General features: G+C 42.0%; 1 protein-coding gene across 1 annotated transcript; it reads right to left on the reverse strand.

Moving 5' to 3' along the window:
* Positions 1–23,201: 23,201 nt before the first annotated feature.
* LOC18428112 (Auxin efflux carrier family protein) lies at positions 23,202–25,212 on the reverse strand. Its single transcript, XM_006837151.4, has one exon. The coding sequence runs from the start codon at positions 24,860–24,862 to the stop codon at positions 23,492–23,494; it is 1,371 nt and encodes a 456-aa protein (XP_006837214.1). The 5' UTR covers positions 24,863–25,212; the 3' UTR covers positions 23,202–23,491.
* Positions 25,213–72,089: the final 46,877 nt, after the last annotated feature.

Here is a 72,089-nt window from a genome sequence, read left to right on the forward strand (position 1 = left end):
TGATGTCGCCCAAGCGGCACTATTGGTGTCACCCTTGCAGAGCGGGCTACACGGCTGGTGTCACCCAAAAAACGTATTTTTTTTATATTTTTATCTTATTAATATTGATGAAATAAGACTACTTTAATGTTGGAAGAAGCAGTAAAATAAAAGTATTTATGATGAATACATTAAAATAAAGTAAAAGCAAAGAGCCTAGGTTGAATTGATTTTGTATTTTTAAAATTTTTATTTTAATTTGAAGTTTTTTATGAAGTCACAGAAGAGACCCTAGAACAGATCCACAAAATTTCAAAGGTTCTCAGACCTTAGAATTTGGGTGACACTGGGAGTGTCGTCCAAAAAAAGTAGGGTTTGAGAGTACGAAAACCATGGATTTTGGTCATACCTAACTTTTGGGACATTTTGTGACTGAAAATAGTGAAAAACAGTGAGTAAAAATTGTACTTTGAAGCTTAGATCAAGCTCGAAATAGCCCAACGGTGGGCGCCAAACTGTTTACGAAGAAAATCTGACAGATCTTCCGATGAAGATCTCTTGAATTTTAACATCTTAAACTAATAAAATAGATGTAAATAAAGTGGTAGAGAAAGTGGGACTGATCGAATTCAGATATAAGGCCAGATCTGTCTGAAAACAAGCAGATCTACTCTCAGATCTGTGGTAGAGCCAACATGATTCGAAGCATTAAAATACGATTTTAATACAAAGTTAACAAATCAAAATAAATAAAAACAGAAATAAAACAATAAATGACAAAAAAGAGAGAGGAAGAAACAATACCAAACGGGCCGGATGGCCCAGGGTTCCCGAGCCTTCGAGGGTTCGCTTGTATCAGAACCAGTCCTCTTTGCCTCTCTGATTCGGACGTTGACCAACAGATCTCTGGGTGTAGAAGGGTCAGATCTAGGGTTGTTCTGCCCTAAGTCTAGTATTTATCTAGGGTTGTTGTGCTCTAGGTCTAGGTTTTCTCAAGCTTGGGGATTAGGGTCTCAAGAGTTTAAGGTTTATGTCTTTCTGAAGCTCTAAGGTTTCAATCTTTATCTGTTTCTCTGTGTTTCTCTCAGGTATGGAGGAGAATTTCCTTAGTTTTCTAAGGGTTATATGATCTCCAGAGGTTGAATATGAATTATGAGATTTTCTCTAATTTTTTGGGGAGTTTTTCTAAATTTTCAAGAATTTTCTAAGGGTTTTTCCAATTTTTGGTATTTTAGGGTAATTTTTCTAATTTCGAGAATTTCTAAGGATTTTTTTTGACTTTTTTTCTTTCTCCTTTTGGGTTAGGGAGATGTGATAGTTATAAGATTTGATTGGTGATTTTTCCTAAATTTTTTGGAGTTTTTTTTCGAAATGTTTCGGATTTATCTTAAAGTTTTAGTCTTATCTAATTAAAGAAAACACATTTACTGCACCATCAGATATATTGACTGCATCATCAGCCCACGTCTTGACCTGTCGGGCAGCGGGTAGAGCCCGTTACAGCTCTGCCTGCGGCCCGACAGTTGGGTCTCACAGAGACTAAATTGTTATTTGTTATATCTTTTTATCCATAGATCCGATTCTGGCGATTCGTATACCATTGGAAAGATCTTGGGCCCGACTGTGACGAGCCTGACGGGCCCAGACGTGAAAGGATGATGCAGTCAACACATCTGATGATGCAGTAAACCCTTTTTCTTTAATTAAATAAGGCTTAAACTTCAAGATAAATCCAAAATAATTTCGAAAAAACTCCAAAAAATTTAGAAAAAATCACCAATTGAATCTTATAAATACCCCTTCTCTTTAACCCAAAAATAGATATAAAAAGAGACAAAAAAAACCTTAAAAATTCTTGAAATTACGAAAATTATCCAAAAATACCAATAAAAGAAAAAACCCTTAGAAAATTATTAAAATTTTAGGAAAAATCCCCAAAAATTTTAAAAAATTAGAGAAAATCTTAAAATTCATATTCAACCTTTGGAGATAAAAAAACCCTTATAAAACCAAGGAAATTCTCCTCTAGACCCCAGAAAGACCGACAACTTTAGAAAAATCTCTAGATTGAAACCCTTAGAGAAGATAGGAACCTTAACCTCCTGAAGTCCTAACCCCAAAGCTTGAGACAACCTTGACCTAGGGAACGAAAACCCTAGATCAAAATTAGACTTAGGGCACAACAACCCTAGATCTAACCCTTCTGTATCAGAACTTTGCTGGTCAACATATGAATCAGAGAGGCAAAAAGGACCGATTGTGATACGGGCGGCCATCCGGCCCGTTTGATATTGTTTCTTCCTCTCTCTTTTTTATTATTTTATTGTTTTATTTTTGCTTTTATTTATTTTGATCTGTTAACTTTGTCTTAAAATCGTATTTTAATGCTTTGGATCATGCTGGCTTTGCCATAGATCTGAGAGTAGATCTGCTTGTTTCCGAACACATCTGGTCTCATATCTAAATTCGATCTTTCCCACTTTCTCTACCACTTTATTTACATCTTTTAAATTAGTTTAAGGTGTTAAAATTCGAGAGATCTTCATCAAAAGAACTGTCAGATTTTCATCATAAACACCAATATAAGGGCTCGACTTATTGTTGGTGAGATTGTGGTTTTGACCCCTTGAGGTCTAACATTGACTTCCACTATGATGTTTTAACAAGATTTCAATTTTTGCCACTTTCGTGATCATGTCTTAGAAGGTGGTAGGGTTAGAAGCCTCTACATGTAAGGAAATTTCCTTTTACATGTTCCTTATGCATGTTTGCACCTCGTCAATCTCTGGCATGGGATTAGTTTGGTACATCGTGAGATCCCTCCATCTCTGAATATACTCGTTTACTGACTCATTCATTCCTTGGGTCATTGTGAGAAGTTCTATCGCTTGAACATTTAGTTCTGCTTCGTAGAAGTGTTTGTAAAACATCTTCTCCATCTCTTCCCAATAATGGACCGAGTTTGGGAGCAAACGAGCGTACCACTTAAAGGCATGCCCAACCAAGGTGTCTACAAACTACCATAGAAGCAGTCTGGAATCTGAACCTGATTCCTGGCATGCTGACATAAAATGAGCCACATGCTAGTGGGGCGAGCCAGTGCCATCATAGACAGGTAACCTTCCCTTATGATATCTGATGATGGAAGGGGATTTGATCAAAAAACGGTGGGTAAGGCTTCTTATAGTGAACACCTTCTTTGGTCTTTGAAGTTTGTAAGCCTTGGATGATTTTGTTGATCATTAGTTGGATATCTTCTTGAGTAATGCCAATGGCATAGCATGAGAAGCTATGTTGGGCTGGTCATTGAAGAAGATATGGGGGTTTAGAGGTCTTGGAGTTTGGGCTATAGCAGGAGGTTAGGGGCGTCTCTTCTTCTTCACGTTGGGGTTCAAGAGGGGAGTTTGCCTCTTGATGGGAGAACACTACAACAGGTTGAGCATCTTCAAGTCCTCTGAGTCTATCCATCAAGTTGCTCAGCATGTTCTCAAGGTGAGCCATGGGATTTTCAGGTTTCTGCCCCATGGCTTACTACCATTACATCACCATGTTCGTCAGAGTTGAGTAATTCGGCAGCATGGGTAATCCTGGTTCTCTTTGCACCACGATCTGACTGTCCAGGTAATAAGGGCTTAGCCTGCCCTGATTGAGCTTGGGACATCCTTTCAGTCCGAGTGAGTACTGGCCCTTGACGGTGTCGCATTGCTGCTGGGTGTGGCGTTTGAAGGCCTTGGGGCCATCGTTCAACTCAAATGGGCTCAAGGCAGCCTTGATGGATTGGGTTCATCTTCTTGTATCTCTATGACACATCAGTGGACAATGTCACTTGTTTCAGGCTCTTTCATGATTTGTAATGGATAGAATGGATTTTTCTTTAGTAGGTCTTCTGAGGTCGAAGACTCTACTTTTCTCTTTCGAAGCGGCACTTTCATCCCCTTCATTTGTTTGATGCGAAGATTCCAATAAGTTTTATCCCAGAATTGGAACCGACTTTGACATTCTTCTCGATTAGCTCACCCCACAAAGATGAGGCAAATTTGATCAGCTCGGGCAGTGTATGATATCCTGGGAGAAGGGAGCTCAGGGTTGACTTTGGAAGTTTGGGTTCGCCCTGAGAAGGAGTATGTTGCTTTGTTTTCTTCAGGGGCATCGTCTTGCCCTGAGTCCAACCTCGAGGGCTAGCTCGTGCATACAAAGGAGTGCATAAAATGGAACTTGATGGGAACTTATTTGAGTACCATGTGGTCAGGGGCTTTGGGGTGGTTACGGGTGCATTGGATGCTCCTTTTCCCTTATAGCCGACAACATTATTGGACCTGCGTGTGTGTGTATAGTCTATAGAAGTGCTTGGAGTGGTTTGTGATCTAACCCCCAGTGAAGTGAAGCACTCGATATTTGAAGTACCCCCCTTTATGATTGGAGTGGCCTTAGTGCCATTATCGTGCATGTGCAGTTCTTTGGGAGACCTTCGCTTATCTTGAAGTTCATGTGCTCGTTTGGGTGTAGTCCTTGGGCTGCCTCGAGCTAAGGGATTATTCTGCTATGTATTACCGGTTCGGAGATAACGTGTGATGGGCCTGGGTCCCAAAAGACCTGAATCAGGTGAGGAGACAAGAGTAAGCTGCTACTTGCCCCATTTCATCATGGTGATGGTTAAACCATTAGCCATGATGTGTGTGAGTGTGTGTGGAGTGACTTTGGAGCCACTCGAACTAGCACAGGAATTGCCAGGGTGTAGTGTGTGTGGCATCGTGCTAGTACTAGCAGTGCCCTTGTAGAGAGGGCGTGGGGCTTACGGTTGTCCACAGAGATGGTGGTCTTAGAAGAGCCTACCAGATGAAGAGAAGAAGTGGCATGGGAACCACCTTCGAGCTTAAGACTGGTAGAGTGTCCACCAATAATAGAGTGTGCATGAAAGGAGGTGGCTTTGGAGCCACCAATGCAGCTGACATCAACAGACTTTCCTTTTATGTCAAAAGAGAGGGGAGAAGGGGTTGGAGTATCATTTCCCAAAGTTTTCTTAGCCTGAACTAGGATAGCAGGGCCAGCTAGGCCACTCGAGGAATGCTTGGGAGACGCGGATTGAATCAACTTACTCCTCAAGGGTGCGATCACAAATAGGGGAATGACGAAATCCTCAATTTGTACGAAAGAAGAGTGCTTGAACTCCATTGTAAGTTTAGAAAAAGAAAGAAATAAGATGTGTGTTTGAGAACAATCCGAACCAACTATAGGGTGTGGTATTCCAGTGGAGTCGCCAATTGGTCAGGGCTTGGTTTTCTTGGTGAGAAAAAACCCTCTCTCAAACACCCACGAAGGGCCCACATGTGTTGGAGTTTTAAGAGTGTGTGTATACTCTTCTTGATATAGATATGGACCAATAATGAGAGATATTTTCAACAAGGGAGAGTTTAAGTACCTACTTCATTATTTGGGGGTTTGGGGATACGCCCAGGCAGTCGCCATCTTAGAACAATTATGAAGCCCTCTGGCTGTTTGCCAGCGCGGTTTGAACACGAACTCTCCTCAAATTTCAAAACTTCATCTCATTCTTTTGTCTCAAAACATGCAATGTGAATTTGAAGACATTCCTTTGTGATGGTTCACTCGAGATTAGGGATAGGCTGGTAAAGAAAGAATAAAGGAGAAGTGATGACAAAAATCTTTTTATCCGCATAAACGCTACGAAACTTGGCAATCAGAGCGACTAAGGAATCAAAACTCTCTCGACTACCAACTCAGGATGACACCACCTGAGTGAATGACGGCAAGGAATATATATATCTCTCGCAACTCGACTCAATTGTATGGAGAGGAAGTTAGAGTGGCGATCTGAGTGTTAAAACTATTGAGATGGCTCCGAGAGGTATCAAGTCAAGCATACAAGGATGAATGAGGAAGAATGAGGGGAAGAATGGGGTTATGAGGAGCTAGGGTTGCAGATCGCCATAGCTCCGTATGACACGAGGCATAATATAGGAGAGAAAGAACTGGGACGCAGATTTGCTGTGGTCACGCACAAAGCAAAGGAGAGAAGAGAGACGAGAGAATAACATGGTTTCAGGTTTGCTGTGGTTACGCACATAGAGAAGGAAAAAGGGGAAAGAGGACAAAATAATGGGGTCGCAGGTTCGCTGCGGCTCTGGGTTACTGTGAGGAAGAGAAGAGTACATGGAGAGATGGGGTCGTAGGTGCTGTGTCTTCGAGACTCAATGCACACACGAAAGTGAGAGAGGAAGAAAGGGCCACAGGCGCTGTGGCTCTGTTCGTAGTAAAAGAGAAAAAAGCACAGAGAGAGATGAGAGAAAGGGAAAAGAGATGGGGCCACAAGTTTGTTGTGGCTCCGGGTTACTGTGAGGAAGAGAAGAGTGCAGAGAAAGACAGGGTCGTAGGTGCCGTGTCTCCAGGACTCAATGCGCACATGAAAGTGATAGTGGGAGATGAGGCCATGGGCGCTGCATCTCTGTTCACAGTAAAAGAGAAAAAGAGCACAGAGAGAGACGTGAGAAAGGGAGAAGAGACGGGGCCGCAGGTTTGCTACGGCTCCAGGTTACTACGTCGGAATGATGCTGTTGGGAGAGAAAGAAAGAGGAAGAGGAGAACGAGAGGAGAGAGAGTAGGGTTGAGGTGTGACCTAACCCAGGTAGACTGCCTCAGCCCCTTTGTTTGCACACGAGAGAGAGAGAGAGTGGTTAGCCATGAGTCAAGGTTGGTGCGTATGGACCACGGGGTAGGCTAAGGGTAGTTTCTCTCTCTAAAAATTTTCTCTCTCCTCACCACGGGATCCAAGAGTTAGTCCAACTGGACACATGCTAATGCCTCAATTTCATTCACAAATAATCCAGCCCTTTCACAATTGACCCAAGCTTATATATATAGAGCAACCCCCAAACGTGGGTGGAATGCTCAAAACTTAGCTAAATTGTTGAAAAGTACATATTAAATGAATTAAAATAAAATCCCATTTTTGGACATAAATGATCACAATAACCCTTGGATTTTTTGAGAAAATGGCAAAACCATCCCCCCTTGAGGGGCCTCTTGCCATTGTCCGGGAGCTTTTTCGTACCCTTGCGATGGTAACTTGGATGATCAATCATTGTAGAATCGATGCTTGATCTATCACAAACATTTTGATGCCTTTTGATTATCATGAAACATATTTTTCTTTGGGGGAAGAAATCCGACCAAGTCCATAAATTTTGACCACCAATGCTATTCGATCCATGATGTTCAAAGTCTTCATTGTGATCACGAGTGGAAGAGGACATTATCATGATCATTCTGCACCAAATTTTGTTCGATTTGATCTCCATTTGAGCACATTCCAAATTTGGGCACTGGAAAATGGGATTCTGGCAACTTGAAAATCCTGCCATTCTCGACCTTGAAGTTCGCACTATCCGACCCCCAATTAAGAGCAAACAAATTATACCAAAATTACCCCCTTCACGAAGAGGTTGCATCAAACCCTTATTGGCAACAATTTGACACTAGGATCTCAAGTTATGACTTCATTGGGGATGATTTCATGTTTCGAATCTAATGGCAGTGGTTTGGTACTATTTTGAAACCCCCAAAATAGGGCTGTAGTTATAAGGTCCCTTTTCAACATACTAGGAGTTGGATTTGAGAATTCAATTTCGTCCCGATCATATCAAAACTTATCGGAATGTAATGAAAATTTGTGAGCGTCCTTTGGGTATCCCAAAATACGTTTTCTTGAATTTTTTAGGCGTTCTAGTACTCTTTCCAAGGTTGCTCAGTTTTAGGCCTATTTGTAGTGTTCCCATGGTTTGGAGGATGTCTTGGGTACCGGCAGAACCAGGTTGTTACTGGCTCTCTCCTTATATGACTCGGGAATACAATTACATCAAAAATGATATATAACGAGATGATATTAACATCTTCACTCTCATTGGACGCAATGAATGCCTTTTTAATGTCATAACCCTTGATGGATGAGTTAGGTGTGCTTTTAAGGTCATCTCTCGTGTTGGACCACTAAGGGGTGCTTTTAGAGTCTTCAACCATGTCAAAATCTTCATGAATAACATAAATAGGGACATATCATGAGTGGCCTCTTGGTTTGCTTCTATGCAATCGAGTTGGTTCTCAGACGACAAGAGAATTTGTTGAGGAATGAAGTCATATAGAGTCAGAAGCGAAAGGATCGACGGGAGGAATACTGCCTCAACAGGAGCTTGAGGTATAATTCTCTCATGGAAAAGAGCCCTTGAAGCACATTTACCCTTCCCTTTCTTGCTAACATGGACGGTTTTGTGTCGATGGTATGGAGTAGGTGCCATAGTTGCTTGCCGAACTACCTCTCTTTTGAGGGCTTTGATTTTGCTGCATCAATGGTAAACCTTCCAAGGATTGGACGGCACTAGAGGTTCCTCCAATGTGAATGATTATAAGGGTACATATTCAAATGAGTGAGCTTCTTTGACAAGCTCACAAGGTACGTGATGGTGCCAGATTTGTCATGACTAATTGACTACTTGTCGTGAGTCTTCTTAAGATCCATGATGGCGTGGCATTGCGAGATGTTGTTGCCTCTCTGCTGATGATATGAGCACCAGAGCTTCATGCACCCTTGAGCTACTTGTGTTAGCTCAGTGGATGGATGAGGGCCGACCATCCCTTCTTCAACCAACATGGTGAATTACACATGGAAAAGATCAGTGACAACTTGCTCGGATGTACACTCTGAAGATGTTCCTCTTCAACTAATATTACATGGAGTCCTTGGCTAACTCAAATGCCTTTTTGAAGTTGTCCAAATGAATTTTCCCCTTTTGGATCAGAGCCTCAAAGTGATCCTTGGGATGGAAGCAATCTTAACTGCATGTGGAAGGAACAATCTCTCTTATGATTTGTGAGCACTACTTCTTCGGTTCTCCTTGGTTCCGAGAGAGTTATCACTCCTTAATCCAACAACATTTGTAGAATTGTAGGGGTCCACTCGCTATTGAAGCTATTTTTTTGTTAATTTTTTCTTTGAATTCATAACTATAGAGGTTCGAAGGTGGAGGCACCCAATTATATTATTGAAGTTGTTGCTGCTTTTGATGAGGCTCTCCTTGGGTTCGTAGCTGTGGTATCCCCGAGGAGGTATCCAAGGTTTTCATGGGAGTCGGGCCAGTGCAATTTGGCAAAAAGGCGTGGTTGTGACTACTACGGTGACTGCATCCTTTTGTTGATTGCTGCGTAGGCCGAGCCGATTGTTATTAAAGTTCTGGCTTGCTCCTCCATTTGAATCTGGCAGCTGAGTGCCCCCATGGTGCTTAAATAACGTTTCGATTCACACCGCTTTAGAGGTCATGTTCGAAAAGGTGACGAGGTTTGATGCCTTGACATGGAGCGAGATATTTTTCCTCATATTTCGGACAAATGTTTGAACTACGTCCGCCTCAGGCATAGGATTGCTTTGGTATACCGTCAACAAACGCGTTTGGTCCTTGGGTCATGGTGAGAAGCTCAATAGCCTGAACTTCTAACTCAACTTCATAAAAGTGTTTCTAGAATAAATGTTCCATTTTGTCCCATAATTGGATGGAATTAGGCGGCAAGCGGATGTACCACTTGAAAGCCGACTCATCCAGGGTTTCCACGATTTGGAAAAGGAGCAGTCGACTATCGGACGCCGACTCTTGGCATGCCGATATAGTGTGTGTGACATGCTGTTGGGGTGAGTAGGTGCAGTTGAAGACTAGTAGCCTTCCCATTTGATATGATGGTGGAAATGGGAGCGGGTCGATGAAGCCAGGTGCTGTTTTTTGTATGACATCATCCCTTTTGTTCCATGAAGTTGTATGTTCCGGAGGATTTGATTATTCATGGAGTGGATATCCTCTTGTGTGACTGCGGGCAAGACAACTGGAGGAACGAGTATGGCTCGGGAGTCGTGAGAGGGGAAGTGTTTGTGCTGTTGAAGGGGGATATGGTCTTTGATCCTCCTTCAAGGATGGTGGCACAATGGGCGAGTTACCACTGTGATGAGAAACTGTTATAGGTGGTCTTGCATTCTCGACTTCCATAAGCCTTTCCATGATTTGATTGAGGATCTCCGTGATCAGGGCATCAGATCTTCAGGTTCATCATTGGATTGATTGGCCATCATGGCGTCCGCCCTCTCTTCAGGTAATGGTGCCCAGAGTGCAGTAGGGGTCTTATACCATTTTGAACCTCGATTTGGGAGCCGGGTAGGTGGGTTGAGGTTGCCCAACAGAGCCTGGGCTCTCCTTAGTGCTCAAGTGAGCACCAGTCCTTGACGGTCTTGGGACTGTAGTATGAGCTCGTTCCGTGCTTGACGGTCTTAGGACCTGGTGTTCCATACCCTATCTTCGGCACTCTTGGGGTTGGAGCCCCAAGTAGAGAAAAGATAGGAGGGTGCACCGAGGAGGACCTGGGGTCAAACATCCCCAGCCTAGAAGCAAGAGTGGAGGTTAAGTGAGTAGAGATGTGATAGGGGTGAGCGGGTTTGCGGCACCAGTGTTTACCCTCAAAACTAGAGGAGCTTATGAGCACATGCGTGTGTGCACGATGCAATTGTGTGGTGTGGATGACCTTGGAGCAGACTTGAGTTGGGTGAGAGGATCCGATATTGAAGGTTCTAATCCTTCGATGTTGTGTACTTGGTGAGGTGGCCTTTAGGCCACCGTTCATGATGTCCACTCAAATGTGGTTATGTGATCGATGGATAGGCCATTGATGATGTGCTTGTGAGTGAGGGAGTGCGGCCTTTGGGCTGCCCCGATTGTAGTGACCAGTGGGTAAGAAACTAGTGGGATGAGGTGCAAGTCGAGTCGTCTTCGGGCCACCCTTGTGCAAGGAACCGGCGCCTAGGAGGCCCCATGAGTGAGAGTGAGAGAGAGTGGTTTTGAGCTGGCAACATGTGAAAGATCGACGACTAGGATGCTAGTCTGTGTGCGAATGAAGGGACCGATGGCTAGACCGTCGGTGTGTTGTGTGAGAGTGTGTAGGGTGGTTTTGTGGCCACCAATGTGAGAGGGACCGACGACTAGGTTGCCGGTGTGCTTGTGGGTGAGGGCATTGGTGGTTGAGCTGCTGATGTGTGTGCAGTGAATGTGGGGTGGCCTTGAGGCCTCTCACAGGTAGTAAAGAGTGGATTGGGCCACCACCCATGAAGCATGGACCGGCGGCTAAGCAATGTGCTTATGAGAGGTGGTGGTCTTTGGTCCACCAATGCAACTGGTACCAATGGCTAGGCTATTGGCATGAGTGAGAGATGGTGAGTGAGGGACTCGAGAGTTCCTTCTCAACTTGGATAGGGCTGGAGCCTGGGCGCAGGTGGTTGAACCACCTCGCAAGAGGAAGGCGGGAGGCAGGGGTTGGTTGGAAACCCGGCTCCCAAAAGATGAAGCTCTGCTTGTGGGGATCATGAATTCCCCAACCCAGATGTAGGAGTGTTGAATCTCCAGAATCATTTTATGTGTGTTAAAAGTAAGGTGAGATTACAAACAAGAAGGTCCAACCTTGGGGTGGCACTTCCACAGTGGAGGCGCCAGTTGGTCGGCCCTGGTTTTTGTACGAAGAGAAAAAACCTTTTTAAAATCATGGGGAGTTCCCGCTGCTCACCGTCCTCGAGTGTTTTTTGAAAGCAAGAAGAAAGTGTGTGCCAGCCCCTGTAGGGTTCGTGCTCAGGAGGGTGACCTCGTTGTCCAGTTGGATAAAGGTTAAGCAATGCAGTGTTTGTGCAGTTTGAACCAACAAAATAAAGTTTTGAGGTAAGGCTTACTTCGTTGTGTTGGGGTCGGATGCACCCAAGCGAATGTGTCCTCTTAGATCTCAGTGCCTCGGAGCACTCACAGAAAGCCTCCCACCCTTTTGGCTCAGTTTGAAATCAATTCCTTCGCGTCATTGCTTGGTTACACACACTTATATGGTTTGGGTGAAGGGCCCTCAATTCGTCTCTTAGGCTTTGAAGCGGCTTGTGCTTATTTGGGAGAGTTAGGTTGGGGTAGGGGTGAGTCAAGGTTTGATGGGTTAAGGATTTGAGAGGTTTGGTTTGATAGGTCAAGGTCAAGGGGAACCACTCAATAAAATCTGCAAGCCTTGAGACATCACCTCCCCTAGGAGGCGAAACCAGAGATGGGATAAAGGCACTAGGCATTAAACCTAGATACCCCAGAGACTTGTCAGGGATGTCGATCTGACAGAACATAAGCTTAACCCAAGCACAGTCTCCTTGAAGAGTAGGGGTTAGATAGGTTGGAGACGATATGTTGGGTTATATAGATTGAAGAAGATGGATTGGGCTAGATATGTTGAGGTTATGTAGATCCACTTGATAAAATCCGCGAGCCTTCCGACGTCGCCTTTCCTAGGACGCAATACCAGAGACAGGATAAAGTCACTAGGCACTACGCTTAGGTACCCCAGAGGCTTGTCAGGGGTGATGATTCGCTAGGACGAACCCAAGTGCAAGCCTTTGTAAAGAGTGAGGGCTAAGTGAAGAAATGGGTTAAGGAAGAGAAGTGAGAGAAGAGAAGAAGAGAGTGAGAAAAGAGAATAAACAAGTGGAGAAGAGAGAGTGAAAGTGAAAGAGAGGAGAGAGTACAAAAGAGATAGTGAGAGAGAAAGAGAGAGTGAGAGGAAGGGGGAAGACATAAGAGAGAGGAAAAAGGAGAAAGGGAGAGCAAGCGAAAAGGAAGAGGAAGGGATAAAGAGAGAGAAAGGGGAAGGAAACTGGTGGCTATGCTACTGATTGGAGTGAGAGAGGGAGAGGGAGGGGAACAAAGAGAGAAAGGGAGGCCCATGACCAGCCCGCCGATGTGAGAGAGAGGGAGAGAGGGAAGGGGTAGGCTGGAGGTTGGGCCACGAGTTTGAGAGAGAGAGAGAGAGAGAGAGAGAGAGAGGAGACGAGAGAGAGAGAAGGGAAGAAGAGAGAAGAGAAGAAGAGAGAGAGAGGAGAGAAGAGAAGAGAGAGAAAAGAAGGAGAAAACACCTAGATGGGAGAGACCGGTGGCTTGGGAGACCAGCACCGAGGTTGAAGAGACCGGTGGCTTGGAAAACTGACACCTTAAGAGGAGTATAGGTTGGTGTAAGGAGTAGGGAGTGTGGGTGTAAAGTGTAGGGACTAGGGAGTACAGAGTAGGGAGTTAGGTGTAAGGTTTAGGTAGTATGGGTGTAGGGAGTATGGGTATAGGGAGTAAGGAGTATGGAATAGGGAGTATGGGTGCAGAGAGTAGGGAGTATGGAATGGGGAGTATGTGTGTAGGGATATTCTTCTAAGGAGTAAAGTTTCTCTCTCTCGTTAAGGACAATGAAGCCTTCGCAATTCAATTCAAAGTATTTCTTAATCTTTTTTGCTCAACCCTTTTATAAATTACAAGTCATTGGCTTATTGAGATATATCCTTCAAATATGGGTGTACACTCAAAAGCCAAGTAAGTCGCTAATAAATAGATTAAAATGAAATAAATGTGAAATCCTGAAATTAGGCAAAAATGACCAAATTTATCTTTAAGAAAATTTGGAAATGACAAATAGGTTCCCTAGAAGGGGTCTCTTCCCTTCCAGATCGTTTGGGGCCTTGTTTCAAGCTATCCTGCGGCTTTCGAGCAATCTATCGTTATGAAAACGTAGATCATCTCGAGAGGAATGTTTTGATATATGATTTGCATGGTATCATGAAGTATTGATCATGTTCTCCGAAATTTTAAAATTTCAGCCAAATATGAAAACATGAATTTCTTAAACTTTAGATCTAGCTCGGTTCACCACTTCTTCAGTCTTAGTTTTTATGGAGAATCGAAGAGGAAGTCATTGTGGTTGTTTGCATAGAAAACCACATCATTTGGACTCCGATTGACCATTTTATGGTGACCTGAAAATTGTGCCTTGGTGTAAGCTTCGAACGGGCGCCTTCCCTATCCTTAGCCCAGGCGTATTTAACCTCAAATCGAAGCCCTTCGAGTCACAATCAAAATGCCTCTATTTTTAGGTTGGCCCAACTTTAGGGCTTCGAGATATGTCTGTTGGAGTGAAGGGAGGTCACACACACAAAAATCCGCATAATATGTTCTCCGATAAACCTTCTCTCTAAGATTTCTCCGAGCTCGATGATCGGCTTGAGGTGCACCATATGTCAAAATCTTCCTCTCGACGATGGGAACAACATACTGAAATTTGAGTTCGATCCGCCAAGGTTGATGAGATACAAGCCTCACAAGACTGTCCCATTTTTGGGCGAATGCATCAATTTTTACTATTTTTAGTAGCTGGTTTTGTTTCCCGCACATGAATAGTAAATAGCCTACACTTTTTAGGAAAGTAGGACTTAGAAAGGTCCGTTTGAGCTGAAATTTGGTAGTTAAGGATTTTGGGACCTTCTGAAGCTGTTTGCAGTGGTTTGGTGACCATCCAAGGCCACCATAATAAGGCTCTAGTTATGGGGTAGCTCGTACACGTATGAGCATAATACTCCTAATTGAACCTTCGTCTTGTTCCCTCGCGCCTTTGTCTAGTTGGGGCGAAACTTTAGCATGGACCTTGGGACATCAAATGTCATTCTAACACACCTTTTAGGGCCGAGGTTACACCATTTCGATAGCTCTTCAAAATTAGGCTTATTTCATACGGGCTTATGTAGTCCATAGACATTTTTGGTACCTTTGGGACTGGATTGCAACCGTTTCATTTTTTATGCACATTGGGGACAAAGTGCGTAAAAAATACGCTACAACAGCTTCAACCCAAGTTTAATATGGTGGGATGAACTACAATAAAAAATGATTACATGACTATACATCAATAAAAAAAAAAGTGCAAATTTTGATGTTTTAGAGAGATCAAATGATCGAGTGAGTCTTACCACTAACCTTTGGATATCCCAATTAATCTCTTGGATATATGTGTTTCACAGTGCACTATATAGATAGTGGTTGAATTTTAAAAAAAAATTATAAATTTCAAATTGGTACCATATCCACACACATAATTAGTTATCTTGGCTGCAATTGAAGGATGTATTGTTTATTGAAATTTGGAGGATAAATTGTGTACTATTACTATGGATAATTGCATTACTAATGATTTTGTTGTGAAAAAATTAAAAGACAATTTATCTGAAAAGCTTTTACTTGAAATGAATTACTTTCACATAAGATGTTGTGCACACATTTTGGACATTATAGTGCAAGCAGAGATGAGAGTAATACATAGCACTATTAAAAGTGTGAGTGAGACTGTTAAATATGTGAATGCATCTCCATCTTGAATGCAAATATTTAAAGAAATTGCACAACAGTTAAGAGTACCAAGTAAAAAGGGTTTAAGTTAAGAGTACCAAGTAAAAAGGGTTTAGTCTTGAGTGTTCCCACAAGGTGGAACTCCACATTTGACATGCTGCTTCAAAGTGCATTGACCAATAAAGAGGTATTTGCTAGATATGCAGATAGTCATCATTATGATAGTGCTCCATCTTCAGAAGATTGGAATAAAATTGAAATAATTTGTAAGTTCTTGAAAGTTTTTAAGGAATCTATAAATTTATTTTTTAGAAGCAAGCAACCTACATCACATATTTATTTTTCAGAAGTTTGGGGCATTCAAGATATGTTTATAAAAGAAGGTAATAATCAAGATGAAACCATAACATCGATAACTTTTGTGATGCAACAAATATTTGTCAACAATCTCCGTGCTAGGGATTGTATATTCCTTAAATCTTAGGGTCCATTTTATTTCAAAAATGGATTATTAAGGTAGGGCCACATTTCATGTGAGTCCCTAAACTTTGAAAAATTGTGTCCTCTTAAAATTGCATTAAGCAGCAGATGGAATAGAGGAAATAATATCGCCTTTACAACTTAAAACGGATGGACAAGGATATCATATTCCATCAAGTTGAAGAAACTGAAATTAGAAGAATGTTTTTCACATAATCGATGTGCTGATGTGTGTGTTATGATGCAATGAGCGACATCTGGAAATGGAGACATGCCTTAATTGAAGATGGACTGATACAGCAGATGCAAATAGGGAATGATTGCTAAAGGTGGGAAATATAAGTAACCGTACTGGTGTCTTCTGAATCGACTGACCTATTGCTTGTCATTAAAACACAAATGGATGGGGCCATTGCTCAATGCCGCTCATCACTACTCTTCAATCACAAGAGTAAATCTATGACCATGATCAGCAAGTTGCCCCCAAGATTCAGATCTGCCAAACGACACAGAATACAAGGCCTCATTAACTCAAATCTAATGTAACTATTTCTTACTAGTCCAAATCTAAGGCTCTCAGTAATCTACCAAATGACTTCTACTGGAAGTCTTGACTGAAATTAATAGAGCCCTATCTTTGGTTTGTTAAGGAATTCCTCGTTTTGCATGAATAATTTGATATAGGGAAAGTAAAATGACGGTGAAAACTTTCCGAACTGGTCGGAAAGCTCAAACTTGGAGTCAGTTCTAACCCTGGCCAACCTGAGTCAACTTGCTGACTTGTGCAAGTTCAGTTTATCAACATTGAAAGAATCAGAAAACATATGCACACACATGCATATACATATATTTGAAAAGATACAAAAATATATGTACCTCGAGTGAAAACTAATCAGTTTGACAGCTTGCTATGTTCCTGACTCCTGAAAATACTAACTGTAAGATATCACAGTTACTCAAAAGGGGGAGAACAACCACCCTTTATTTTAATAATTCAATCAATGTATTCCACACCCAAAAGATATGTAGCAATACGAGATCTCCTAGTTTAGCCACCCATTGTGTTAAATGGGCCATTAAAAATTGGTGTGGCCGACCGAATGACCCCATTGCTTAACATTAGATTATTAGTTTAAAAGTCTTTAAAGCGCTGTAAATCCAAATACATTACAAAATGTCCTTTATTTTCTTTTGATTAAGCAACATGAATTAAATTGGGTAAAGGTGTACAACTTGTTATGTACACAAACTTCTTAATAAGAGATGTTCACCAAAGTTTTTAGTGTGAGTGAGTATAGAAGTGTTGTTGCTGAAACACAAAATTCTGTAGGATGAGAGCCTCCAAAATGTTGAGCTTTGCAATTGTAGCCCCTTCCTTGGCCAGCGTCTGCAAGAGTGCTGGCCTTCCTCCACTGATGCCTGAAAATGATGTGTAGCCCTCAGCAGAGTTGGGCAACTTAATCGAAAGTGGGCTACAATCTCAAGGGACATGTGGATTGACACTTGGACTCAAACAACGACGTTTTGAGAGTCTCCTTCCACTAGGAGAGAGGAGCCCCAGTTTCTATTGGATATTTTGAGCCCAGCTAGAAATGCCTGTTCCTCTGTTGTAAATTAATATCTATGATGCCCAAAGGCCCCGAGAACGTTTTTAGAATGCTGACTAAATTTCGGAAAATCCCTCTTGTGCGAGACCATACCACACCATTTCCCAAGACCATCTGCAGGAGTTCAAAACCAAGCCTAAATGAGTAAGCACCTATAATGTAGGATCAGGTGGTTAATGCCTTCCTCTTGTTCCTTACAAATGAGGCGTCTATTCAGATGTATGCCTCTTCCTTGGATTTTGTCCCGGGCCAGAACTTTGCTGGTGTAGAGAAAGAGGATGAAGACCTGCACTTTGGAAGGTGTGCTAACCGGGCCTCAAAGAGGTATCAGTCGGGGATTGATAGGTTGAGGTTGCTGTAGAAGGATTTCACGGAGGATAAACCTCAAGTGGAGGGCGCCTGGATGAGTTTTTTTCCTTCCAGAGCATGGAAAAAAGTGCCTATTCAAGGTTTCCAGAAGAGATTACAATTCTGTGGTTTCATGATCATTTAGATCATGCCTAAATATTGGAAACTAAACTCTGAGGCCTCCTAGGATGTCATAATAGCCTGAGGACTTCATATCCTGATTGAATGCTAAGAAAAAGAGATTTGGGAAGTCGCTCTGAAGTCCTTGTGAGTCTAACCATGCATCCTTCCAGAATCTAACACGATTCCAGTTTGAGAACACTAAAGAGATACCAGCTATGGCTTCCATGCCCTTGAGGTCCTGAAGCTTGGAGGCCCCTAGGGTAACCAACCTGAAGCATTTACCCTATGCCTGTGTGACATGTTACCTTCTTCATTGGCGAATCTCCACCTCTACAAACCCATGTTGCAGTGTCTCAATTTCTGATGCCCAAATCCCCTTGTCTTTTGAGTGAGAATACATTTTCCCATCTTATCAGATGGAATTTCTGATTCCCAAGCTCCGCTTCAAAGGAACTCCCATTATTCTTACTTGCATTCTAACAACAAACATTTGAATTACACGTATATTGACAGGGTAGCCTTGATCAAAGTGATCCAGCCACGAAAGGACAGCTTTACTTCTAGGCTGCCAGTCATCTCTTAAATTTCTCTAGGAACCTGTCCCTGAAGGCTCTCTTTGGCTTCCCCAAATGCAACGGAAGGCTTGGGGTACCTGACAGGTAGTGTGTCTGTGCCACAACCTAGTCTTGCAGAAGTCTAAGGTGCTGTGGGGGGAGGGGGGGAACTCTGCTCCTCCCATAACCGTGGTCTTAGCCATGTTGACTTTGAGACCCATGGGGAACTCAAACCATCTGATAAACAGCGAAAGGCAGTTGACTTGGGAAGGGCGGGCACTGAAAAAGATGAAGTTATCATCTGCATATTGGAGGTGGTTAATGGTTACTCCTCTTATGGATGAGGGTTAATCTGAAGGGATGTGGTGATTATAGACGTTGGCAATGGAACAAAAAGGAATTGGGGGAACTCCATGAGGCAGTGGAATTGGGAAGGGAATGGGGGAACTCCATGATGGACCCTAGAGGGGAAGAAGTCATTGGGACTTCTATTGATAGCGATAGAAACATAGGCCAAAGAAATGCTCCCAGATATCCACGATCTCCATCTCTGCCGAAGCCCATAAATGCCATAGCCTGGTCTAGGATACGACAGTCGACATGATCATAAGCCTTCTTCAAAGTCCAGCTTCAGGATCAAGTCAGGACTTTTGAATTGAGTGCCTCGCTTGAATACACTCGGCAATCAAAGCCACATCAAGGATTTGCTGCCTTGACAAACGTGCCCTATGGCACTGAAATGACTTGGTTTAACCCTTGGCACAGGTGGGCAGCCAACCTCCATTGGCCAAAATTTTGTAGGAGCTATTAATGGGGCTCATAGATATACAGAGCACCTAGATCAGTGTTATGGTTCTAACTCTGGAGGTTATGGATGTGGCTTTTTTTGGAGGGGGGAGGATGGGGAACGAGGTAAACTGGCTTGAACATTGCAGTGGGTTTAGGCTCAGAGTTTGGAGGTTATGGATGAAGGTTTTGAGGGCTGAAAGGGTTTAAATTTATGGTGCCCGACTGAGAATAGGCCGGCAGGTTGTAATAAAGTGGAGTTTTGCCAAGTAATATGGGATTGGAGGGACCTTGCGCGGTTTCGAGATGGGCAGAAACTTTGGAGTTTCAGGGGTTGGAAGGACATGTATTACCCGTCGTTGCTGGAGGTGTATTTAGTGCTTTCTGGAAATTGGTTGGTTTTTAGAGAGAGAAATTGTGCAGAGTAGCGGTCAGCATTAGCAGACTTGGAGAAGAGAGGGGTTTTTCTAGAGGCAGTGGAATTGGGAGGGGGAAATAATTGGGATGGGTTGTTATGTGGCCGGGGGTGCTGGTTGATGGTGGCTACCTTCTCTCTCTGGTCTCCCCTGCATCGCCACCACTGCCTCTCCCTCACCTCCCTCTTCTCTCATTTCTCTTGCTCAAGGTCTAATCATGCAACCACATTGTTCTAGTCAATTTGAGATCTTTACATACCCCATTTCAGAAGTTATGGACAATCATATACAATTATAAAGTTCTCCCAATATGAAGTTTAGCAAGAGAAACAAGGAATCCTCAATGTTATGTCCATTGTCCATAACCTTCACAAAAGTTACTACAAAGATCAAATGTACAATAAAGTATTCTATAACCAAATCAAAACAAAAATGTTTTAGGATGATCATTTTGGCCCTAGACGTACTCATGCTGCTTATTATACGATACAACCATATAGTAATTCATTATACAAATATTCAAGCTGGAGACTCGGAATACGCACCATCCAACTTGATTCAGGCGAAACCTGAGCCTTGTTACCCGAAAAACACAGAAAAATAACAAGAAAGTTCGCCCGATCTCTTTTGTAGAACATAAGAAACTTAGCTGAGTCCAGAAGGGCTCTAGGAAGAGGAGGTCAGGGTGGGGGTGCCACAATGGGACATCTAGAATTCCATTCTCACCAGGTTCCAAGTAGCATCTTTTTTTTTTTTTAAAAAAAAGGAAACAAAGTGTTTTATGAAACTCACCCATGAGGACCTTACTAAGCCTTCCTAGACTCGAAGACTCTGTAGACTTTTTCAGGATTTTACAAATGGCAAAAATAAAAATGCACTTAAATCTTTAATATTAGATTTGGAATTTGAAAGGTGCCAAAAATCGAATCGCATTTTATATATGAAAGGCGGCATGCTTGGCAAGGTGAACCCAGTAATGAAGTTGGGAAGGAAAGAAATTCATGATAGGGAGAGTCCAACATCTTTACTCTAAAGGTGGAAGAGAGGAGTTGCAGACAGGGCAAAGGTCCCATATGTAGAACTCCTTGCATACGAATACACAACATGCTGCTGGTTCGCAAGAAAAAAGCAGCTCTATTGGGCTTGGTGGAAACCTTAAAAAATTTATAGGGGTAAATGTGGTGAAGACATCAGATAACTATCAGGCTTTTCAGAGACTAGATTAAAAATCTAAATGTTTTGTTATGGTAAGCTTAGAAACTTAAAATTATGCAAGAGGACAGGAAGATTCTGAGTTTTATAAATGCAGAGAAATACAAGAGATTGGTGTTGGAAGTTGAGAAAGGTCACAAAGGAGGGAGTATTCCATTGGACAGGACAAGGCTAGAAAGGAAAAAATAAGGTAAAATGGAAGATTGCTATAACGACTTTAGGGAGGTCCAAGAAAGGTTAAAAATGAAGGTGGAGTGAAGCAATGACAATATCAGTTATGGAACAAGAAAGTAGCAAACTGAGAAAGATAAGGATGAAGGAAAGGGATGTGTGCTATTGCTAAGCTCATCTCCGGCGGTGAGCAATCAAGACAAGTGCAAGTGACCAGGTCAAGGTTGTCTAATGGCTCAAGTTCCAAGGGTGTAACCTAAGATGGAACATAGTAACTAACTCTCCCTAAAATGGTCACCCACATTTTTAAATCTAACTCAATACATCACACATTGTGTAGGTGTCATCAATAAAATAGCCCCAAGGGCAAGTCTGTGGAGATGCCACAGAAGAATGTAGAGATGGAATATTCTGTTAACAAACAAAACAAAAAGAAAAAAAATGTGAAGGAAGGGCCCGAAAAAGAAATGTTGACTGTAGAGGTGCCCAGTTGGTGACTACAGAACCCTTACACAATATAGGGAAGGTAAATTGGAAATTTTAGAATCTGAAAGGTAAATTTGCAGGGTAGAGAGCCGAGCAATAAGATGCAGGGTATAAAATAGGTGATAACTAAGGAATGCAGTACCATAATGAGCTCAAAAACAACGAAGAGGGACTCGACTGAGTGGAAAGGGGTGAAATGGCATCCAATACCATGATGACAATCATAAGGTCACACAAACAAGAAATCTGAAAGAGGAGGAGGCGGAGAGGCCCCTGAGGAGGGGGCGGGGGGGGGGGGGGGGGGGGGGGGTTGTAGTTGTTCGGATAGAGGGGAGCAAAAGAGGAAAAAGGTACTAATACATAAAGAGAAGTTTTATGCAAATGTCACACATTGAAATATTGGAGCTCGAGAGGAGTTTGATGTGAAGGGTAAGAACCAAAATGAAGGGTAGTAGGAGCAAATAGTGGTCAAGAAGACAAGGGATTAAAGAATTGTGAAAAGGACATTGACAGACTTCCGACCCTTTAAGATGATACAGCAACCAATCAACTCAAAATTGATAGTTATTGTGTTATACTCTGTTGTACTACCATCAATCAAAATAGGTCACATGTAAACAACTAATCAAGCAACAAAAGACAGATCTCCAAAGAAAATCTAAGAGTGCCGACTTGTGTTTTTGGGTGGCATTGTGGGGGGAGTGGGTGCTGTGCTGGAAGGATACGTAGAGTGGCAGTTAGTCAATGTACAGAAACTTTGATGTTCTCTTCCACTATTAGCTCTCTTTTATCTCAATTATTGTTATCTCCCCCTAATGCGTCCTGCCATATATACATGCAAATTGGATTAAAGAGTCTCAGATATGTAAATATAAGCACATGTAAGAAGCTTTTTCCTGATTTCTAAGGAATGGATCTAAAGTTCTCACAAATTTCAAAAGACATATAGGGCACCTATTAAGGGAAATAACAGAGGAGTGATTGTTTACCATAAATCCTCTGAGTTAGACAGAGACTACAGATGAGCATCAACATAACAGAGCGACATAAGGAACTGCCTATATTGTTTCTCTCTTTTTATTGAGAAGAGTTAATTGCGTAACTATTTAATGAGTTACTTAGTTTAATTTCTGGCCCGTATTCCTTTGCATTAGAGGGATTTCAACCCTAGACCTTTTTCTTTTAACCACCAGATGTTTCACCATTGGACCAAAGGTGAGACATAGCCTTCTTAGGCTTATGTACAGCTTTGATCCTTGGTAAAAAGGATAAAAAGTCAGAAATCTTTGCAAAAACTGCTTATAGACTTAACAATAGTTCTGTCTCTTTTAGTTATACTATGATATTGGGTCAGTCACCCCTAATGATAACAACTTGCAAATGCCTATTAAACAAAGGTATGGTTTTCTTGAACGATGAAAACTAGAAACTACTAATAGAGGAATCTCAAGCCAAATTCCTAATTCCAAGTTGAATTTGAAAAGCAGAGTTCACGAGCCCACCAAAATTGTGCATCACAATCAATTAAGCCAATTCTGGTTAAGTTAACCAGAATTGAAGGGTACAACTAGCTTCTTGTGGTGCTATAGATTATGATAATATCAGTCAGGAGAAAGGCAACTTCTAGCGCTTTACTATTTGATAAAAAATAATAATAAATCGAATTCAAATCAGATCATGAAGTTCTCAAAAGGTAATTGCCACACATTATATCAACCATCCGTTCCCCACCAACTCATTACGACCATCCTCTCAATCATAACGTCCAATAAAAGGTTTAGAAAGTGACAAAAAACAAGACAATGAAGGGAGTACAATCTCTTCATCAATCAGTGCCATTCATTTATTAATTGAGCATCATGAAGGAGAATAAACTGACATTTTACAAGTAGGAGATGCATTCCCAGGTTAACAGCGAACAGCCCAATGAACCCAAACTAGTGAATCATCACCAAACACAATGATAATGCACTGGTTTGGTGATAGCGCCCAAACTAGTGCATCATCACCAAACAAAATGATAATGCACTCGTTTGGTGATGATGCCCAAACTAGTGCATCATCACCAAACACAACAATAATGCACATCTATATACAGATTCCCCACAAACTCAAACATGCAAAAGAAACTTGAAGTACACAACAATGAAGAAGGAGAGAGAGAAAATCCCACAGGCATGTTGCCAAAAAAGAATCGCAGAGGCCTCACTCACTGCATAACCCCTCAAGCTTGCAATTGCACCCAATAAGATGGCACTTGGTGTGGTATAATGGAGAAGTAACACAAACTGATACATCTTGTCGCCATCAACCAAGAAACCCAACTTATCGGCAGCTAAAACCACCAAAATCCCCACAAATGGGAGCACCAAAAGCCTTGTAATAATAATCCCCAAAGTAGTTTTTAACCCAAGCTTCGATTCATTGGGCCCTTCAGCCATCATTCCCCCTAGAATCAGCATAACAGAAGGCACCATTGCACCAGCTAAAATTTCCAAGCTATCTGTAAAAAAAGATAGTGGTGCATCTTGTCCAAAGACAAAACTCTTCAACTGTGGAACCATTCCGACTATTACTCCCAATAAAGAAGCCAGAGTTGGAGGCTGGAGTACATGCCTAATTGGGGTTTCTTCTGCCACAATTCGGATTTTTCGCACTACCTTAGGCTCCGCGAAGCACCTGATAGACTTGTGGCTGGCTCTAGGGCTAGAATTAGGGCTTGAACCACCTTCATCCATCAAATTAAGATCCAAATCAGGAAAGCCACTATGCGAAACTCCTGATAAGCTCCCAAAAACCCTAGCAATGAAAGGCGTTTTCGAGTGTACAGTCTCCTTGTCCTCCATACCAGGCCACTCAGCCTCAACCAACAGCGGCTTGCTAAGGTTCCCCGTTTCAACAACCTCATGTTCAAGTTTATCTGAAACAATCTCATAGTACTCTAATGGTGGCTCCATCATATGATAAACCAGTGTATAAACAAGAAGCACTGCAACCCATTGAGCAAAGGAAACATAGGCCAAACCAGTTCGATGACAGTGCAGGCCAAATGGGTGATCTGAACTATGGCAAACTGAGCCAACAATGGCGACAGAGAGATTCCCTGTGTTACCAAACCCAGTCATAATTACAGTGAATCTGAAGAATTCAGGAGGCGGCTTACAAATTAGGGCCACACAGTACCCAAGAAGGCACCCGATCGATGTGGATAAGAGAACATTTACAGGAATAAACCACCATTGCCTAACGTTTTCTAGGGTTATGGAACTGCCCAAGTGAGTGAAGATCAGGCATGGCAAGAAGAGAACAAACACCAGTTTGCTAAGCAATTTGAATGTGGATTTGGTGAGAACCTGGAGATTGGGGTGAGCTAGGGTTAAACCTACTATGGTGAGGCATAGAAGCTTCATCAATGGCACCACCGCGCTAAGCAGGCTCTGGCTTTCGCTGGAAATCGGGTTCTTGGCCAAAATCTCCGCCATTTTTATCAGGGAAATGAAAATTTCACTGTTTTGAATAGAAGGAAACAAAGAGTTGGATTTATGACGAGAAGGACGTGAAAAAACGATCTAGGGTTTCTCAAATGCAAGAGCATAAGCTGGTCATCCGTTCGCGGGTAAAATCTCAGCCATTTTTGACGGAGAGAAGGTGTCACGAGATCAAATAAGTAACTGAGGATATTTCAAGAGATCAAATGAGTAAAAGAGGAGATTTCAAGATCGAAGATGATAATCGACGAGAAATTAGGGTTTCCTTTTGAGAATTAGGGCAATCGGCGCGTAGTCCCAGAGACTCTAGGGCATCCTCCCCATGCAAAGTTACAAACTCGTTCGTTAGTAAGAGAGACAAAAAAATCTTAAGAAGTAACTTCACAACATTGATCACATATTTTAAATGACAAATAATCCCAAGATTAACCCACAAAAAATTTTAGGTGGGTCTTGAAAATTTTTTATTTTAAACTGAGTTTGATCAATAAAATAAATAGAGCCACCCAATTTCATATCTGGTCTTCCTTTGTAACCACCTTATACTAAATATAATTCGAAGTATCACCCAATTACACATTCAATGTTCAAGATTAATTCTTTCCATAAAATAAAACGTCTCTCCCAATGTGAAAAGGCAACGTGTTTGTTATTCACCACTTTTTTCTCTCCCAATGCGAAGGCAATGCATTTGTTATTTACCACTTTTTTCTTTCCAGCCGTTTTCCATGTTAGAGTTTATGTCCTTAATAATTGGGTATTTTTAAGAGTGGACTCATAAAAATTATGTCATTTTAGGAAAATTTATACTTGATAAAACTATTTACTCAAGGACACAGATTCTATGAGTCCATTTAAAAATGAGTCGACTCTTAAAAATCTATAACATGGACATCATGAATATAAATAAATGGTAAGAAATAAAAATAATGATTTTATAAAAAAAAAAACATTTTGACCGTTAATTTCAATTGTTTTTACATGGACCACCTATTTGCATCTTTTTTAAAATGGATGCTTTATAGTTTATACCGTATGATTGCATATTTTAAAAATGTGGTCTAGCCCACATGAAACAATTTTCCTTCCTGAAATGAGTGATCCACCCCATTTTTCTCTTATTTCCATAACTCATTCCTTGAACTTCATAAGAGATTGTCAATAAAAAGTTTATTAAGATTCTTCAAATTAGAAAATTTTAAATAACTGTCATTGTCATTATCTTGAACACAACTCTACAGGAGGATCTGACAGTCCAAAAGTCGAATAGCTATGATCAATCTAAAAGATATTATTTTTTAGGCAGCTGTAGGGGAGGAATGACATTTATTTATTTATTATTTTTGGGTATTTTCAATAGTTTGAAGCATAGTTAGTAAATTAGGGAATAATAAAATATCAGCATACCAAAAAGTCAATAAAGTCGGAAAAAAAAATCGGTTCAAAAATACGAATTGCCAAAAAATAAGGTAAGTTATAGAATCGTGAATATTTAGGATTTGGTTCAAAAAATCGCAATGAAAAAAATAGGATATGTAAAGATGACACAATATAAAATTATGATTTGCAGCTATTGTATAGATATATTAATATCATTAAACATTTATTTTATAGTCTTCCTTGTATCATTAAAGTAATACTTGATAATTTTTTGCTGAAATTTCAATAAATACAGCAACAATGCTTACTCTGTTGTCATAACACAAAACATATTGTAGATTTATTGGAGCATAAAATGGAACAACAACAACAATTATAGGAACTAATTAGCAAATAATAAGAACTGTGAATCAAGGTATAGGATTCTTTTTCAAAGAAAAAAAATGGAAAACACCATCAATATAGGATTGCAATTAATTAAAACACAAACCCCAAATATGTAAAATAGTGGTCCATCCAAAATGCTATGCTGTATACACCAATGAAATAAAAAATAAAAAAATAATAAAAAAAGAAATTATTGAAACTTCTCTATGCATGTAAAAAACAACAAAATACTTAAGAAAATTCGAATCTCGCACTGAATTCCTTGCTACTAAATCTTCAGTATCATTGGATCTCTTTTGCTTTTTTATAAGGACACTTTGGGTTTAAAGAAAAAAAAACGATTTTTCATTGGGTTGCTCTTCTTCTAATTCTACCTATTATTTGGTGAGACAAGCAATTTGATTTTATTATTTTTTGGGGGACTATATTACTAGTATTTTTTCGTCCATATTTTTTAAGGGAACTCATTAATAAAAAATTTGTGGAATTTTTTTGTTAAATCAAGATTTTTAATGCACTCCCATTGTTAATGTACTTATCTTTAAACCAAAATTTAATACTATTACGTCAATGAAGAAACAAAGATATACGGAAGAAGTTTTTTTGGAAAGTTGTTTTTGAAAAAAGATAAAATATGGATTTATATCAGCTTCATTAAAAATACAATGTTTTGAAAAACTCTGAGTTCTAAATGGATTTAAAACTTTTTTAAATGGAGACTTGCTAATTATGTTCTGAAGAAGTAGCATCCCCAAAATTTGTAGTCCTAAAATTTCTTCTAGGATTTACTTAAGGGGAAATTAACCAAAGAACTCTGCCCAAGAGCATATAATTTGCCATTACGTAATTTTGAAATTTATTTATACTCCATCATATTATCTCTAATAAAATATGTTAATGTAATAAAGCTCCTACTGCAATTTGATACTAGGTTCTATCCAAATTTCTTACTTTTTGGCTATCTATCATGCTAAAAAGATACCTCCCCGTCAGGAGTTGCTAAAAAGAAGGAGCGGATGGTACCAAGGGTTTTGGTGGAGGAGCAGGGTTGCCAATAGTCGTGTTGGACTCTGTGGAAGGTATTGCCTTGGAGGATGTTCCTCAGCTTTCTGGAGGAGGAGAAGGTGAGGATAATCCCTTTTTTCAAGAATCTGATGTCGAGGGTCAGAGGTTGGAAGAGGCTGAATTCGTTCCACCTCTTAATGTGTTGCCTTCTGATGGTCACCTCTAAGTGTGTTGCCTTTTGATGACCATCATAAAGAGGTTTTACCTTGGTCCTCAAAGCTTTTGAGTTATGAAGTTGGAGATGTTCACTATGAAAATATGCTTTTTGATGTGGGGATAACTTATGCAACTGATTGAGAAGTTTAGAGCTATTTTCCTACTTAGACAATTGATTGAGAAGTTTAGAACGAAGATAAAAGATTTCCATATAGCTTTTATTAATCTAGAGAAGTTTATGATATAATTGTTAAGTATACTTCTATCACAAAAAAGACTATGAACATTGATCGAGTTATTAATGACTTATGCTTTGGCTTTGAAAAAGCATGAACACTTAGTCCCAATTATATGAAAATGGATTACAATGAAATATGAGATTTAATTTGGGTACACTCTAATAATAAGAAAATGGAAATATATTACCTGAGATTTACTTAAAACTCATCAAATCCATTAGGTGCACGGAAGGCTAAAAAAATCTATTACGCGCTGACAGGTAATCCATTGTGCCCGCGTCCTCTAATGAAAAGAAAGTCTATCTCCCACTATAAACTCTCTCTTTCTATCTCTTATTACCCTCTCTCTCTAAAATCCGATGTCCAAACACTGCTGCTCTTAACGCTGCCGCGAAATTAATTTTCCAGCGCTTTTTTCAGGCCGATTCAAGGTAAGACATTGATCCCTAATTTAAAATTTTTTTTTTAGAATTTGGTAATATTATTTGAAGGAATTCAGGTGAAGATTGGTCTTAGTCTTGATGATTTATTTTTCTTTTCTTTTTTGGAATTAGCAGTGAATATTGGATTCTCTTTCTATGTGAATTGGGAATATTGAATTCGGTTCAAGTTTTTATTGAAGAACATTTAGTTTTTTTAGGTTTTTCTTTTCTTTTTTGGAATTAGCAGTGAATATTGGATTCTCTTTCTATGTGAATTGGGAATATTGAATTCGGTTCAAGTTTTTATTGAAGAACATTTAGTTTTTTTAGGGGAATTTGGTGATGATCTTTTTAGTTATTTCTGTGAATTTATTTATTGGATTTAAGGGGTTTTGGGGGGTTTTATGAGTATGGGCGATTCTTTTATTTTTTATTGAGTTTCTTTTGATCATGTTTATAGTGAAAATACATATTTATTTATTATTTGTTTTCTGTTTTAAGCAATTGGGCTCGTATGAATTCTTTAAAAGAAAGAAAATTTTACTTTATTTGTTTTTATTAAATTGAATTTCTTATTTTTCATTTTCTATTAATTACAACAAATCTGAGTACATGGAATCTTCTATTACATTGAATAAAATCTGAGTACATGGAACCTTCTATTACATTGAATAATACCTTCTTTTTTTCTTTTTCTTTTTTCAATTTTTATGTTAATTTGGATTTCAGTTCTGGATATCTTTTTCTTCATGGTAAATTATGTTCTATTGCTAAATTTCTAAAATTTCTTTTATATTAATAATAAAAGATAATTATATCTCAGTAATTTATTCTAGCTAAATTCTGATCGGATATTGGGTTTCTACTGGATTTTTAAGCTTTTTTGTTGGCAGAGTCCAGGTAAAACTGGTTTTGATCTTACTGAAATCAATTTCTTATATATATATATATATATATATATATATATATATATATATATATATATATATATATATATATATATATATATATATATATTTATATATATATATATATATATATATTTATATATATATATATTTACGAATTCTGAATTGATGGGAGACTTCTTTGAAATGACTGTACTGTTATAGTTCCCTGAAATTGATTTAGTTGGAATAGTTGGCTTGTGATAGTTTCATCATTATCGAGCTCTGTCCATTACATTACCCTATGTTCTTCTTGCCTGCTTTGTACATTGGAGCGAAACATACTCGGGAGAAATCAATAGCTGTAATGCACATCCATATCTGATGATATTAGCGCATTTTATAGAAATCATATAAATTTTAGTTGAAAAATTAGTGGAAAATGGCTTAATTTTCGAAGAACAGTATCTGGTGAAATTGAAGTATGGTTCCATGTGTTGGTCAATTCTCAAGCTCCAGGTTTACGTATGGGCGGAAGATCAGAATTCCCTCTAGCTTGTAATTGGTAGTTAGACAGTCCTTAGAAAGCAAGTCTTGTGATTTCTTTTCTTTTCTGCTGATATTTAGTATTCAAGGGATCACTATTTTTGCCAAAATTTGAACATAGTAAGAATTTCGTACTGAATATATCTTACTTCTATTCCAAATGGTTTACTTTTCGCCATTCTTGGCAGATCTTTTTGCAATATGCTTTCCAAAGTTTTCACCAAATTTTCTTTATTTTATGAGTTAATGAACCATAATTTATTTATTTTATGAGTTAATGAACCAGAATGTTTTATTTTATGAATTAATGAATTCCATGCTTTCTTAAAGAGAAAAAACAAGAAGAAAAAAGACAAGCAAAAAAGAAGTCACATAACTTTTAAGCCACAAACTGATTGGAGAGGAGCTTTAGTAGAGAGTTCAACTTATGGCGTTGCTATGCATTCTTGTTTCTTCGAGAACTAGTAATTTCACATTGTTATGCAACTTTTTCCTCCCTCTATCTTTTCAGTTTTCAGTGACAGTCTTGTATGCTAAATTGAATTGCATATGTAAACCATTATCTGTTATATTTTGCCAGTATTCCATGCCTGTCCTTTTCCAAATAATGCATAATTTGAATTTTGAAGCATATCCAAACTATTTGTTGGTTTTAAAGTCCTCACGTGGCGAGTTCATCTTTACTGGGAAGGTCAATTTCCTAACAAGGTGGCACTTTTACCGAAGTCTTTGTGCACTCTTTCTCTCTCTTATTTTTATTGTTGTATTTTTATACCCGAGGAAAAAAGGCTTCACTGAGAAGCTGCTTCATACTGTTAATGTCTTGGCTACTGTCTCCTCTTTTCTTTTCTTTTCTTTTTTTTTTCTTGCTCACCTGTGAAAGCATATCAACTTGCATTCTCTTTTTAGTTGATACAAATGTACATTATTTCACCTGTCAATTGTGTTTATTATTTATCCTTTTGTTGCCTGGACATGATTATGAGCACATCTAGAACAACATTTTCTTTTCTTGTTATGTTTTCATATATTTTGATTGTATAGGATATGAAACACCCACTTAATGGTAAGTGTATTTGAGAGGTTTCACCTGATGTATGTAGCATAGTGTTGTACTTCACTTCTATTACATAAATAAAATGTTTGGGTTTCTTCTCGAAAGATAATTTTCTTTATCTATTTTTTGATACATCTAGTGAACTAGGACTGATGAGAGATGTAGAGATATCACAAAAATCGTCAATAAAGAGCAAGAGCTATAGAGAGTGCGGCTTTGGAAAGTGAATAGAGGTACAACCCAAACAGTAACAATGTATTTCCCAGGTTGTATTTAGATATTACCCAAACAATAACAATGTATTTCCCAAGTTGTATTTAGATACTACCCTAACAGTAATAATCCATTTGCAGGTAATGTATTACGCCAATAATATATTTCATTAACAATATATTTCCAGGTATCCAAACGACCCCTAAGAGTAAAGCTACTTCGAGATATGTGGTGAACCTACGGAGGATGAGTATGGCTCTTGCTAAATCAAGTGTGCCTTGTTTGAGTATGATCGAATCATGGCTTGGTCTATGGATTTCAAGCATAGGCCAAGGATTGTTTCAACGACAGTCTAAAGCTGTCTCGAGATGGCTTAACCTATCTCAGTTTTAACGGCAGTCTAAAGCTGCCTAGAGATGACTTAACACATCTCAGTTTCAACGGTAGTCTAAAGATTCCCAAAGATGGCTTAACCCATCTCAGTCTTAGAATAAGAAGCTAGACCTACAATAGTGAAAGCTGTGGAATATTCCTTCTCGGCCTCGGCTAGGCCAATAGCCATAGGAGTGTTAAGTTGCAATCCCTCCTCGTCCTCACTGTCACGAAGAGCGACAGTAAGCTCTTGGTTCAGAGAGATGGAGAAATTCTTAGGAGGAACAGGGGAAGACATTTTTTTCTTTAAAAAAAGAAGAAGATGAAGAACTGAAAATCGTTGGTAAGATAGATTGACTACTAGGGTAGCTGGTGGATTTATAGATGTAAGGACCAAAGCTTTTCCGGCCATAGTAACACACACGGTGGTAGGAGTCCGTTGAGAAGGGGTAACGACATGTGGGAAGTGTTTTTCAAAGGGGGGAAACTCCGTCTGTGAAGGAGGAGCATTGCCGTCTGTGAAGGAAGAGAGAAGAGCAACGCTGCACGTGAAAATTCAGCACTGCACGTAAAAGTCAGTGTCGCGCGTGAAAAGTCAGCACCGCGCATGAAGTTGAGGAAGAACATCGTCGTCTTTGTAGTGAGAAGCATTGCCGCCTGTGAAGAGAAAGATGGAGTGGTGCCATGTGTGTAGCGCCAGCTGTGCAACGTTGAATGTGTCACTGTCATGCATGGACAATGAACGCCACCTGCCTACTGCATGCTAACATGCATGCCACCTGTCAAGTTGTATACCACTGAGACTGCCACTTGGTGAACCCCAGGCTGCCACCTCCCACCTTTGTGATACTTAAGCCCCCCTCTCTCATTTTCTCCTCCACGCCATGCTCATTTTCTCACCCTTGAGAAGCCAAACACTTAAAATTCCGCCCCTTTGGAGCCTTTGTTTGAGGAGCTAGAGAAGTGGATTGTGTGAGGGATTTTGGGGGCACCATTGCATACATGTAAGTAGATCAACTACCTCGTAGGTCCTTAAGCATGAATTGAACATGAATAAAGCATGATAATGAGCATGAGTAGTAGTATAAGTAATGGATGTCTATGTACACTGTTATGTTGTGACTTCCAGCAATACCTCTTACCTTAGCATGACAAAAATGGGTAGTAAATCTTCCTTGTTTGTCATGGAAAGTTTGTGATTATATGCTTTTATGTATCTAATGGAAATCGAGAAAGGTTTATGATAAGATTTGGCATGAGTTAAAACTTAAGTGATTATTTTGATAAGTGATACTACGACTGTGCTGCAATTTTCAAGAAGAATCTATGTTTTTATAATTTACTTTTGACCTATCAAATGACATCCAAATGCCTTCAAAATACCCCCATTTGAAATATACATGGGTCTAATAAAATGTTCATGTTTAAACCTTGCTCAAATTCCTTATAACTGGAGAGCTATACTTAAAATTGCGCAAGTAGGTCATTATTGACAGATTTCACAAGAAAACTCAAAACTGATATCTCTGTTGTCATGAATTTTGACTGACCAAATAGACTCCATTTTCTTCCAAACTAATTTCATTTGAAAGATCCATGAGTGTGCTTGTAATCACATGTTGAACACATTTTGAAATTCCTCCTAGTTTGGGAATTATGCAATTATTTGAGAAGGCATAACACTGCCTCTATTACACAACAGATTTCAGATGGAATGACTGTATTCTCTTAAGCTTTTGAAGAGCCAAACGAGATCCAAATGGTTTTAAACCACTCCCATTTGAAATATAGGTGTGTCTAATATAAAATTTTTTTTGTAACCATCATTAAAATCCGAACGAATTAAAAGTTATGCCTATTTATGATTGGATGCCACTGCCCGAATTTGTAGGAAATGTGACATTGACACTATCATTCCGTGATATTGATACTGTTATTTTGGGTTACTGATACTGACATTCTGTGATGCTGATAATGTTATCATGTGATACTGATACTGTCACCCTGTGTATATGACGTGGGGATCTTGTTATATGAATAATAAACACTGTGATATGTGTAATGAACACTACGCAATGGGTCTTCCATTGGTAGTGTATTGTCTGATTCTATTATCAGAATACTGCCATATGTGTAATGAACACTACATAATGGGTCCTTCGTTGGTAGTTTACTGTTTGATTATGTTATATAGATATTGCGATTCAGTTATATTTGAGTCTGTTATATGTGTCATGACCGCTATGCAATGGGTCCTCCATTAGTAGTAGATACTGTGATTCTATTATATGTGAGATTATTATGTCTGCCCTGACCGCTATGCAATGGGTCCTCCATTGGTAGTTGGATTCGTGATTCTACTATACTAAAAACTGATATCTATGATATGACTACTACACACTATACCTCGACTCCGACTCCTATGATCGGAGTGAAGTCGAGAGGTGACTGTAAGTAATAGAGTGGGTCGCACCCCCCAAGTTGTCATGGGCACTACGCATTGGGTCTTCCAATGGCAGTGTAACGCCCTCTTTCCTAAGGGCATAAGGAGAGGGTCATGTCTTGCAAGCCTACAGCCTATCGAAAACCCTAAAGCACACTGGGGATGTGTGCGTGAGTGATGATATTACGAAGTGGGACCTCCACTTGTTATATCTTTTATCTTCAATGAGGGTAGAAGTTCCAAATTATAGGATTAGCTTAGCCTGATCGATGTGACTTATATTTCGGGAGTAAGCCTATCTGAATTACGTATTATGTAGTACTCTGTATGATTGTCTGACTGTGACTGTAATAAGCATCGATGTAATTGCCATTTTGGGAAATAGTAGATGCTCCGACATCTGAACGATACTCTTGTTATACTAGTAGTGTACATATCTTGATGCATGACCCTACTTTCTGATGCCAGTACGATCTTTGATGAACTGTAGGCCATGTTATTATTTATGATGGTAAGAAGGAATGCAAGGGTAGTAATCTACTTACTAGGCTTATAGCTCACTCCGTTTACTTTCATTTGTGCAGAGTGATAACACTTGACTGTGGGAGTCGTGCAGCGGGGTGGTGACGACAGGCTTTTGAAGCTTCAGACCTGTTCAGGATTTCTTTTTAGCCTAGTAGGTGTCTGGTGGCGTGGCCACATGTTTTTTGTTTGATGTAATGAAATATCAGGCTTGTAGGCCAGGAACAATATTGTAAAGAATTTTTGGAGATGGAATGTATACTTAATGTTTTTAAATTATTCGGTCTTTTGTGCTTGTTGGCTGAGTTTTATTTATTTCTCGTGGTTTGCTTTGATTCCACAATTATAACAAGTGTTGATGCCACTCCTACCTGAGTGACGTAGGGGACCTCCGGTGGCAATCCTGCACTCTGTCGCACTCTTGTATGGGACGGCAGGGGTCAGGGGACGAGGTCATGACAATTATGGTATTAAAGCAGCTAGGTTATGATTCTTGGCCTAGGGAGTTTAGAAATGTCTTTAGCAGAGTTTTGAGAAGATTAGTAATTGAGAGCTTGTGTCTTCTTAGGTTGAAGATGCCGAGGACAGGGGCCAATAATGCGAGCTTCAGTAACGAAAACACCGAGGCCCTTGATGAGTTTGTCAGGACCTTAGGGGCCATGACACATATGATGAAGGAAGCAATGGCTGCCCCGTCTACCCCGCTGCTGACTTGAACGATAATAGCTTTGGAGGTTGGTTCCTCCGACCTTCATGGGGCTTGGAGGAGTAGAGAAAGCTGAGAGATGGAGAAGAGCTTTGAAGCTTTGAACTGTACTGATGAGCAAAAATTGAGGCTAGGCACTTTCATGCTTGAAAGAGTCGCTGAGCACTAGTGGGGCTTAGTGAAGCAGTCTTGGGAGGAGTCAGGAACAGAGACAAGCTGGGGAAATTTTCTAGAATTTTTTAATGAGAAGTACTTTTCTGATTTTGTGAGGGAAAGAAAAGAAGAGAATTCATTGAGCTGCAGCAGGGGAATCTCTCAGTGGAGCAATATGCAACCAAGTTTGCTGAGTTATCATGGTATGTGTCACATATCATTAATACTGAGGCGCGGAAAGACAACAATTTTGAGAGAGGTCTTAGGCCCGACATAAGGGGGAGGGTGATATCAGCAAATCTTAAAACCTTCTCCTCATTGGTGGACTTGGCCATGAAAATTGAGAGGGACTGTGAAGAGTCCTGGCTGGAGGAAATTGGAGGATGGGACTAGCCCCGTTTGGAAGTTTGAGAAGAAAAGCTCGACCACCCCCAAGGAGGAAGTTTAGAGGAAGAGAGAATTAGAGGGGCAAGAAGATTCAGAGGACATTACCGGGCAATGTAAGGGAGAATCGACGCCCGACATGCCCACCTTGTGGGAAGGACAATCAATTGGCGGCTGAGTGCCGAAGGAAGACGGGGCGTGCTTTAGATGTGGCAAGCCGGGCTACCAGTTTAGAGGTTGCCCAGTAAGAGGAGTGAAGAACCGACCAAAGACTCAAGGTCAGGTGTTTGCCCTTACCGAGCAAGAAGCTAAGACATCAACTTCAGTTATTCGAGGTACGTTCTCCATTTGTGGCATTGAAGCAAAAATTCTAGTTGACCTTGGATCTACACACTCTTTTGTTGCACCCCATTTTGCATGCCACATAAATGCTAGACCTTCGTTGCTTGACTGGACATTGATAGTGTACACACATATGGGGGAGTTTATAGAAACTGATATTGTTTATAAACATTGTAGGGTTTTTCTTGAAGGGTGTGAGCTGCATATAGATTTGATATTGTTAGATAACCAAGGTTTTGATATTATTTTGGGCATGGATTGGTTATCTACACACCATGCTACAGTAAATTGTCATGAAAAAATTGTAACCCTTAGATGCCCAAACCAGCCTGAGTTAAACTTTATTGGTGTCAAGGATGTTTCCCCTCTGCATTTTATTTCGCCTCTTCGGGCTTCCCATTTACTGGCTAATAGATGTGTTGGGTATCTAGCTTATGTAGTAGAAAATCGGGATGACCGGTCTAAGTTAGAAGAAATACCAGTGGTGAGGGAATATCCATAGGTCTTTCCTGAAGAGTTAACTTCTCTGCTCTCGGTCAGAGAAATAGAATTTGAGAAAGATGTGATCCCGGGCATGGCCCTCATCTCTAAATCCCCTTATAAGATGGCCCCGACGAAACTAAATGAGTTAAAAGAACAATTGCAAGAGTTGTTGGAGAAAGGATTAATTCAACCTAGTGTGTCGCCCTGGGGTGCACCTGTCATATTTGTTAAAAAGAAAGATGGGTCTTTAAGGCTATGTATAAACTATCGATAGCTGAACCAGGTTACTATAAAGAACAAGTACCCCTTGCCTACAATTGATGACCTTTTTGATCAACTCCAAGGGGCCCAACTATTTTCTAAGATTGACCTTCGATCAGGTTATCATCAGTTGCGCGTCAAGGAAGAAGATGTCCCTAAGACCGCATTCAGGACTCGTTATGGTCATTATGAGTTTTGGGTAATGCCGTTTGGATTAATTAATGCCCAGACCGTCTTTATGGATCTGATGAACAGGGTTTTTAGACCCTTTCTAGATGATTTTGTAGTAGTCTTTATAGATGACATCCTAGTGTAACATGAACAACATTTGAGAATGATCCTCCAGACTCTAAAGACAAATAAGTTATATGCTAAGTTGGGGAAAAGCAAGTTTTGACTTCCAAGCATGGCCTTCCTTGGACACGTTATTTCTAAAGATGGGGTCGCAGTTGACCCTTGTAAGATTGAAGCCGTACTGAAATGGGGAAGGTCAACAAATGTGACGGAAGCCTGTAGTTTTCTGGGTCTGGCTGGATACTATAGGCATTTTGTAGAAGGCTTTCTAATGATAGCACTTCCCCTGACTCGCCTAACCCATAAGGAAGTAAAAATTTATATGGTCAGATGATTGTGAGAAGAGTTTTTAAGAATTAAAGAAGAGATTGACTACGACCCCAATATTAACCTTACCCGAAGGAAACAAAGGCTTTATAGTTTATACTGATGCTTCCCATAAGGGACTAGGGTGTGTATTGACGCAACAAGGAAAAGCTATAGCCTATGCCTCCAAACAATTAAAGCCGCACGAGCAAAATTACCCAACTCATGATCTAGAACTCGCGGCTGTGGCCTTTGCCTTGAAGGTTTGGAGACATTATCTCTATGGAGCTTAGTTTAAGATATTTACTGACCATAAAAGTCTCAAAGTATTTATTTTCTGAGAAGGAGTTGACTATGAGGCAACGGAGGTGGATGGACCTATTAAACGATTATGATTGCACCATCAATTACCAACCTGGCAAGACCAATGTAGGGGCAGACAGTTTGAGTCAGAAACCCTTAATATTAGTTGCACATCTGATGGCTTGAGAAATGAAATTAATAGAAGATGCAGTAGAGTGGCGCCTGACATAACCCCCTTGTAATGAGATAGGAATAACTGCGGGTGTAAGGATGGAATCTCAACTCTTTCAACAGATTCAGGCAGCACAAAAGACAGACCCTTAGCTGATGAAAATTCTGGAAGACTTAAAGTGGGAAAGAAAGGAGGATTTTTCTATCGGCAATGATGACTTATTAAGATTTAGAGAATGGGTATGTGTCCTAAGTGATGAGAATATAAAGAGGGCTATTTTAGAAGAGGCACACCACTCCCGTTATATTGTGCACCCAAGAAGCACAAAAATGTATCAAGATTTAAAGAAAACTTTCAGGTGGAAAAACATGAAGAGGCAAGTGGCACAATTTGTTTCTAAATGTATGACCTGTAAGCGCCAGAGACCTGCTGGGCTGTTACAACCCTTGCCTGTGCCTGAATGGATGTGGGAACACATCACTATGGACTTTGTGTCTGGTTTGCCAAGATCAGGCACTCGACACAGCAATGTTTAAGTATCGTGGACCGATTAACTAAGGCTGCCCATTTCTTACCGGTCTGCACTACCTATACCCTAGATAAATTGGCTCAGTTGTATGTCAAAGAGATAGTTAGACTGCATGGATTACTTACTAGTATTGTGTTCGACAGGGACTCTAGATTTACTTCGAGGTTTTGGAGCAGTCCGTAAACACATTGAGAACAAGACTATCTTTTAATACTGCCTTTCACCCCCAGACTGATGGACATTCAGAAAGGACCATTCAAACCCTAAAAGATATGTTAAGGGTCTGTGTTACAAATTTCAAAGGAAACTAGGATGATAACCTACCTTTAATAGAATTTGCATACAACAACAGTTTCCAAGCCAGTATTCAAATGGCACCTTTGAAAGCCTTATATGGGAGGAAGTGCAGATCGCCAGTGTGTTGGGATGAGGTCGGCGAAAGAAGACTATTAGGGTCAGAAATTGTTCGAGTGACATCAGATAAAATCGCTCTAATTCGAGAAAGGCTCAAAACTGCTCAGAGTCGGCAGGAGAGTTATGCCAATAATCGCCGAAGAGACCTTGAATTTGAAGTAGGTGACCGGGTCTTTTTGAAAGTGTCGCCAACAAAGGGGATTATGAGGTTCGACAAGAAAGAAAAATTAAGTCCGTGTTTCATCGGACCTTTTGAAATATTGGAAAGAATCAGAGTCGCAGCATATCAACTGGTCCTACCGCCTGAGTTGGCCAATGTTCATGATGTCTTCCATGTTTCATTATTGATAAAGTATCAGCCCGATTCGTCCCACGTCTTGAAGTATGAACCGATCCCAATCAAGGAAGACTTAACTTATGTTGAACAACCAATTGAGATACTGGACAAAAGAATTCAAGTATTGCGCAACAAAGAGATTCTATTGATTTGGGTTTCATGGCAGTATCATTCGAGAGAAGAATCAACTTGGGAACAAGAAGATGAGATCCGGGGTAAATACCCCCATTTATTTAATTAGCTAAATTAACGATTTTGGGGAAAAAATCTTTTATAATGGGGGGATGATGTAAGGACCAAATCTTTCTCAGCCATAGTAAAACACGCGACGGTAGGAATCTATTGAGAAGGGGTAACGCCGTGTGTGAAGATTTTTTCAAAGGGGGAAAATGCCGTATGTGAATGAGGAGCATCGTCGGTGCGTGAAGTTGAGGAAGAACATCGCCATCTGTGTAGTGAGAGGCATCGTCGCCTGTGAAGAGAGAGATGGAGTGGCGCTGTGTGTGTAGCGCCGGCTATGCAACACCGCGTGTGTCACTTCGTGCGTGGACAGTGAATGCCACATACCCGCTGCATGCTGACATGCATGCCACTACATGTCACTGAGATTGCCACTTGGCGAACCCTAGGCTTCCACGTCCCACCTTTGTGATACTTAAGCCTCTCTCTCTTATTTTCTCCTCTACGCCATGCTTATTTGCTCACCCTTGAGAAGCCAAACACTTAGAATTCAGCCCCTTTGGAGCCTTTGTTTGAGGAGCTTGATAAGTGAGCTGTGTGAGGGATTTTGGGGGCACCATTGCACACATGTAAGTGGATCAACTACCTTGTAGGTCATTAAGCATGAATTGAACATGAACAAAGCATGATAATGAGCATGAATAGTAATTAAGTAATGGATGTTTATGTACACTGTTATAACACCTCTTGCCTTTACATGACCAAAATGCGTAGCAAATCTTCCTTGTTTGTCATGGAAAGTCTGTGATTATATGATTTTATGTATCTATTGGAAATTGAGAAAGGTTTACGATAAGATTTGGCATGAGTTAAGAGTTAAGTGATATTATGATAAGTGACATTGTCACTGTGCTGTAATTTCCAAGAAGAATCTATGTTTTTGTAATCTACCATTGACCTCTCAAATGGAATCCAAATGTGTTCAAATTACCATCATTTGAAAGATACATGGGTCTACTAAAATTTTCATGGTTAAACTTTGCTCAAATTCATTATAAATGGAGAGCTATATTTCAAATTGTGCAAGTAGGTCACTGTTGACAGATTTCACAAAAACATTAGAACTGATATCTCTGTTGTCATGAATTTTGACTGGCCAAATGGACTCTATTTTCTTCCAAACTACTGTCATTTGAAAGATCCATGAGTGTGATTATAATCACATGTTGAAAACATTTTGAAATTCCTCTTAGGTTGGGAGTTATACAATTATTTGTGAAGGTATGTCACTGCTTCTACTGCACATCAGATTTCAGATGGAATGATTGCATTCTATTAAGCTTTTGAAGGGCCAAACGAGAACCAAACGTTTTTCAAACTACTCCCATTTGAAATATAGGTGTGTCTAGCATAAAATTTATTCTGGAACTGTCATTAAATTCCAAACGAATTGAAAGTTATGATCCTATTTATGATTGGACATCACTGCCTGAAATTGCAAGAATTGTGACATTGACACTGCCATTCCGTCATACTAATATTGTTATTTTGGGATACTGATACTGATATTTTGTGATGCTGATAATGTTATCATGTGATACTGATATTGTCGCCCTGCTTTTATGAAGCATGGGTCCTCCATTGGTAGTGTATTATCTGATTCTGTTATAAGAATACTGCCATAAATGTAATGAACACTACGCAATGGGTCCTCCGTTGGTAGTGTACTATTTGATTATGTTATATGGATACCGTGATTCTGTTATATGCGATTATGTTATATATATCATGATCGCTACGCAATGGGTCTTCCATTGGTAGTGGATAATGTGATTCTATTATATGTGCCCTGATCGCTACGCAATGGTTCCTCCATTGGTAGTGGATACTGTGATTCTGTTTTATGTGAGACTATTATGTGTGCCCTGACCGTTATGCAAAAGGTCCTCCATTGGTAGTTGGGTACACTATACCTCGACTCCTATGATAGGAGTCGAATCGAGTGGTGACTGTAAGTAATAGGGTGGGACGCGCCCCCTAGTTGTCATGGGCACTATGTATTGGGTCCTCCAATGGTAGTGTAACACCTTCTCGCTTAAGGGCGTAAGGAGAGGGTCGTGTCTGGCAAGGCCACAGCCTATCGAAAACCCTAAAGGGCGCTGGGGATGTGTGCGTGAGTGAAGATATTACAAAGTGGGACCTCCACTTGTCATTATCTTCTCTCCTGAATGAGGGTAGAAGTTCCAAGTTATTGGATTGGCTTAGCCTGATTGATGTGACTTCTACTTCGGGAGTAAATAATCATGTTTCTGCCTATTTGAATTAAGTATTCTACAGTACTTTGTATGATTATCTGACTGTGACTGTAATAAGCATCGATGTAACTGCCATTTCAAGAAATAGTAGATGCTCCAACATCTGAACAATACTCTTTTTATACTATTAGTGTACATATCTTGATGCATGACCCTACTTTCTGATGTCAGTACGATCTTTGAAGAACTGTAGGCCATGTTATTATTTATGCTTGTAGGCAGGAATGCAAGGGTAGTGATCTACTTACTAGGCTTATAGCTCACTCTGTTTACTTTCATCTATGTAGAGTGATAGCACTTAACTGTGGGAGTCATGCAGCAGGGTGGTGGCAGCAAGCTTTTGAAGTTTCAGACCTGTTCAGGATTTCTATTTGGCCTAATAGGTGTCTGGTGGCGGGGCCACGTGCATTTTATTTGATGTAATGAAATATAAAGCTTGTAGGCTTGAAACAATATTATAAAGAATATTTGGAGATGGAATGTATACTTAATAATTTTAAATTATTCAGTTTTTTGTGCTTGTTGGCTGAGTTTTATTTATTTCTCGTGGTTTGCTTTGATTCCACAATTATAACACGTGTTGATGCACTCCCACTTGAGTGATGTACGCGACCTCCTGTCGCGATCCCGCACTCTGTCTCCCTCTAGTATGGGACGGCAAGGGTTAGGGGGCAGGGTCGCGACAAAAGAGCCCCATGAAGAAGCTAAGGGGTCTTTTCCATGGAAATGATGACGGCTACATCAGGAAATGACAGATGAGATGATTAGCCGTTCTCACGTTTAATTAAGGCATTGGGAAAAAGTGCACATGCGCCGCCTTAATGACGAAGTGCAAGTTGTACGATGATTAGAGGTCTAGCTGAGATGGGCCGAACACTACACCCGTTCGAGGGTTTTGCTCTCTCATGTGTGAAGCATTAGGGGCAGTTTTGTTGGGTGTACTTTTATCACAAACAAGACCAGGAACTTTGATCGAGTTTTGAATGACTCATGTTTTGCCTTTGGAAAAGTATGAACACTTAGTTCTAATAGAAGACTAAGAGTAAAACCACTTGGTGATATGTGGTGAACCTATGGAGGATGAGTATGGTTCTTGTAAAATCAAGTGTGCCTTATTTAACTATGATTAAAGCATGGCTTAGTTAATGGATTTCAAGAATAGGCCAAGGATTCTTTCAATGACAGTCTAAAGCTAACTCGAGATGGCTTAACCCTCCATCTCAATTTCAACAGCAGTCTAAAGTTGCAAAGAGATGACTTAACACATCTCAGTTTCAGTAGCAGTCTAAAGCTGCCTCGAGATTGGTTAACCCATCTCAGTGTCAATAGCAGTCGAAAGATGCCTAGAGATGGCTTAACCCATCTCATTTTCAATGGCAGTCTAAAGTTGCATAGAGATGGCTTAACTCATCTTAGTTTCAACTGCAGTCCAAAGCTACCCAGAGATGACTTAACCCATCTTACTTTCAACGGCAGTCTAAAGCTGCCCAGAGATGGCTTAACCCATCTAAGTTTCAACAACAGTCTAAAGCTGCCCAGAGATGGCTTAACCCATCTCAGTTTCAACGGTAGTCTAAAGCTACCCAGAGATAGCTTAACTCATCCCAGTTTTAATGTCAGTCTCAAGCTGCCCAGAGATAGCTTAACCCATCTTAGTTTCAATAGCAGTTTAAAGCTGCCCAAATATTGAACAATCCGACGATGGCTTAACCCACCATCAGAATCATTGTTTGGCAGTTAAGGCATTAAAGGCTTTACAGATTGTATGATTAATAGAAGGGAATTATTTTCTCGAGAACAAGGAACTCTCTCATTTAATTAGCACTGTTGAATGATCAGATCCCTCGATCTTGCCCCTCAGATTTAGGTGATCGGGTGACACGTGTCTCGGATTTGAAAGACCCCGGACCTGAGATCGCTCTCTCGAGAATCGTATTCACAGAATAAGGGTAGGTGCCCAACTGGTGAGAGAGGAGTTTTAAATGTAAGGTGGGGACAAACCTCACCTGGGTCCGTGACTTACTCGGGCTGACTCGTGCAGGTGCCCTCTTAGATCACGACGAAAAGCCCCCCAGCTGCTTCAGCAAGTTCGAAATCGCCTCCCTTGGCCTGCAATCTTCTTCTTTTCTGCAAAGAATTAACATGGTTAATTTGTAGGGCAAGTGGTTCGAGGAACGTACCCTTATATTGGAGCCAACATGCACAGATGTGCACATTCAGATGACAGAGAAGATGAGAAATTAGAGTGATGATGAAGAAGATTCGAATAAGGGGAGAAAAGAGAAGATGGCTTGACAAGGAGACGAGCCTAACCTGATAGCTAGACCAGTACATTGACAGACTCGAAGTGGTAGCAAGATGGGCATGGTAACTCAAACCGGCTCGACAATAATAATACTTGAAACCAAGGACGATTTGGCTGTCCTAATCTGGTGCGGCAGCAAGACGGGCATAGTACTCTGGACCAGCACAATGGAAATACTACTCCACAGCCAAACCGCTATAGCAATACCAGACCGAGTCTATCCTTCAGTCAAGCAAGAAAAGAAGCAATGAGAAGAGAAGAAAGCAGAGAGACAACATGAAAGAAGGAGAAGGCAAGTCCCGACCGCATTAGGCATTGTTGTCCATAGCCGTGGGATAACAGCATTGCGGCCCCTGGATGGTGCTGGACACTGCTGCTCACGATGAAAGGGCGAGCAGTGAACTGCAGATCGTCGTTGGCAACACGAGAAGGCAGCACGACCTTAGCGGGCGGCGATAGGTACAAAGCGCACAAAAGAAGCCTGTGGAGGGCAATAGGCATCGCCGCGACCATTCGCGGGCGGCAATAGGCATCGCCGTCTGCGATAGGCATCGCCGTCTGCAATAGGCATTGCCGTCTGCGATAGGCACATGGTGCAAGAAATAAGCTTGTGGGTGGCGACATGCATTGCCGCGGCCCTTCGCGGGCGATGATAAGCATCGCCGTCTGCGATAGGTGCGGGACACTGAAAACATGTTCACAGATGGCGATGAATATCACCGTCTGTGCTTGCGCAGGACGCCGAAGACATGCCTGTAGGCGCTGATGAGTAGGAGGAAGAGAGAAAGAGGCCTGCACGACACTACCACCGCCATGCATGGCCTCTGAGAAACACTCAGCAGAGCAGACAAAGAAAGAGAAGAAGAGAGAAAAGAAGAGAGAAAAGAAAATCAAAGAGAGAAGGGTAGAGAGAGAAAATACCTTGAAGGTGGGAGGAGTACACTCTAAACTTTCTCTCTCCTCTCTCTCTCTCTCTCTCTCTCCAAAGAAGAAACGTGACCCAACTCATGTTCTTGAAAAAGAATTTTTATTAATCAAAAGAGTCTCCGTGAGTCCAAGAGAGAGATTCCCCTACAATGTGAGGTAGCGTCTATTTATAGATTAGAGTTAAAACGCTGGTGGATCACCCAAAACTAACCATAATTGGTGATAATTAAGGTTTATGTGAATTTTAAAAAAAGGAAAATAGGGTGCAAAATGATTGATTTGCCTCAGCCTAAAAATTTAAAAAATTCCAAAACAGTCCCTACTGAGAAATATGGATGTTCTTGATTATTCTCGGACGATCCATTGACTATCCGGCATCCCATTGAACAAAAGATGATTTCCATTGAGCAGGACTCGATGCTACGATCATTTTGATAATAATTTTAAGCCATGAATCACACTTTAAAGGCATGATCACATAACTTGAAATTTGAATACAGTTTGAAAATTTTTGATTGATAGTGTGTCTTCATCTTGATGTTTTTTTTCGATTTCTTCGCTGAATTGCACTGAGCATGTTACCACGACCGCGTTGCAAAGAACGAGATGCGATTTGGTGCTCGAATGAAGATTTGACAATCTTGAACTTTTAGCTGGAATTTAGGATTCCGACTGCCGGAATCAGCAGTGACTTCGACTTAATCTTGTACGATATTCGACCGTTCATCACCCGCGGGGTTCTGACTAGTGATAGCCACGGACCTTACGCACACGATGCTACTGGTCTTGAGTTGATCGGGATCGCGGCACTGTGATTTGGCCGCTCGAGTGAGTGGATGTCCTGCTGATTTTATGCAATATGCGGCTTTGAATTACGAACTTCTCTCTAGCTTTTCTCCTTGCTCCGACATCGTCACAAAACGTATCACATATCAAAACCCTCGTTTCGACGAGACGAACATGCTCCAATAAGTTTGAGTGCGATCCGATCTCAAATGAGAGAGATATGGATGTCACAAGTTCACTGTTCGTGATTGTGCTTTAATGGAGTTTAGTTGCAGGGTGGCCACACGAGAATAGTATGTGGCTCCTCCTGTTTTGATCTTTTACCCATAAATTCTTCTTGAATTGTCCTTTTAAGCTGAAATTTGACCTTTGATGCTTTTCAACCGCGTCGGATCCAATGACGATGGTCTCACAGACGTTTGATGCGCCGAGAGTAGGGTTCCAATTATAGAGGTCCGTTTCAGGGTACTAGAGGCTGATTCTGCTGAAACTGTTTCTCAGTCTGCACTACTTTAGAGATGTCAAAATGTGACGAAACTTGGCAGGAGGCTTTTAGGAGTCCTTATGAAGTTCTTAACCAATTTTAAGGTCATTCTGAAACTGTCAAAATTTTCACTATTTGTCATGCTTTATTGACCGGCTTCTCTCTCATATTCCGCATCGGGGACCCATGGTGCTAAAAAATATCTTTAAACAGCATGCCCCACTGATTATTGTGCTTCAAGAGAAGCGAGAAGGATAGCATTCGAAAAATTTCTTCAGGCTTTATTCCGTTTTTCTTTCTAGCCACAGGACCATGTGAACGTCGAGGAGATTCATGCGATGTTGTAACTAGGATGTTCAGACGTTTGGATGCAATGTACAGGTCCATCCGTGGAGAATTTAGGGGAGAAGAGACTTTAAGGGATTGTCGTGGTCCTCACCCTCACGGGACTGTAGGGGTTAGTTTTTAATGTCTTCACCCTGCCTGACGAGTTTGTGACATGGAGAGATTGGTATTTATAGTCCTCACCCTATCAGACAGTACCCCAGAGGGCGATCATGTGGTCATCGTCCTCACCCTAGGGACTCTTTTTTATTTTGAGAGATCTTTTGTTCATCATCCTGACCCTCAAGGACTCTTCTTGTTTTTGAGGGATCTTTTGTTCATCGTCCTCACCCTCAAGGACTTTTCTTGTTTTTGGAGGGATCTTTCGTTCATCGTCCTCACCCTCAATGACTCTTCTTGTTTTTGGAGGGATCTTTCGTTCATCATCCTCACCCTTAAGGACTCTTTTTTATTTTTGAAGGGATCTGTCATTCATCATCCTCACCCTCGAGGACTCTTTTTTATTTGTGGAGGGATCTTTCGGTCATCGTCCTCACCCTCAAAGACTCTTCTTGTTTTTGGAGGGATCTTTTGGTCATCGTCCTCACCCTCAAGGACTCTTTTTGTTTTTGGAGGGATCTTACGGTCATCATCCTCACCCTCAAGGACTCTCTTTGATTTTGGTGTTTGGGAGATCTTGTGAGGCTCTTACTCCCGGGTGAGCCATCTTGTATTTTTGATTGGATCCTGACAGCTAAGGATTTTGTGTGGACCTCGTTTGCCAGAATTATGCCTATTTGGCAATTGGGTGCTGGCTGAGGCTGTGATGCTGCGTCAACCTGCTTTATTGGTCCAAGCGCCCTTTGCAGGTTTTTACCTGGACTGGGGAAGTGGCACCGTAAAGATGGTTTTCACCAACCTCCTTTATTTTTGAGCTCTTTTACCCATGACCTTATGGCCATGTCCACCCCTTGTCATCCGTTTTTTTTCATGGTGCCCTTTTGGTTTTTTCACCATGCTCGTGCTTTTATTGTCATGGAACTCGTTTACTCATGGTTTCGTGACCATGCCCACCCTTCATTTTTACTCCTGGCGTTCCCTTGTCTAGGTATATACCATGCCCATTTTTTTTTCCCTCTATTTGTTTTCTTTTTTTTTGTGGTAATGCCTTCGGGATCTGTGCGAAACCTTTTAACGTCATGCGGGCAGGACGTGCACTACGGTTTAAACTCATATAGCTTGATCATAGTGGTGATGGATGGCAGTCTGTTGAGGCCATGGAGTGAGTATGGTGGTGGTTTTGACTCAATTTGGGAAGATGGCACGGGACTGTCTGCGAGGGATGAATGATGTATGAATGGAAGGCGAAAAGTGGTGACCCACTAGCTAACGGTGAGTATGGATGGCGGGATGGTTTGCCATTAAGTAAGCATGGGTGAGACTCACTGGAGAATGATGAATGGTAATGGAGGAAGATGGATTTACTGGGGAGGTGTTGAAGGTGATGCACGCACACAGAGGGTTCGGTTAAGGAAGACGTGCGAGAAGATGTACGTAAAGGGCACATGTGCATGTGTGAGGGCGCGTTTAGGGTCATGCCTCTGGGACACATGCAAAGCAGTTTAACGTCATACAGCTAGGATGTGCATTATAGTTTAAGGTCATATAGCTTGGACAGTGGTTATGTAGTTTAAAGTCATGTAATTAGGACTATGCAGTTTAAGGTCGTGCTTACTAGACCTCCGCTAAAGTTTAAGGTCATATAGTTTGGACCATGTAGTTTAGGGTCATGCAGCATGGACCATTGTGTGGGTCGTCGTATAAGTAAAGCTCTGTGGGGGGATAGAGAGGCTCGACGAGAAGCGGACTTACTGGGGATTAATGGGGGTAAATATGACTCCTCAGGGATAATGTGCAATGGCATGCATGTCATTCCGCTGAGAATGGCAAAGACTAGAGCACAGATGACCCCACGGTGATTTGAAGAGATAAGAATGACCCTAACTCTACTGGGGATAATGGGCTGCAATATGGATGTGACTCCTATTGGGGATGAGGGACAGTAGCCTGCATGTAGCTCAATTGGGAATGACAGTCTGGAGCACATGTGTAACCCCATTGGGGAAAGTGGTAGAATACACCAGGTGGAGAGCTGTGTCCATTTCACAGTTTAAAGTCATGCGCATAGACTATTTGTCACGCCATTTAACATCTTGCTACAGGGACGTGCATTACAGTTTTAAGGTCTTGTAGCTTGGACCATGGCTATGCAGTTTAAAGTCATGCGGCTAGAACCATGCAGTTTAAGGTCATGCAACTAGACCTCCGCTATAGTTTAAGGTCATAGAGTTTGGACCTCAAATCTGTAGTTTAAAGTCATGCAGCTAGGACCATGCAGTTTAAGGTCATACAACTAGACCTCCGTTACAGTTTAAGGTCATATAGTTTAGACCATGCAATTTAGGGTCGCGCACCTAGACCGTAACGTGGTAAGGGAATGTGACTCCATGGGTCACAGAGCCGTAACTGAAGACTTGACTCGCTGAGGAAATGATGGCTGTGGTGCAGAGAATGTGCTCGCTAGGGATGCAGAACGATGGTCCAGATGGGAGTGCCATAGCATGCACACGATGCCAGGTTTTGAATGACGCACGTGGTGTTAGGTCCTTGATGCAGCGTATGCGGCGTTGGGCCTTTGGTGAGGCATACAATGTTATCTTTTGGTGAAGCGTAGGACGATAGCTTCTTGTGAAGCGCATGGCGATAGCTTTTAGTGAAGTGCATGGCAATAGCTTCTAGTGAAGCGCACGGCGATAACTTCTTGTGGCGCACACGATGAGAGCTTCTTTAGTAAAGCACGTGGCGATAATCATGAGTAAGGCACGCAACGCTAAGCCTTAGGGAAGGGCATGGCGTTAGCATCGCACGGTGTTAAGGCATAGCAATAGCAATAGACAGTAGCACGCTCATGAGGCACAAGCGGTAGTGATCGCATTCGGGCGTCGATCTTGACCCACCTCAGCATGGACTTATCGCTGTCTGAAGACGAGGACTCGAGCATCATTTCGAGCTTGAGGGGGGCATTTTGTGTAACCCTCTTCTGCAAAAGGGGGTAAAACCCCATTTTACTATTTCACCTTCGGTAAAATAGTGAAGAGAGTTTTAGAGAGAGAGAGCTTCCATCGAGAGACTTTCGGCAACAGCTTCCAACAAAAACCCACAGTATACAGGTGTTTTGAAGCTCTTCAATGAGTCAGGAACCTTTGCGGAGTGCTTGTGAAAGTTTTCAGAGAGTGGATAGGCTTCTCGAACAGGGAACAAGGAGCCTTCAAGAAGAAGAAGGGAGCCTGGTGAAGTTGCAAGCTTTGCAGAGGAGCTTCAGCGAGCACCAGGGAATTAAAAAGGATGAGAGAGGCAAACCAGGGGTCACCGACTAATCTCGAGAGCCCTCGGTAATTTCTTGGTGGTCTTGTGGTAACCGGCAGGTTGCAGAGGCCTCGAGGACACCAGGGAATAAAACAGGGACCGTTGGCGCTTGCACAGTGTTTTTCGGTGACCTCACGACGTCTTTGCGATTTCTGTCAGGAGGTCAAACAGTGGTTCTGTTAGAAGCTCAGTGATTTTGCAAAAGGTAGAGGATTGCGAAGAAGGGATAAAGAAACCCGTAGGGTCACAGGGTGTGACGACCCAAAATTTTCCCTGCCAGTTGGAAGGCATGGCAGGATAGGAAGGTTAGAAGAACTAGTGTCAGATGGATTTGTGTGAAGAGGCCAGCGCCGGTAGGAAGAGCCAGCGCTGGGTGGATTTGTGTGAAGAGGCCAACGTCGGGTGAGTTGGAGAAGAGGTCAGCGTCAGTTGGAAGAGCCAACATCGGGTGAGTTGGAGAAGAGGCCAGTGTCAGTTGGAAGATCTAGTGTTGGGTGGATTTGTGTGTAGCGCCGGCTGTGTCTCTGACATGCATGAGTTGTGTATACCACTTCTTATATGCATGCTAATTGAGTGCCACATGTCCAGATGTTACAGTCCTTTGATGACACTTGGCCAACCACCTCAGCCCAAGAGTACTTAAGCCCCCTTCCTCACCTGTGCCACTCATTCTTACTTCATTTACCTCTCTCTAAGATGCAAGGTGGGAAGAAGTGACTGTTGGTTGGCAGCCATAGTTGGGTGAGTGAGAACTGTGAGGAGAGGAGTGGAGAAGACACCATTGTTGTTAAGGTAAGTGGATCCGTCACCATTGCATGATAGTCGTAAGGATGTATGGAATTTATGCATGCAAAATGAGAATGAAAGTGTATGTGATGTAAGAAAGTCCTTTGCCTTTTTATTTAGAAATTGGGGCTCTTGTTCAATGGTAATAGTGAATGTCAAGAATGAATGCATGATTCTTAGATTATGTAAGAACTGCATGCTATGCATGATTTTGTGTGTGTTCACATTGAGAGAGAAGGGTTGTTATTATGTGCCTCACCATGAAATGAAGATCAAGGAATGTATTCTTGAGATATGTTGTATGCCACTGTGAAATTCCAGAAGTTTTCATGTTCTTGTAGGAGGCTTTTGAATAGCCAAATGGGGTCCGGTTGAGCTCAACCACCCCCATTGGAAAGATATACGAGCCTAGTAAAATGTTTGTTTTTCCCATTGATGAAATTATTTACAAAAATGAAGTTATATTTTAAAATGGGAAGGTATATCATTAGTATCTGTTTTCCTGGATTTTTCATTACTACCACTGTGTCACTGATTTTAGCTAACCAAATGAAGTTTATTTTGAGCCAAACTATAGCCATTTGAAATATCTTTTAATGAGATAAACTTTCATGAAAGAAATTATTTTGAAAAGCTTCCTAGATTGAAAGTTTTACTTTGTTTTATGAAGGTATGTCACTGTGGGCAGTATTGATAAAAATCTGAACTATCACCTTGTTTACCATGAATTTTCGAACCACCAAATGGAATCCAAATTCTTTCAAGTTTGATTTGTTAGAAAGATATACGTCTTGGCTTAAACTTTTATTTTGAAACTGTCACAAGTTGTCTTATGGTTTGAATGCTATAATGATTTGAAATAGGATACATTGCTGTCCACTATACACAGCAGGGGGTAGTTAGTTAACCCTCATTTCCTTGAACCTTTTAGAGGTCAAACGGAATCCTGTTGTCTTTGAACCACTCCCAAGCGAGGGATAGGTGTGTTTGGTACCAAATTGATTTTGGAATCATCTTCAAACTCTAAAATGTCCAAACGTTAGGACCCCAATTGTGAGCTCTAATGCGCATGCATGATAATGAAGTTATGCTTTGCTATGACATGGAAGTGTGATTATGATGATTTCCCTGTTGCAATATGAATTGCATGATTTTAATAATGCTTATGCTATATGTGAATGGATACCTACTGTGTGAATGCAGGTATCATGATGCTTATGCTATATGTGAATGGATACCTACCGTGTGAATGATGGTATCATGAAGCTTATACTACATGTGAATGGATACCTATTGTGCGAATGATGGGATCATGATGCTTATACTATATGTGAATGGATACCTACTGTTTGAATGATGGTATGATGAAGCTTATGCTATATGTGAATGGATACCTATTGTGTGAATGATGGTATCATGATGCTTATGCTATATGTGAATGGATACCTAATGAGTGAATGATGGTATCATGATGCTTAGTGTTATGTGTGAAAGGGTACCGACTATGTGAATGATGGTACCAGCAGCTGCGATGCTATTATGTTATGTGAAAGGGCACCTACTGTGTGAATGATGGTGCTGGTAGCTGCGATTTTTTCCTGACTTCCCATGATAGGATGGGACTTAGGATGTGAGTAGTTGGGAGGGTCACGCCTCCCAGATCTATGTGGACACTACACAGTGGGTCATCTAACGATAGTGTAACGCCCTCTCGCCAAAAGGGTGCAAGGAGAGGGTAGTGTCTTGCAAGGACTCCACCTATCAAAAATCCGAAAGCGCGCTAGGGATGTGTGTGTGTGTAAGGGCCTTACAAAGTGGGTCGTCCACTTGTCATGGTTCACCCTGCCAAGTGAAGGTAGAAGTCCCAAGTTTAGGATTGGTTTAGCCTGACCGATGTGGCTTCTACTTCAGGAGTAGATATATTTGTTTGCCTTACTTATTTAAGCTTTCTGCATGAGCTTTTAACATAAATTGTGATCTGCTATCTTTATTACTCTACTTTAAGAAATGTGATTGTGACTTATGCATTATATATATTGAACTACCTTTCTCAAATTTTTTAGTGTTAAGGAGCATGTTGAGGGACTTTATTTGATACATGTGTATATATACATATATGTGTGTTGCGTATTTGTTATCACTATCATGCTAGTTGGAATGCAATGGTGTAGATCTGCTTGCTGGGCTGTTAGCTCATTGCATCTTATTTTCATAATTGTAGAGTGAAGAGTGTTGATACCTGTGCGTAAGGTGGGTGACCATTGGGTATTTGAAGCTTGAAGTTGAGAGGTTAAAAAGCCGTCCTTTGAAACTTTCATTGTAAGTTTGGATGTCTTAGTATTGTGTGGTGTACCTCATTTTGTGTATTTTGGGTCAGTAGTGCCAAGAAGGAGTTGTAAAGAATTTTTAACATCGAATGTATGAGATAGCTATACTTTTGAATTGTTCTTTGTTTGATGAATGATTTTATTCTAATTTTCTTTCATGGTTTTCTCTTGATTCAGCGTTTTCATGCATTGAGCCACTCCACTTGAGTGACGTTTGCGACCTCTGGTCATGATCCCGCACTCTGCCACTCTCCAGCAGGGGTCAAGGGGTGGGGTTGTGACAGTTATGGTATCAGAGCAGCCAGGTTAGGATTCTTGGCCTAAGGGGTCTTAAGAGTGTCTGTTGGGTAGTTTTGATAGACTAGTAACTAGGTGTTTCTGTTTTAGGTTGGAGATGCTGAGGACTCGTACTGGGGTTGTGACAGTTATGGTATCAGAGCAGCCAGGTTAGGATTCTTGGCCTAAGGGGTCTTAAGAGTGTCTGCTGGGTAGTTTTGTTAGACTAGTAACTAGGTGTTTCTGTTTTAAGTTGGAGATGCTGAGGACTCGTACTACCAATGAGAGTTCAAGTAAAGGGAGCATCGAGGCCTTCGGTGAGCTCGCAAGAACTTTGGAGGCGTTGACACAAGTGTTGAGAGAAGCTAGGCTGGCCCCTTCTACCCCTGCCCCTGATATGAATGATAGTACTCTGATAGAAAGGTTCTGGAGGATGGCACCTCCAAGCTTTGTAGGGCATTAGGGGAGTAGAAAAAGCTGAGAGATGGAGAAGGTAGATAGAAAATATCTTTGAAGTTCTAAATTGCACCGACGAGTAGAAAGTCAGGCTGGGTACCTTTATGCTCGAAGGAGAAGCTGAGCATTGGTGGAGCACAATAAAACAGTTGCGGGAAGGGTCAGAAGTTGTGACTACTTGGGAGAGTTTTCTAGAAACCTTTTATAAGAAATACTTCCCGGACTCTGTAAGGGAATGAAAGGAGGTAGAATTCATAAAGCTGCAATAGGGGTCTGTTGAGCAATATGCAGCGAAATTTGCTGAACTCTCCATATATGAGCCGGATATTATTAGAACTGAGGCCCAAAAGGCTATAAACTTTGAGAGGGGCCCTAGGCCCGACATAAGAAGAAGGATTATTGCAGCAAACCTTAAGACCTTTGCCCTGCTACTGGACCTGGTCCTAAAAATGGAGAGGGATGATGACGAATTTCGGGCAAGAAGAGATTGAAAGTTGGGTGTCACCCAGTCTGAGAGTTTAAAGAAGACAAGACACCCCCGAAGAAGAGAGTGGAAGAGGTGCAACAATCAAGGTGGTGTCAGGATCCCGGGGGTTGTCCCAAATGATGTAAGGGGCAACTGACACCTAATTTGCCCTCATTGTGGATCGGGAAACCATACGGTGGCAGAATGCTTTAGAAAGACCAAGGCCTACTTCCGATGCGGTAAATTGGGCCATTTAATTAAAGACTGCCTTATCAAAGGATCAAATGACAAACTAAGAGTTCAAGGGAGGGTGTTCGCCCTGATTGAGCAAGAAACCAAGGCATCAACCTCTGTGATTCGAGGTACACTTTCTGTGTGTAGAATTGAAGTAAGAGTTTTAATTGATCCTGGTTCGTCCCATTCATTTGTTGCACTACACTTTGCATGTCATTTGAATGTTAAACCTGTACGACTTGTTTGAACTTTGATAGTATGTACGCCTATGAGAGAATCAATAGAAACTGATACTATATATAAACAGTGTGGGATTGTGATTGAGGGGCATTTGTTGCCTATAGATCTGATACTTTTGAATATTCAGAATTTTGATATTATTTTGGTTATGGATTGGTTTTCTACCCACTATGCTACAGTGAGCTGTTTTGGTAAGACTGTAAGTTTTAGATGCCCGAATCAACCTGAACTACATTTTAAGGACATTACGGATGTTTCTTCTTTACACATCATCTCATCCCTTCGGGCCCCTCGATTGTTGGCCAAAATGTGTATTGGATACTTGGCTTATGTAGTAGGAAATCGGGAGAGAGAATATCCAGTGGTCTTCCCTAAAGAGTTAACTTCTCTGCCCTCGACTAGAGAGGTTGAATTTGAAATAGAGGTGGCCCCTGGTATTACTCCTATTTCTAAGGCACCTTATAGGATGGCCCCAACTGAGTTAAAAGATCTAAAGGAACAATTGCAGGAATTGTTAGATAGGGGGTACATCTGACCTAGCGTGTCACCATGGGGTGCACCAGTTCTATCTGAATGATTTTGTGGTGGCCTTTATTGATGATATTTTGGCGTATTCCAAGAATCAGAAAGGTCATGAGCAACATTTAAGAATGGTTCTTCAGACTATAAGAGCGGAAAAGTTGTATGCTAAGCTTAATAAGAGTGAGTTCTGGGGTTTGCAGTTGATCCTTGTAAGATTGAGGCTGTGCTTAAATGGGAAAGACCAATGAACGTATCTGAAGTTCGTAGATTCCTAGGATTGGTGGGGTATTACAGGCATTTTGTAGAGGGATTCTCGAAGATAGCACTTCCCCTAACTTGCGTAACCCAAAAGGAAGTCAAGTTTGCATGGTCTGATAACTGCAAGATAAGTTTTCAAGAATTGAAGAAAAGATTAACTACAGCCCCAATATTGACCTTGCCTGAGGGGAATGAAGATTTTGTAGTTTATACTGATGCCTCACACAAAGGGCTTGGGTGTGTATCGATGCAAAGGGAAAATGTTATAGCCTATGCCTCTAGGTAGTTAAAGCCTTATGAATAGAACTATCCCACCCATGATTTGGAACTGGCAGCGGTGGTTTTTGCCCTAAAAATTTGGAGAAATTATTTGTATGAAACTTAATGTAAAGTTTTTACCGATCATAAGAACTCCAAATACTTGTTTTCTCAGAAAGAATTGAATATGCGACAAAGAAGACGGATGGACTTGCTCAATGATTATGATTGTACCATCAACTACCATCCGGGTAAGACCAATGTTGTGGCAGATGCTTTAAGTAGGAAGCCGGTGGTGTCAATGGCTTACTTGATGGTCCAAGAGATGAAGCTACTAGAAGACGTAGTAGAGTGGCATCCAGCTCTACCCCTTGATGCTGGGAAAGGAATAATTTCATGCATGAGAATAGAACCACATCTTTTTCAGCAAATCCTGGTAGCACAAACAGAGGATCCTTAGTTCATAAAATTTTTCGAGGAAAGAAAATCGAATGGTAAGGGGGACTTTGTCTTGAGTAGTGAAGAAATGTTGAGATTCAAAGGGAGGGTTTGTGTTCCTAACAATGAGAAGGTAAAAAGGGATATTTTAGAAGAGGCACATCACACCCGTTATTCAGTGCATCCAAGAAGCACAAAGATGTATTAGGATCTAAAAAGAGTCTTTTGGTGGAATAACATGAAGAGAGAGATAGCACAATTTGTTTCCAAGTGCTTAACCTGTCGATAAGTGTAAACTGAACATCAGAAACCTGCAGGACAATTACAGACCTTACCTGTGCCAGAATGAAAGTGGGACCAACTAACTATGGACTTCGTCTCCGACCTACCAAGATCAAGTTTGAGGCACGATAGTATGGGTCATTGTAAACTGGCTCACTAAAGCTCCTCATTTCTTGCTGGTCCGTACTACTTATACCATGGATAAGTTGGCCCAATTATACATCAAAGAGATTGTAAGACAGCATGGGGTGCATGTTAGTATTATGTCCGACAAAGACTCCAGATTTACTTCAAGGTTTTGGAACAGCCTGCAGTAGGCTATGGGGACCAAACTCACTTTCAGTACAGCTTTCCATCCCTAGACTGATGGACAATTCGAAAGGACTGAACATACCCTAAAATATATGTTGAGGGCTTGTGTTTTAAATTTCAAGGGAAACTGAGATGATCACTTGCCCTTGATAGATTTTGCTTATAACAACAGTTTCAAGGCCAATATCTAGATGGCGACTTTTGAGGCATTGTATGGAAGGAAGTGTAGATCGCCCATATGTTGGGATGAGGTCAGTGAGAGAAGACTATTGGGACCCGAGATTGTTCAAATGACCTCAGAAAAGATCGCTTTAATTCAGGAAAGATTTAGAATGGCTCAAAGTCGGCAAAGGAGTGCCAACAATCAGAGAAGGGAACTTGAATTTGTGGTAGGTGATCAGGTTTTTCTAAAAGTATCACCAACTAAGGGCATAATGAGATTTGGCAAGAAGGGGAAACTAAGTCCATGATTTATTGGACCCTTTGAGATTTTAGAAAGGATTGGAGTCGTGGCATATCGATTGGCCCTACCTCCCGAGTTGGGTAATGTTTATAACTTGTTTCATGTGTCATTATTAAGAAAGTGTCGGCCCGATCCATCCCACGTCCTAAAGTATGAACCAAGCCCGATCAGGGAGATTCTAGATAGAAGAGTCTAGATATTGCGTCACAGGAGATTCCTCTAGTCCGGGTTTTATGACAGTATCACTCGAGGGAAGAATCAACGTGGGAGCGAGAAAATGAAATCCGGGCCTTGTACCACCATTTATTAAACTAACGATTTTGAGGAAAAAATCTATTTTTAGCGGGGGGATGGTGTGATGACCAAAAAGTTTCCCGATAGTTAGAAGGCATGGCGGGATAGGGAGGTTGTAAGAGCCAGTGCCGAGTGGATTTGTGTGAAAAGGCCAGCACCGATTGGAAGAGCTAGCACCGGGTGGATTGTTGTGAAGAGGCTAGCGCAGGTTGAGTTGGAGAAGAGGCCAGCACCGGTTGAAAGAGCCAGCGCCAGGTGGATTTCTGTGTAGCGTTGGCTGTGTCTCTGACATGCATGAGTTGTCTTTGCCACTTATTATATGCAAGTTAATTGAGTGCTACCTGTCTAGATTTTACATTCTTTTGGTGACACTTGGCCAGCCACCTCAACCCAAGACTACTTAAGCCCTTTTCCTCACCTGTGCCACTCATTCTTACTTCATTTCTCTCTCTAAGACACAAGGTGAGAAGAAGTGACTGTGGGTGAGTGAGAACTGTGAGGAGAGGAGTGGAGAAGACACCATTATTGTTTATGTAAGTGGATCCATCACCATTGCATGATAGTCGTAAGGATGCATGGAATTTACGCATGCAAAATGAGAATGAAAGTGTATGTGATGTAAGAAAATCCTTTGTCTTTTTATTTAGAAATTGGGGCTCTTGTTCAATGGCAATGGTGAATATCAAGAATGAATGCATGATTCTTAGATTATGTAAGAAATGCATGCTATGCATGATTTTGTGTGTGTTCACATTGTGAGAGAAGGGTTGTTATTATGTGCCTCACCATGAAATGAAGATCATGGAATGTACGCCTGAGACATGTTTTATGCTACTGTGAAATTCCAGAAGTTTGCATATTCTTGTAGGGGGCTTTTGAATAGTCAAATGGGGTCCAGTTGACCTCAAACCTACCCCATTTGGAAACATATATGAGTCTAGTAAAATGTTTGTTTTTACCCATTGCTGAAATTATTTGTAAAAATGAAGTTATATTTAAAAATGAGAAGGTATATCATTATTGTCTGTTTTCCTGAATCATTCATTAATACCACTGTGGTCTCTAGTTTTAGCTAACCAAATGAAGTTTATTTTTAGCCAAACCACAGCCATTTGAAATATCTTTTAATAAGATAAATTTTCATGTAGAAACTAATTTGAAAATGTTTCCTAAATTAAATGTTATACTTTTTTTATGAAGGTATGTCACTGTGGGCAGTGTCGATAAAAGTCAGACCTACCGCCTTGTTTACCACGAATTTTCGATCCACCAAATGGAATCCAAATTCTTTCAAGTTTGGTTTGTTAGAAATATATACGTCTTGGCTTAAAATTTTATTTTGAAACTGTCACAAGTTGTCTTAAGGTTTGAATGATATAATGATTTGAAATAGGGTACGTTGCTGTCCACTGTACACAGTAGGGGACAGTTAGTTAACCCTCATTTCCTTGAACCTTTAAGAGGCCAAACAAAATCTTGTTTTCTTTGAACCACTCTCAAGTGAGGGATAGGTGTGTTTGGTACCAAATTGATTTTGGAATCATCTTCAAACTCTAAATGGTCCAAAAGTTAGGACCCCAATTGTGAGCGCTCGTGCACATGCATGATAATGAAGTTATGCTTGCTATGACATGACAGTGTGATTATGATGATTGCCCTGTTGCAATATGAATTGCATTATTTTAATAATGCTTATGCTATATGTGAATGGATACCAATTGTGTGAATGATGGTATCATGATGCTTATGCTATATGTGAATGGATATCTGTCGTGTGAATGATGGTATCATGACTCTTATGCTATATGTGACTGGCTACCTACTGTGTGAATGATGGTATCATGATGCTTATGCTATATATGAATGGATACCTATTGTGTTAATGATGGTATAATGATGCTTATACTATATGTAAATGGATACCTATTGTGTGAATGATGGTATCATGATGCTTATGCTATATGTGGATGGATACCTACTGTTTGAATTATGGTATCATCATGCTTATGCTATATTTGAATGGATACCTATTGTGTGAATGATGGTATCATGATGCTTATGCTATAAGTGAAAGGGTACATACTATGTGAATGATGGTACTGGCAACTACGATGCTATTATGTTATGTGAAATGGCACCTACTATGTGAATGACGGTGCTGGAAGCTACGATTTTTCCTTGACTCCCCCCGATAGGACAAGACTCCGGATGTGAGTAGTTGGGAGGGTCGTGCCCCCAGATCTATGTGGGCAATACACATTGGGTCATCTAGTGGTAGTGTAACGCCCTCTCGCCAAAAGGGCGCAAGGAGAGGGTAGTGTCTTGCAAGGCCTCTGCCTATCAAAAACCCAAAAGCATGCTGGGGATGTGTGCGTGTATGAGGGCCTTATGAAGTGGATCATCTACTTGTCATGGTCCACCCTCCGAAGTGAGGGTAGAAGTCCCAAGTTCAGGATTGGCTTAGCCAGACCGATGTGGCTTGTACTTCAGGAGTAGATAGATCTGTTTGCCTAACTTATTTACTAATTTTGCATGAGCTTTTAACTGAAATTGTGATCTGCTGTCTTTATTACTCTATTTTAAGAAAGGTGATTGTGACTTATGCATTATATATATTGAACTTCCTTTCTCACATTTCTATTAGAGTGTTGAGGAGCATGTTGAGGGACTTTATTTGATACATATGTATATGTACGTATATGTGTGTTGCGTATTTGTTATCACTATCATGCTAGTTGAAATGTATTGGTGTAAATCTGCTTACTGGGTTGTTAGCTCATTCCATTTTATTTATATAATTGTCGAGCGAAGAGTGTTGATACCTATGCGTAAGGTGAGTGACCATTGGGGGATTTGAAGCTTGAAGTCGAGAGGTTAAAAAGCCGTCCTTTGAAGACTTTCATTGTATGTTTGGATGTCTCAGTATTGTGTGGGGTCCCTCATTTTGTGTATTTTGGGCTAGTAGTGCCAAGTAGGAATTGTAAAGACTTTTTAACATCGGATGTATGAGATGATTGTACTTTTGAATTGTTCTTTGTTTGATGAATGGTTTTATTCTAGTTTTATTTCGTGGTTTTCTCCTGATTCCTCATTTTCATGCGTTGAGCCACTCCCCCCTGAGTGACGTTCGTGACCTTCGGTCACGATGCCACACTCTGTCGCGTTCTAACAGGGGTCAGAGGGTGGGGATGTGACATAGGGAGATTTCTGCGAAGATTCTAGTGGTTTCCCTTGATATTCTTGACCATCGGTAAGTGGAAAGAATAGGGTCAAAAGGGGGTCCCCGGTGGATGGAGAAGTGTTTCTAGCGAGAAGAGGAAACGCCGGTAGGGGCCTGAAGTGTCGCAAGCCTGTAACGGTCGGGGAGGCGAAGGGTCGTGAGACAACGAACGATCACCCTTCGCACGAGCGGTGACAGGCCACGTAGTGAGTTTTAGGTGGTGTCCCCAGATTTCAAGGGACATGTTGTGCCGAACATGTGATCCATGTGAACAACTTGAGCATAGCTGGTGTTAGCCCACCTTTGCCTGCATCAGACATCGCTACATCTTGGACCTCATGTGGTGCTACTGCTTTACTTCGGTAGACGACGATAGCCCCTTTAGTCATGAGACTGTGATAGTCCTGCCTTATGAGCACGGCGATAGCCTCTTTAGTCGTGAGACTGTGATAGTCCTGCCTTCTGCGCATGACGATAGCCTCTTTAGTCATGCGACGATGATAGCCCTTATAAGAGCAGCTGACGTTATGGCTTAAGTGACCAGCCGATGATACGGCCTTGCGAACACAGCCGGCGCTATGCCTTAGCGTTTTGTAGACAGCCTTACGCAGCCCCTTAGTGACTTGAGCTCGACAGTGAAGTATTTGCTCTATCTTCATGGCCTAGCCTTCAAGGGCCATTCTTGACATAAAGAACCACCCACGAGTAGGGGAGCTTGACACCAATGAATTCACCGATGAAATCTTGGTGAGGGGTGAGCCAATCTGGCTCACCGAGGCTTCGTGTTAACCAAGGTGGCCTTTGAGCGTCACTTTTGCTAGTGACCCACCCCGTCTGCTTTGAGGTTAGAGAAGACAACGACGGGAATGTAAGAAGAGAAGAAGGGGTAGGCCTCTTCCATTGTTTGCAGAGGAACATATCCCTAAGCAAGGACTTGCTGACCCTAGGAAAGAGGATGGTGAAGACCCCAGGCTTGAACTGGGCTTCTGCTAGTCTCCGAGTGCAAGGGGAGCACTAGTACCTAAAAGGGTACTCTTCCTGGATCATAAGTGATAAGCTGATACCGGGCCATTCTTAAGCGCGCTTCCCTACTAGCTGCCATTCAGTGCTCGACAGGATACTATGACCGTTGCTCGAATACGGTCAAGGTGCTATTGGAAACCTGGAGCCATGTTAGTAACACATGGCTGCTTGGTCATTGGTGGGCTCCCACTCATCGGCACTATGTATGATGAGTTCGTGCCCCGAACTCGTTCATTTTTTGAGGTGAACGTGTCAGGAAAGAAGACCCGCCAGCTGGAGTACAAGAGTTATTTGGGGTTTACCAGTAGCTCTACTCTGAGTCCAAGCATGGATGTGTCTCCTTCACCAAGTGGGTGGCATTCTTCTATGGAGACTATAAGGATGAGGTCGTCCAAGCCCAAGAAGAAAGGGGAAGGCATCCATGAAGGGAACTCCTCCAGTATTTGAACTTCATAATGGAAATGACCACATCTTCTTTGCGGCGTACCTGGTACTCTTCTTGTGCAAGTTCGCTCTCCCCGGGAGAGCAGATACTATATGTCCAGGCACTTTCTATGTAGCCTACGACATAGCGAGGAGGCGAGAGTATGCGCTCGCACAACCAGTCTTATGTAGCATCTACTACGGCTTGGGAGCTATGTCCAAGGGAAAAGCCTATTAAGGCGATGAAGGAGGAAACAACATAGTGCATGGCAAAGCCTTCCCAGAGGACTTCAAGACACCTTCCCCCTTCCACTATGTGTATGGCTGGCTTGGGGCTTACTTCCCCAACACCTACCTCAGAAATGGGGTGTTGGAGGAAATAATGTACCCGTTTCTCCTGAAGATTGTTAAAAAGAAACCAATCCTCCATACTCCTGGTCATGCATGTAGCTTGTTCTATAATGACCACCTTCATATGAGTAGACCCACCTTCCCAGTACGAAACCTCACAGATTGCGCTTTTGTTGATGAGCTGGGTAAGAGCCTGAATGGTGCTCTTACCACTCATAAGGAGCTGATATTCATGTTGAGTGTTAAAGGTAGGGTTCTACCCTATCTTACCATCCATAGTGTCAAGCTTGAGGGGTATTTCCCTCATTGATTTACCCGACAGCACGGGATGGACCAAGGGCATCCATTCTTGATATTCTTTGAGAAGCGGTATAGCAAAATCAGGCGCAGGAAGAAAGACCAGCTTGGGACCCATCATGAGACCGGCTCCCGAGGCACATTCACACAGCTTGGGCCAGGTGTTGGAGTTCACTGAGATCAACAAGTATGCGCTCCATATTTTGGCAGAATAGTGCGACCGACTGAGGCCTACGAAGCTGGTGGCGGATCACCAGTAAGGGGTATTGGGAAGCCAGCCACCCCTGAAAAGGGGAGCACTCCCACTGGAGCCAGGACACGCGGTAGAGGAAGATGGCGATGACTCCTTCGTTGGGGGAGATATTCACCCTGGGCTCCCCTGGAACTGACGCGATGTTGGGCTGCCTCGCCAAATTGCCGTGGACAAGTCTCTGCCACGGTTTCTCAATATGGAGAAGAAGATAGAGAGCATTTTTGACAACCTCTCTGCTATTTTCAAATGGAAGGAGGGCCGCAAAGTGCTGGTGTATGCAGAGCGCCAGGTCCAGGATTTGAAAAAGTTGATAGGGAGCGGCCCTCACAACAAACTAGGCATTGGCACTCCTCAAAAGGGTGTTTTTGAGACTGTTGTGCCTTCTCAAGTGAAGGGGAAGAAGAGGAAGCGGGCTGCCTCGGCCGTTCCTCATGCACCAGATCCTTGGGCTCCGAAGCGTAAGGGGCTCAAACTTCCAGTGGTTCGGGAACTGGAAGATGGTTCTTCACCGGTTGCTTTCTCGGAGTCCTACGTGTCTCGTGTTATTTCTACATCGCTCTCTACTCTTGAGGATTCATCTTCCCTTTCACCTGAGCCCCCCTCTAGCTCTTTGGAGACTCAGGTTGGTGCTTTAGATCCCACTGCACCCATCGACAATGCCTTCGATCAAGAAGTGATGTCCGTGGTTGAGAGGGAGGGCCCAGTCTCGATGGAGATCAACGGGGCTGATGAGGCCAACCTTTATAAGGCAATCGAGGCGGAGAAAGCCTCTGAGGCCCAGAAGGTTGTTGCGCCTACCGAGGTAGAGGGTGCAAGCATGGAAGCGGAAGCCCTAAGCTCTGTTCGGGAATAAGGGCTCATGGTCATAGAGGAGGCTGGGGCTTCAGAGACGGAAGAAGGGTTACCCAAGCAGTAGGAAATTGCTGCTCCAAGTGATGTAGCTGTAGGGGTTGCAGAGGTAGGACATCCTCAGAGGGCTAGTCTTAAGGGCCAAAAAACGGTAGCCCCAGTGGGTGATGAAGGGGTAGAGGACCCTATAGCCATGGAAGCGGCGGGCATGGCAGAAGAAACGATAGCTGAAATGGCTGCCCTAGAGGACAAAGGCGAAGAAGGAGAGGGGACAATAAAGCTACTCTTCGGGGCAATACCGTGAAAAGAGAAGAAGACCCCTTGCCTCGACTACCAGCCGCTACAATCGACCAAGGCTCACCACACTATTGACCTCTCCTCCCCCTCAAAAAAAAAAAGAGAAGAAAAAAGAAAGAAGCCAAGCGTGTTGACAACCACTGTGAGTAAAAATAAAAGAGCTTCACGTGGACATAGCCAAAAAGACTATGGGTAAAATCGCCCAACAAAAAAAAACAAGGGAATGGTAAGGGTACCATGAGTAAAAATAACAAGGGGGGCATGGCCATGAAGCCATGAGTAAAAGAGTCTTCAAAAAATCCAGGCATGGCGAAAACCCGCAAAGGGCGTCATGAGTAAGAGCGAAAATCAACAGGTGGATGAGGCCTTGAAGTGATGGGTAAAAATGCCCCAACAAAGGGTATGGTGAAAACCATTTTGCTGGTGCATATCCCCTCAGTCTAGGTGAAAACCAGCAAAGGGTGCCTGCACCAAACCTCCTTCGGGCCAAACCTCCTCAATTTTTCCCCAATTCCTTCCAAAAAAAAAACTCTGGCCCCAGTGACTTCCAAAAAAAAAACTCTGGCCTCAGTGCATTCCAAAAAAAACTCCAGCCCCAGTGCCTTCCAAAAAAAAAAAACTTCGGCCCCAGTGCCTTCCAAAAAAAAAAAAACTTTGGCCTCAGTGCCTTTCAAAAAAAACTCTGACCCCAATGCCTTCCAAAAAAAAACTTCGACCCCAGTGCCTTAAAAAAAAAAAAAAAAAAACTCCAACCTCAGTGCCTTCAAAATTTTTGGCCCTAGTGCCTCCTTTTTTTATCTCTTGCCTTAGTGCTGCCTCCTTATTTTCGATGCCGGAGCTTTAAGGCTTTGGTGCCACCCTTTTATCCCGGGCCTTAGTGCCGCCACAAAAAGAAAAATCCTCTCCTCCTCTTCTCTTCTATCAAGCTCTTCCAGCCAGCGTGAAGTCCCCTAAAATGGGATCGCCTTAGAGGCCAACCTCCTATCAAGCCTGAGCAATTTGGGACGCACCGTGAAACCACCGACTTGGCCAGTAGGATGTAAGCTAAAGAGGTACCTTGCCTGCCGTTCTTCTCATCAAACTTCAACATCCAAGGTGAAGTCCCCTAAAATGGGACCGCTTCTGAGGCCATCCTCCTATCACGCCTGAACAATCAAGAAGTGTCGAGAAACCCCGAGCCAGGCTAGTAGGGCGTAAGCCAAAGAGGTACCTTGCTTGCCTTTTCTTCCTCCACTAGCCTTCAAGCATCCAAGGTGAAGTCCCCTAAAATGGGACCGCCTCAAAGGCCATCCTCCTATCACGTCTGAACAATCGGGATGCACCAAGAAAGCCCCAGCTAAGCCAGTAGGGCATAAGCCAAGAGGAACCTTGTTTGCTCCTGCCATTTCTATTTGGATATGAATAAAGCTTATAAGAAGGGCCCCCGCCAACAAGAACATCAGGATCACCCCTGCCAGAATGGGATAAATCTCACAAGAAGGGCCTTCACTGGCTTGAAAATCAGGAGTTCACTTTAAGAAGTCGTAAGCCCGTCGACAGCAGAATATTAGCGTGATCTCCCAAAAAAAAATGACTCTGAAGGGACCCGAAGAAAGCCCTCAACAAGGCACCAGACCACTAGAACCCACTTTGGTCGCCCCCCTGTCAAGGGAAAATCTCAGCAAGGTCTACCCCTCGAGGATTGCACTGTGCCGTTGATCAACAAAGAAAATATTGATCGAGAGACAATAAATACTTCTTAGTAAGGATTTGTCAGAGGAGCTACGACATTAAAATTTTTTGAATATTGCACTTCTCGCTTCTCTCGAAGCGCAACATCTGGTGGAGCAAGTTGTTGTACATCATTTTTTACGTACTTCCATGAGCCCATGCTAATAAGGAGAGAGCTGGTGATAGTCTGGTCTCGCGAGTTCACGAAACACCTGCAGACCAGGATTGTGCCGAAAATAAAGCCTCTAGCCTGATGACCTGGATGTGGTTTCTTCACACCAAAGGAGAATCCTTCACTGTAGCCCTATCCCAGTAACTACAACAGGGAATTAGACCACCACAATTATGCTCAGAATGTCGAAAAATCCCCGATGATGAAATTTAGGCTCATTCAGACCTCCCTAGAGGGGTCTATGCTCATGCGGCCTCACAACTTATGGGTTTTACCATAGCGTGGTGTGGCTTCACTAACCAGTCCCAGAAATAGGGATTGCCATGATGTTTTCCGGTAATAACTTCGCCAACCCATGACGCTTACCTCCGAAACCAGACAGAGCTCAAATGTTGATATGTTCCAGATCATGCCAGTCTCATCATTTTGACCTACGGGACACAACACTGTAGCGTGACCGAGAACACTCATTGCTCTGAAGGGAAAAGTGACCGGAGAAACTAAGGAGTAAACATGGTTCAACAAGCTCCGGATTTAGTGAAGCATAGCACAACATCTAAGCCATGGATTAACGTGAGGAGGAGTTCAACAAAATCTCCTCACAAAGGGCTACATTGTGGTACAAATCTTGCATTCAATCCGTGGTTGGATGAATGCAAGTCCTCAGGTTGCCAAATAAGCAAATCCAACAGTTTGCCAGAATCCCTTTCTTCAACAACCTTCAAAATTAGGCAAATGCACAAATCAACACCAAATCAACCGAAACTTGGTGCAAAACGCCTGCAGCAGCCTCCTCTCTGACTTGCAAGCAGAGGTAGAAGCCAAAACGACACAACTCGAAGATGCATTCACAAACGAAGTTTCACAAAAACGGTCGAACTTTCACCCTGAGGAAAAAGGCCACCACAGCACAATTGGAGGGCATCAAAATGCTCACAATCGAGACAAGAACGAATATATGTTGCTAAAACACCGAAACAGTTTCCACAAGTTGCAGAACTAGCTACCAAGGTCTTCCCATGGTGGAGCAGCCTGCATGCATGGACGGTCTCGTCACTCTCGTAAAAGATCACAAGGGAATTTTGATCATTTGTGCCTATTTTTTGGATTTTTTTTAATTTGTTTGATTGAAATTTAGCTTGACTTTTGAGCGTTCACCCCTGTGTGGTGAGTCCTCTATATAAGCAAGCTTAACTCACTTGTAGAAGAGGCCTTTGGACCTTCTTTTTTGAGAGACTCCATAACATTACCCCTGAAGGTTGGGAAGAATCAAGGCTAGATTATGCTTGTTGGTTTGTCTTTCTCCGTGAGCCCCTGAGGGAGACGAGAGGGAGAGAAAGAGAGAAATTTTTGAGGAAAAGGGGATACCCCTGAGTGCAAGCTCCCGTGGGCACCCCGATCACATGGGTCCCCCCACCTCTCCTAAGCTGAGTCATCTCTTCTCTCTCTCTCTCTCTCTCTCTCTCTCTCTCTCTCTCTCTCTCTCTCTCTCTCTCTCTCTCTCTCGCTATCGCCTCCGCATGGGCGAGCCCCGACTGTACGATAGCTCGCATCCATCTGCGAACCTGCAGACATGAGCAAACCCTCGAGTCTTGTCCCTTGGGTCTCTCCACATCCCCTTTAGCGGCCAGAAGGTCCCCTTTATAAAAGGAGGCCAAGGAGGAGGGACATTCGGTTCCCACCCCAAAAGCATAAAGAGAGTGAGAGGAGAGAGGTTGTAAGCTTGAAGAGGGCAATCTGCCTGGGCGAATACTGGGAGGCTATGTAATTGCTCTAAGAGGGCAATCTGCCTGGGCATGCCCCCAAATCCCCAAAGCGGCGTAAGGGTATCCGCGATCCAGTAATAAAACTCTCTCTCACCGTCGGCCTCCTATCCGCTAGCACGAAGGCCCACGCATGCATCAGACGCCAGACCTCTGCAGTTGTTCGAGATAGGGTTTTCGCCTCCCCGCCCTGAAGGAAACCAAGACCCCCGACATCAAGTAGTATTCACGACACGAGGAGAGAGAGATAATCGTCTTCCATGATTCAATTGAGACTTGTTCCCTATTGACTAGGCTCAAAGGATAACTTGTCCTTGCTTAATAGGTATATGGGTCGATACGCCCTCGATGTTATCTTTTCTCTTTAACATGTCTGTATTTTCTTCTTTAGAAATGGATGTATAGGTCTCAAAGTCAGAATAAAAGGTGTTTGGATCATTTTAATTCTTTAAGGTCAATGTAAATGTAACAGAGGATTAAACCTTTGGTATTGTTCAGTACCCAATATAAGGAATAAGACCTGTGTTTCTGATATGATGTGCACAGGTGAATTTGGCCCCGAATGTGATGTCCTCTGGTTTTTCTTCTGAAGTCTAATGTTTGTTTAAATATTCCTTATCTTTTTAACACATACACATTTATGAGCACTCAGATCTCTGATGACTCCACTAAGGAGTAATTTACCTTTCATCTATGATGGAGCCTAGAAGTCAAATATCTCTCTCTCTCTCTCTCTCTCTCTATAGGTCTTGATTCACGATCTTTTCTACTCTATTCTCATGTCTTTTCTATTTACTCTGATGAGCGGAACCCTGCTTAATAGGTCGTTAGAGGTAACTATGGCTACAGTAATGACATCTTCCAGGTGGGAACAATGGAGGTTCCATTGTATGCTTTTCCTAGTGCCACGGCTGCCCCACATATTGAAAAAGCAGCGATTTGAGCGAAAGATGCTAATTCATTAACGTTGAAGGCTCAAACAAGGAGGAAATCTCGCCCTCAAGTGGATCTAATCCCGAGCAACAGACCTTTGAGGGTGATTTTGACTTACCCCGATCATCGTCTGCAAGCAAAGCCCGATAGCGGTGCTATCACTCACAATATCTCAAAAGAAACGCAGTTGCTATGATTTGTGAACCTAGTCATCCCTGAGCTAAAGAAGAGTGATCAAACTATTCCTTCCAAGGTGAAATCACAATCTAAGCCATCTTGGCACCTAGCGGGAATCCCTCGAGTTTCCTATTTCTTGCCTTTGGTCATACGAGTTCCGTACTCAGCTGTCAAGGATACCCAGATATCGACAGTCAGACGTTCTCATGATGCTGAAACGCTCAATCCGCGCGACACTCATCAGCTGGCAGTTAGGAATCCTCGCGATGCTAACCTCCCCAGATTGCCATATGTAACCCAAATGCCGACGGTCACACATTCTCATGATGTTGACACTCATGGGCTAGCGGTTAGGAATCCTCGTGATGGTAGCCTACCCAGATCGCCGTATGCAACCCAGATGCCGACAGTTAGACATTCTCATGATGCTGATTCTCTCAATCTATGCGAAACTGATTGGCTGGCGATTAGTAATCCTCGCGATGCCAACCCAGATGTCAGCTGTTAGACATTCCTGTGGAGCTAACTCACCCAAATCAGGCGTCACTCATCAACAGGTGACTAGGAGTTCCACAGAGATGAACCATTCAGGTCATCTCGTACTGATCCACAGTAGAATGGGATTTGAGTCAAGGTGATTACAAGCCTCCCCGTATTCCCAAGATAGAGTCTAAGAAGTACAAGCAAGCCCATAAAGCACATGTTAAGATAGTCCACATGCATGCACATAGAGTTTTTACTCAATACATCTTGGACAAAGCAAGGGAAGCCCCTCAAGCAGATCAGTGTCATCCATAATCGCAACAAGGCCACGGACCAGGATCGATCAGGAAGGAGAACTCACACGACCTAGGAGACAAGTTTCTCGAAACATGCCCAAGTAACATGATTGGGGCAACCACCCAAAAGCACGACGACAATGAAGAAACCCCGAGGGGCAAGATCGGCCTGGGTTTTGATGGAGTCTCATCCCTCTCGTTTAATGAGAAGCTCCCTCTTGCTAGGCCTCATGCAAAGAAGGCATGGCGTCATCTAGCCATTGACAATCCACACATCACACGCAGTGTCTGCAAGGTGCAAAAGGATCCCCTTGTGCCTTTGTTGGCTTTCCCTTTCAGATTCCCCGAATTCACCGCTCTAGTCTCGGACAATGAGTCAACTGGACCATCTAAACCAGATCTTGTCGTGAGCATGCTGATGATGGGAGCGGGGAACGACCCACCTAAAACTAAAGAAGTGGAGCGTATTAGAGTGATGTTAGCCCAAAAAGAAGTAGAGCTTCGAGCACAGACAGTTGAGCTCGAGGCGTTGAGAGCTGCTAAAGAGACTCCTAATCCCAGCGACCCTTCAGGACAGCAATCCTCGAATCTAGCAATGGAAAATCAATCAGCCCCCGCACCTACACTGCTTCAATATCCAGCTAACACTACCTTAACAGAGAAGATGGTGCAAAATTTGTTGATGGAGAATTTCGGGGGTAGAAACCCTTGAAACTTATTGAAAACCATACCCAGTGTATGTCGATGTAGTGTCGTACCTTGCAAGATACCAACGACCCAAGTTCTCAAAGTTCGATGGGCAAGGTCCCCCCCTCATGACTGCCTTTGTACAGTCACTATTAGGCCCAGCTTTCACTTGGTACTCGTGACTGCCTCTTGAGACCATATTTACATGAAAGCAAATGCAAGAAGCATTCTTAGCAAGGTTTCACGACGCATAAAGGGTGGTTCACTTGGATGAACTCCTCAATGTGAAGCAAAGGGATCACGAACCTATGCATGACTATATCACTCGGTTGTGAAATATCAGCATAGAACAGGCAACCCCGCTCCCTGAGGACCAAGAGGTGCTCATGTGTATTAAAAACATGAGGTCTAACATTGTAGTACACTTGCACGCTTTCAAATCCTAGAACTTCATGACTTGGTAACTAATGCAGTTAACTGATAAAGTATCATGGGAGGTTTTGGCCTAGGCCCGAAGTCAGTGACCATTAGAAGGGATGTAGATAGAGGAAAATCCAAAGCTTCTCAATCCAAAACTACCATGACTACTTTGGTGGTCACCAAACAGGGAGAGGAAAGAATTATCCACCCCTCAAAAGTTATGACTCTTCACAACTGGTGGACGTGGACAAGGAAGAGGAGGAAGAGGTGGATACCGCTTGACACATCTATAGGGAGTATTCCTTAGATAAAGATTAGGTTCCCGAGAACTTTGAAAAGCTTCTAGTAGCTGAGATGTAAGGACCCAAACTTTTCAGCCTCCATGAGCTTCGCCGTCGTGCGCATCACCTCCATGCACATCATCGTCGTGCACGTCACCTCCGTGCGTGAAACCGTCGTTCACATCACCACCGTGTGCGACACCATCATGCACGTCACCGCCGTGCACGTCACCGCCGTGTGCAACACCACTATGAGTGTTATTGCCGTGAGCATTGCTGCCAAGGAAGAAGTTGTTGTGCACATTATTGTCGTGAGCGTTCGTTGCCAAGGAGGATGCTGCCATGTGCGACACCACAGTGCGTGTCACCGTCATGAGTGTTGCTGCTGAAAGTGCCATGTGGCACTTGTATGCCACATGTCTACCACTTGTATGCCACTGTACGCCACTTGTGTGCCCCTTGCTTGCCACCTTCTTGCTGCCTCCCCCACTTTGCCTAGAAGTATCCCCCTTCTCAGCCCTCTCAAGAATTTTGCTCTCTCTCACGCACGGCCCTCTTTCAAACACTTAGAACCTTAGGCTTGGCCATCCTTGTAAGCTTGGCATTTGAGGGGAACCTGTGTGGGGAACTTGGAGTTCTTTGGGGTACATGTAAGTAGATCAAGCATTCATGATTTTATTTGATTTCTTAGTATGAAATCCAAGTATGCATGTGAATGTAATTGTAAATATGGGGTGGATGTATGTTAATGAAATTATGCTATATTGTGCCCTGTTTTTCCAAAACTATGACTCTTATTTATGTGATAGTTTGAGTCTTGAAGACATCTTTGTTGGCTATGAAAGTTGGTGGAA

This window comes from Amborella trichopoda, chromosome 13 (assembly GCF_054954075.1).
Source record: "Amborella trichopoda isolate Santa Cruz 75 chromosome 13, AtrichopodaSantaCruz75HAP2 v2.0, whole genome shotgun sequence".
NCBI lineage: Eukaryota > Viridiplantae > Streptophyta > Magnoliopsida > Amborellales > Amborellaceae > Amborella > Amborella trichopoda.

Bases quoted from the DNA above. Each gene is read 5' to 3' on its own strand.
- LOC18428112 (XM_006837151.4), bottom strand. From the start codon at position 24,862: ATGGCGGAGATTTTGGCCAAGAACCCGATTTCCAGCGAAAGCCAGAGC.